The sequence below is a fragment of the Dromaius novaehollandiae genome, chromosome Z (genome assembly GCF_036370855.1).
Source record: "Dromaius novaehollandiae isolate bDroNov1 chromosome Z, bDroNov1.hap1, whole genome shotgun sequence".
Classification (NCBI taxonomy): domain Eukaryota; kingdom Metazoa; phylum Chordata; class Aves; order Casuariiformes; family Dromaiidae; genus Dromaius; species Dromaius novaehollandiae.
The window spans coordinates 25,139,218-25,211,306 of NC_088132.1; the positions used below are offsets into that span (position 1 = coordinate 25,139,218).

The 72,089-nt window shown below is 41.1% G+C and overlaps 2 protein-coding genes and 1 long non-coding RNA gene across 3 annotated transcripts in view; 2 read left to right on the forward strand and 1 right to left on the reverse strand.

Moving 5' to 3' along the window:
• The first annotated feature begins 5,728 nt into the window (after positions 1-5,728).
• On the forward strand, positions 5,729-38,491 carry LOC112981857 (guanine deaminase). The gene is given in 15 exon segments (XM_026097822.2): positions 5,729-5,884; positions 5,886-6,030; positions 11,450-11,538; positions 13,322-13,493; positions 16,623-16,710; positions 17,953-18,058; positions 20,934-20,961; positions 22,388-22,495; positions 23,569-23,676; positions 25,812-25,909; positions 26,683-26,750; positions 27,195-27,341; positions 29,785-29,903; positions 31,041-31,068; positions 31,854-38,491. Coding segments are annotated over 15 exon segments (1,452 nt in total). The 5' UTR covers positions 5,729-5,807; the 3' UTR covers positions 31,925-38,491.
• Positions 38,492-54,863: 16,372 nt separating this feature from the next.
• On the forward strand, positions 54,864-56,321 carry LOC112981887 (uncharacterized). Its single transcript, XR_003258843.2, has 3 exons — positions 54,864-55,141; positions 55,281-55,424; positions 55,986-56,321. It is a non-coding gene; the product is annotated as an uncharacterized LOC112981887 (long non-coding RNA).
• A 7,124-nt stretch (positions 56,322-63,445) lies between these two features.
• Positions 63,446-72,089, reverse strand: part of LOC135325038 (AN1-type zinc finger protein 5-like) — a 16,444-nt gene continuing 7,800 nt past the window's right edge. The window contains exons 5-6 of the mRNA XM_064502404.1: positions 65,378-65,503; positions 63,446-65,099 (exon numbers count right to left, since the gene is read on the reverse strand). Coding sequence (XP_064358474.1) covers positions 64,951-65,099; positions 65,378-65,503 — 275 coding nt within the window. The 3' untranslated portion in view covers positions 63,446-64,950. The remainder of the gene's footprint in view (positions 65,100-65,377; positions 65,504-72,089) is intronic.

Sequence of the window (72,089 nt, forward strand, 5' to 3'; positions counted from 1 at the left end):
CACTGTTACCACTGAAATTCAATAACTATTCAGGTTTTTTCAATTTGTATAGTACATGTATATTCATGTTTTAATATCTTCTGCGACTTAATGATAAAATAATTATATGGTGATACTATTCTCACATTTCTAGTAGACTTCCTCCAACCTGATCACAAAATCTTCCAGAATTATTTTACTACTTGACTGAATAAAATTATATATCAAGAGGTCCTTTGTACACTTTAGAAATACAACTGCTTTTGGTTAACACATTGCAATTATTAAGCAATTTTACAGCAGTAGATGGATGTAAGCATTATTAATGACATTTGTAACTCAAATAACTCAGCTTGGTTTGAAGAGCACAAATCTTTAGAGAAGAGAATGAATTCCAGAGTAACTGGACGCACTGGACAACTGAGCCCCTCAGCATTATCAGTCACTAGTGTCAGGCAAGGTTAGAGTAGTCCTACTCATTTGTCTCCCTTTAATTCAGGAAAGGACTTTATTTGTAGATAGCACTATAAGGAGGAAATCAATAATAACTGCCAATTTCAATTCCTTATGACAATTTCTTTTTGTCTATATGCCTTAAAAGCTTTATCTTCTGCTAGCAATAGAAAGTTAGATACATGTCTAATCACATCGATAAAATGTTGAAGTATATTATTTGGTTTTATGGGTTTTGCACACAAAAATGAGACTAACAAGAAAGATTTTTAAAACAATTATAGTTGTTTATGATGATGTCACGACTGGAAACCAATAGACCCTGTTCTCTGTATTACCTGTGTTGCATTTGCCCTGCAACAGAATTCTGCAGATGCAAATTTTGTAAATGGAGGAGCTCATACAACTCTGCCTGTCCTGCTTTCATTGATTCACAACAAACCTCTGTTACAACAGCAGACACTCAAGTTCTATTCTATTCCCTCTTAATGCACTCAGAGATAACGTCTAGCAAATCTACTGATTCATCCTGTGTATCTTGCAGAAACTGAAAACAAGTTTGCCAACAAAATCTTTGGCACGTTTCACCCATTCACGCATGTACTTCTAGCAAAGGATGAGTGCTATTGATCATTTGTGTAGTATTTCCTGGCACTGCTCAAGAACCGCTCTCGCAATTCCTGTTAGGGATCAGCCTTGGTTATAAAACAGAAAGTATTTATCAGTGTAAGACAAACACAGCCAATCTGCACTTCAGATAAATATACATAGTGAACAAGTAAGACGTAATATCTTTAAGCTCTAATAATAGGATGTTTTATGGTGGGACTGCTATAGTACTGGCCCCTTTTGGAGGTCGAAAACATCAGAAGGCACCTCCAGATTCCCTTATGGTGTCTCAGCCTGACTAAACTATATCTGTAGACTGGAAATCAAAGGCTGATAGCTCTATCCCACACCTGCATATTGAATCCCCACAGTGGGAAACGAAAGGGAGCTTGTCCACATGGTCTTCACTTTTAAGTGAACCCCTCTTTTTAAGTGGGATAAGCTCCAGTTTTAGATGGAATTAGAAAAATAAAGCATTAGAATAGACCTGTTGAGATAAACATACCAGGGAACATGAAGAGCTTGAATTAGACAATGCTGGATTAGCCTTAGCTCCCAAATTATTCTGCTTTTCTCTGTGAGTAGATATATACCATGCTGCACTTTCTTTCATTTTCTGAACAGCCCCAAATATTTGCTACATACTTAGTGCTTTCATTTTCAGATAAAAATCAATCAATAAAAGATAAATCAATTTTATTTTGTTTCCTCATTGACTTAGTTGCTATGTTACAAAATATACACAAGGTACACTTTGGTAATCAAATGCAAATGCAAGTAACAACATTAACTTCTATATCAGATCAGTAATTATCGAGCCCTGATGCTCAGGCTCTGAAGGCATGTATTTTAGAAGTGTCCTGAAGACAGGAGCTTCTGTTTGGTGGCATGTACCCATTGACTATTTTTTGAAAGCAGGGGTCTAAAAATAAGTTGCTTTTTCTTACATTTTTCATGTATTACTGGATCAACAGAGCTGCTCCAAAACTTTGTAAACAAGGCATTGAATTCTTGTTTTGTATAGTGTACCAACTGAAAGAAAAGATCAAAAAGTGGGAGTGTTAACGAGAATTTAGGATGACATTCTAATCCTGCTAAAATCTACTCTAAGGCTCCTAAAAATACTTTGACTGAATTTTCTACTGTTGCTCAGCTTCAGAACTCAGCCTAAACCTGATTGTCACTTAATTTCTAAAACTGAGTCTAAAGGCAATGATTTAAAAGACAGAGACTGAATGGTTAAATGGACTTTTTTTTACAGCAGTAGGTCAAAGTACAGTGATTGTGTACTTTACAATGAACCTGTTAATCCAGATGTAATGATTTCAAAGAGTTTCTAAAGCTGAGATATGTTTTAAATTGCTAGTCAAACAAAACCTTCTTACGTGATTTGTGAGAAACTAAATCTTTCACTGTAGACCCTTTACCATTTAGCAAAATCAAGAGCAGGCTATCGCAGCTACTCTTTAAGTTAATTCATAAACAACAATCACAACAAACCATTAAATTTCTACCCCAGCCAAACCAAGCATACTTTTGAGCCGTCTTCTTATAGTATCTTGGAAAAATGACTCAGTTTACCACAGCTGGCCAAGGTCTCATCTCTAGCCATCCCAATATTTTGCATATGCAGCTGTGAGCTTCAGAAACCAATAATGAAAAAAAGTCTGGGAGGAGGGAAAGGGTTTTAACCATTCTTTCATCAGCCCTCCTAAGAAGTTCACATGCTCTGTCACAGCTGGGAAAAGCAGAAGAGCACTCTAGTTCTTTTAACAGTTAAATTATATGTCTTCATAGGGTTTGGAACCCACTTATAGTAACAGATTGACAATTAACCGTTTTTATTATTCGTATTCCTTCCGAAAAGTTCTGAAGGAAGACACTGTCAGTGTTTCTGGATCTTTTCTCATGCATAAATACTGGCTGGAATAAATCTCACTGAAACTACTGGAGTAAGCATCAACCTTTTTGTAAGGCAGTTGAACGAAATCCCTGAGATTCCTAATGGAGGAAAATGGTTAAAACTGAAATTCTCAGCAGCAGCACACATTGCCCCCAAATGCAAATCAAGGGCTTCTCAGGAATATTGAGCCACAGGTAGCCTGTGAATAAAGTGCAGATACCTAGGGCAGCATACTGCAGACGACTGCATACCCTGGGGTCTTGCTTCCTACCTTGCCCTGGGAGCTCAGGCTAGCTGCTGCTGCAAGGGCAGAGCCGAACTGTGTAAAGAGCAGCAGCTGTTGCTGGGGAAAGATGTCCTAGCTCTTGTGTTGACAGGGGGAGCCATGAGTATACCTCTCCAGGGCTCTCCATCTGACTAGTTGCCAGCACCACTCCCTCTACCTTTGGCTAAAACAGCCTAGCTCTCACTTCTTATCCTTAAGGCAGCAAAATACCATTTTAGCTGTCTGGGGTCACAACTTGGAATAGAGATAAAAAGTGGTGTCAGCTGCTGCTTTAATAAACACAGTAGTATAACCCTGAGAAATGTCTTTGCAAGAGGGCTTTTGTAAATGCTAATTTAAAAGATGCTTGGTGCTATTTTTTAGGCAATGATCCAGTGTTGTTTTATTACTCCATTGTTCAAGGAAGCAAGAAGTATTACAATCTTGTAAGCCAACTGAATCGCAAGATCCTCATGCCAATTTATTCTCAAAACTAGAATAACCTGTAAGACCAATACTTTTTTTATTGGCTTTTCATGTCAAAGAGATTAAAAATACAGTGAAAAATTGCAATGTCTTAAAAAAAATTACCTCATTAACATCTTGAATGACGAGACCTCTCACAAGAAAGGAACAATCTCAGCATGTAAGGGTCACTTTCACCTGTCCATTTTATTCTGGACATTTTTTATGGCTTGACTGAACTGCTAGTGAAGTCAAGGTAAGAACTTTCAGCTGGCTTCAGTAAGTCCACCTCTTTTTTAAACTTACTTCACATGAACCCAGAGGTATTCTCATTCAAAGACAGCATGACAAAGGTAGATGAGGTGCAAGGGGCAGATGGAAATGACCTTTGTTCTGTGCCTTCCCACTGTGTCTCTCTTTCCTCCCACCACTGATCTGAAAAACTTAGAGGAAAGGTTATCTCTTGCTATATGTTTGTACAGCGTCAGCGCAATGGGACAGCAAAAGTGTTTAATGATTAACTATGCAATAATAAACTTGGTAATCAGTCTTTTAAAATGACAGTGACAAGGCCTTGAATGCCAAATGCGTTCACCACTTTTTACCTGATGACGCAAGGTGACTTTCAATGGCAGGACATTCGTAGTGTTACCCTTCATTCTGGCTTTCTCATAGTAAGAAAGGGGTCCTACTGTGTCCCAGGAACTCTTACCTGAATATTCTCCCTAGAAATTCTCTCAGCCCACATTCATAGATTATATAAATAACATATAAATAAACAATGCACACATAATATACATTGACTTAGGTTGTCGCAGCAATTCTCTGAGTTAACCGATTTCATTTTTCTCTCCCTTTTGTTTTCCCGAGGCCTTTTTCTCCTTTCCTGTAGACCATCTCCACTGAATGAGGCAGCTGCCTGATTTCTTCTGGTAGCTGAGGCACGTCAGCTGTCATCGATTTTCTGCTCCTATATCCTACTAATGTACAGGATAGGAGTTGAGGACATGGGACACATTTTGTGGTAAGCGAGAGATTTATCTTTAAGTACTGAGCACAGCAGAATAGATAAATGGAACAGGAACTACCATCCCCAAATACACATTTAAAGATCATAGTATTTTAAAACTAGGTCTATTCTCCTGAAATTGTCCAATAACATCTAAGGTATGGGGCAACAGCTGCAGTTACAAGTCTAACCAAAGGCATGCGGAAATAAAGCTCTTGAAGCTGGTTACAACCTTAGGTTTAGTTGTAAAAATTAGTTACTGGATATGCTAACTATTGTGAGCCATCTAATTGGGTCTTCCAGAAAAACTTCAGAAATGCCCAGAAGGCACCATTGATGCTGCTTCTGTAGCTGACAGTCTTCCCAAGAACTATTTCTTGCAAATCTGCCACTCCTTATTTTGTAAATGAAAGAAATTTATTAAAAACATATGTTACGGCATGACAAGGTCCATGGCAAGCTATCTTCTATTCTGAGAAAACATGTTATTAATGGGACAATACATTGTCTTTCACGAGGAGGAAATATGCAAAAGTACTGTTTTTCCCTTTGTTCTTTACACTTTGGTAGTTGGATAATTACCGCTACTTTGGCAACGTGTAGAACTAGACAGCGGCGTTTCGCTTCAGTAAAACCGCGTGCCAGGCACGCCACAGTAAAACTCGGGCCTTGTGTTATTCGAATTTTGGTGTTTCCAGAGGGGATGGAAGCTTGTTTCACTTCCCGCCAGGCTGGAAGACAGCGGGCTGCTGTGCAGGCTCTAGAGGAATAAATAAATAAATAAATAAATCGTGAAACCAAAAACTCCTGGGCAGCGTGCCGCGGCCCCACATGGTGCAGGGTCGTGGATGCAGGCCGGGCAGGGGCCCGGCGGCCAGGCGAGGCGCTGGCCCTGGGCAGAGGGCGAGGCCTGGCCCCCCTCGTCCCGCACACACCGAGCCGGCCCATTTCCCCTGGTTGCCGGCACTTTTTTGCGCCTCGGAGGCAGCCCCGGGCCGGCGCCGCCCGCCGCCGCCCCGCCAGGCCCCGCGGACACACGGGGGCGGCCGCCCGGCGGGAGGAGCCCTCCCGCGACGGGAACCACCCCCCGCGGGGAGAGCCGCCGCGGGGGAAGGGGTGGGGAGATGGTGACAGGTCCAGGAAGCTGCTCCGGGTGCCGAGAGACGCCGAGAGGCAGCAGCCCGCTGGGTGGCAGCTGGCAGCGTCGCCAGCCGCGGCGCCGCGATGGGCTCCCCGCAGCCCCCGCCGCTCGCCCACGTCTTCAGGGGCACCTTCGTGCACTCCCGCCGCGCCGCGCCCATGGAGGTCCTCCACGGCCACCTGCTGGGGGTGGACGAGAGCGGGAAAGTGAGCCGGGGCCGGCGGGGCGGGGGGCGCAAGATGGAGGGCGCGAGGCGCGCGGGGGGGGCACGCGCAACATGGAGGGCAGGGCTCGGGGGTCTGCGCAGGGCGCCTGGGTTTTCCCGGGGGCCGCGCCGTGCCGCGCCGAGGGGGCAGCGCGGGGCGCCTCGGCGAAAGCGGGACGCTGGGAGGCCCCGCGCGTGGCCGCCGGGCGACGGCAGCGCACCGGGCGCGGCGCTCGCCCCGCGCCGTGCCGCTGCGCTGCTCCTGGCCGGAAAGCGCGTTTTCGGCCTCAGATCCGCGTCCGCCGGCGGGTGAGGGGCGGGGGTCGCCTCATTCGCGCTTACGGCAGCTCCTCGGGGAGAAAAGTGAAGATTCTCCCTTAAAAAGCATGCTGGCTGCACGGGGAGGGAGGATTTCGCGGGCCGGAGGAGTTGGAGTTACTGGTACCTCTGCGCTGCCTCTCGGCAGCGAGCCGAAACCGGCTCTTGAAGTGCTTTAAATTTTCAGAACACCGGTGCATCTGGACCGCAAGCCTTTCTTTCAGTTTTGCCGGTGGATTTTTCATTCTCGATAATAAATGTCAAAGTAGCACGCTTTTTTTTAATAGCTGCAGTATGCCTTCTACCCCCATCCGCCGCCTTTTGAGGCATCTTTTTTTCCCCCCTCTTGTCACGAGAGAAGGCACGGAGTCAGCCCGTAGAGTTACGGAGGTCAGCGGTCACGGTTGGGCTCGTTAGGGCGGTGAGCGAAGTTTAAAGTGAGCGTTGCAGGTCGCAGTGGTGCTCGTGGGGAAGCTGCATCCTCCTGGTAACCGTGTCGCTGTTTCACGGGGCACGTTGTGTAAGTCGGCTGGCAATTCCCTGGAGACGCGTTAAGCTATACAGCTACCCCATATATACCCTGTATATTATCAGAAATTACATTCCATGTTTTTTCTTTTTGGTAGCTAAACAGCTTTGTCAGGCTTCAGTAGCATTTGGAAGATGCATAAAGCACACTTTGAATTTTGGACCCCTTAAAATGTTTGCTTTCACCATCCATACAGTGAGGGCCTGTTTCCAGATGGCTTGTGACTCCTATGGCGCCTGAGGAGCCATAGGAATGCAAGGTACAAGGCTGCAAAGTCTATGAAAATCTATATCTTGACTTAGGGGAGGTGAATAATACCTTAAAAAGCTATGTATCAGCTGATTTTTTAACTAAAAAACCGAGGAGCTGAATGAATAAAGGGTTTGGTTTCTGTGATTCAAGAGCAGGGGGCAGAAACTTGCCCTGTCCAGCTCTCTAATAGAACTTTCTGGGGAAGAATCACTGCTCTGTGTCCTTGGGAAATCAAGACCTTTAAAGATCTTCTTGAAAAAACAGACACCTTAATAGGCTGTAGCCTAGTGATTTGTGCTCTCAGTCTGCCGCTCGCTCCCTGTCTCCTAGGATTCGCCGGGTATTCTTTTCTCTGCATAAACTGGCACATTCCCACGGAGTAGTTTAAAAAATTATTTTCTGGTAAAACACTTAGCCAAGAAGAAAATTCCTACCAGAAGGGAGTAACAAGGAGTTTCTTCTCTTTTTAATACAAATTCTTGCAATTGTACTATTCCAGTGCAATGAATTTTGGTACCATTTGGCCTATTACCTGTAGCTTTAGCTCATACGGAATTTGCATTAGAATCACTGGTGCTACAGGGACAAGATGGGTAGAAAATTGCTTTGTTGTCCAAATATACACCAAAACTATTTCAGTATTACTCCCAAAGAGCTAAATTTAACTAGACAGGTATAGTTCTGGTACCTCGTGTTGCTGACTCTGTCATGGGAAAATACTGCGTGGTCTCTTACAGGGTGAACAGTGAGCTTTTTGTGAGTGGGCAGATGCCGTTCCCTAGTATGTGTCTTGGTCTCTCCTCAAAATTAGTGCATGGTAACACTGCACAGTCCAGCATGGGCATATTTGGCTGGTAAAGGCCTGAGACCAAAGTGTTGGTCCTCTGTGCTTTGCCAGTAGTTGAAAAGGCAATTTTAGAAAAGGAAACAATGTCAGGTATGAGACCCGAGTTATCAGAAGTTAACAAAACCTAGGTTTTATTGAACAGTTGCAGTGTGGTACGGTTCTTGAGGAATTGCTTTTAGAAGAAATAGTATCATTCAGGGTAAAGAAAATAGGGTCAAATTAAAAATGAGTTGTCATTGAAAAGTATTGCCAAGCATAGGTGTTTGGCTTAAGCCAGCTAGGATAGCCGGGGACACATGTTGCACTTGGTTGCAGTTGTGGCTGTACAGAGGGAGGCAGCAAGGCACCAGCATCCATGTGGTGGTCATTGCTTGGTCCTTCTCAGCAGGTTGTTGGGCTGTTCATTCGGCACACATGTCTAATAAATGATCCTGTCTTTCATCTAGACTCATTTTCCAGTTTGAGGAATCAGACAAGTGATGGACATCGTGTCTTTAATAGCAAAATTCCTGAACACGGTAGCATCATTAAACAGTGGCAGCAACCCTGTGAGGCCAAAAATAGGACATCCATCATGGTCAGTGACAGAAGAGAGCTACATGTTACTGCTGGCAGCTAGTAATTGTGGGGTTAGACAGGATGAGAAGGATGTGGGAGGGGAGAGAAACATGAAGCATATACTTATGTTCATTTTGGGGCCTTGTGGTCAGACACAATATAATTACAGGCACTGCTAGATCCAAAAAAGGCATGTTCCTTTGGCCGGTATCATTCACTTTCCACTCTTAGGGTAGCCAAGTTATTTACAAGGTGATGATTGAAGGCATTCAGGTTTCACTGTAGTGCATGCATATTTGACTAGAGAAGCCACGGGTTGTAGCAGGGGTTTGAGCATCTCTTGGAATAAAAAAGGGCTGAGCTGGGCACCAGGGTAGGGAGATCTCAATTCATCATCTTTGAATCCTTTAGCCCCATCGCAGGAGTGACACTGAAGTCCACATCAGAACTGGTCAAAGTGTTTGGGTACTGACGTTAGCACCCATCAATCTACCTGCTCTCTGTGACATGCCTAGCCCCAAGAGCTGGTTGTTGCCCTTGGCTTCCTCCTCCATAAGCTGAAGGTCTTAGCCTTGCCTGTGCGCTTTTCTCAGTCTTTGGTTACTCTGGCATAGAGTTTGCCCTTGCTGTTACGGTGTTATGGTCCAGAACTAATTTGAAGGTCTGGTTCCTAGTGTAGCAGGGCAGTTATCCTTGAATGTACAAGCAGTCACTCGGGAAAATGTCCAAGGCTGGGACCTCAGAGAACTTAAAGCACTCAAGGTTAAAAAAGTGGCCAGGACAAATGCCTCCTAAAGCAATGGGGATTATCTCTTGGATGACCAAGCAGTTCTCTTGGGAAGGGGTTAAGAATAAACAAAACCAAGTTTGTTAAGTTTGAAAAGAGCATAGATAACTAGCTGATTTACCACATTTGACAATAATGGAACAGGTGTCAGGTTTAGGATTTGTTTCATGTGTTCAGCTCCCCTGAAACATATTTTCTTAATTCCTCCATGATTTAAATGTTTCATTTATTTGAGCCCTAAGTATATAATATCCACTTTTTTCCATGGCAACGTCTGTTTCCAGCTTTTGCCATCTGGTATTTCATGTCTCACTCTCGCTCTCTTTCCCTCTCTCTCTCTCTTTTTTTTTGTTCAGCAGCTCTAACATTAGTCATTCTGCATCCATTTTGACTTTGGTATCTGAGTGACATTTTCTTTATTGCTCATCAGAAATTTCAGTAGGTCTGTATTCTAATCCTTTTGCAGGTATATAACTAATTGAACTGGCTGAAGAGTCTAAATATTCCTCTTTAAAAGAAGAGATGTACTGCTTTATGTGAAATACTAATGGACTACAAATATTTTTGCAATTATTGCTAATATGTATTCACTTGAGTGGTATGGTATTAACTATTTTTTTTCTGACTAAAAGTTTTATAATGTCTACTCTTAAGAGAATGTAATATAATCAAAAAAGCCATACCTGCACTTAAAAAACTAGGCAGCCAAAATCTTTTTATTGTCTGCAGTTTAGTAAATAGCCTTTATTTATGTTCCCTTATATAAAAAAATAGAAAGTAGAAAAGGTAGTATAATGCAGATATAACAAAACAGCAGTGTAAATAGCTGCTAAATATGCTAAACAGTGTTCTTCTGTTCCTTTTGATCTTCATCCTAAGTTCCTTCTTATTGTTTTTTACAACTAGTTAATCTTGCCTTTACATGTTTTTTTTAATTGCTGCCTTAGAAACTGCCATCATGAAGGTGATACAGATCCTCAATCTGGGAATTTTTATAGAAGCAGTAAGATGCCTGTAGCAGTGAGATTATTCCCTTAAGCTTAGAGGAACAAGATTGTCAGGACCATACCAAGGGAGTTAGAAGACCTTAAGATGGTTTCAGGCAAAAATTATGGTTAGGCAAGAACTTAGAGTTTCGAAAGCCCAGAATATAAAGTCTGTGATCAGGGAGTCTTCCTCTACTCTATGAAATGTGATGGAAATCTGATCCTGCTGGAGTCTCTGGCAAGTGTCCTAAAACAAATAAATAAAAATCATAGTTGTTTGATTGTTTTTATGGTTTCTAATGATTATTCCTGCATCCTTAGACTCCCTACTCTTTGTTTCTTGAAGAATTGTCAGGCCTGGTGTTGCCAGATGAGAGAAATAGTTTAGAGGTCATCTGCTGAGAATCATGATGTAGATGAAAACACCATGAAATTTAAAAATGAACAACGAGCATACTAAAATTGTGAGCTGGCAACAGGAATTTAGCAGCTGTAGAATTTCTGTCCTGTAGAAGTCACATGGGGACAAATTAGGCTTTAGTATTGTAGGCTTTTGAAATAAATAAAAATCTTAGGCATGCTTCTAGTCCATTTGGTAAAGTTAAAAAATTATTTGCATTTTCTCACTCAATTTATTTCATCCTCCTAGACAGTTAAAAAAATAAAAAGCTATATTAATGACATGAATGAAAAATTAGAAAATACTTAGCTCAGTGCAAGACAGTCATAAACGAAGCAATTAATTTGACCCCTCTGTTTTTAAATACTGTAATTACATTCCATTAAGGCTGTCACATACTTACATCAAGAACTCCCTTACTGCTAGCATCATGGTACTGTACAGAAACACCAGCGGATACTGAAGTCTCCCTGTGCAGTTCTGCCAATGTATCAGTTCAGAGTGAACTAATTCTTTTTTTTACAAGAAATTACCAAGTGGGTTTGGTTGTTCTCTGGTTTATAAGTAGGTATTTCACAATCATACTTGATAGTCAGGTAGAACAAGTATTTCAATACAAACCTAATTCTTTTGTAGTAAGCTTGTAAAATCTGGTGTAAGATAATGACTGTTACTTTGCTTTCATATAAAGCTGATGTAAGATGCCTATTTAAAGTATGTAACTATTTTTTTCTTTCTTTTAGATTGTGTTTTTGGAGCAAAATGATCAGCAAGAGCAACTGGCTAAGAAGTGGGGATTCAAAACATCTGACATAAGAGAACTGAGTAATCAGTATGTGTTTGGTTTGGATTAATTTCAGCAAATGCAGTTTGTCCTGAGTGAAGTAATGTGAGTCTATGTGAACAAATTTAGTCACAGAACACACTACCAATCCAGTCTCATGGGCAAAACTTCCTTTCAGTTCCATGAGAACTCTTAATCCAAGATGCAAGCGTCTTGGATTAGGCGTGGAGTGTGAACAGTCTGTAGGCTTTTGGCATTCCTTGGGTTGGGATCACAGCCATCAGTGAATTGTGCTGGCTGATTCATACTGCACAGAGCAAAATGCTATATAAACATAGCATTTTTTTATATATGTTTTATATGTTTTTATATGTTTATATGTTTTGTATAGTTTTTATATATGACCTCTGCTGTTCATACAAAAGTAAATGATATTCTTTCTTGGGATTACATTCTATGTCCATGTTGCTAGCAGTGGGCTGCAACAGTAGGTGCTATCTGGAAACTCTACACTTAATAAATGTGGGAAGCATTAATGTTGCAGATACCGGACTAAATAGTTTGGGCCTTGACACCCTCTCTAATAAAAACTAAAATAATAAAAATAATAAATAATAAAAAATAAAAAATCAGAGAATTTAAATCCTCTAAACATAGAGGCTTGCATTTCTACTTGTACTGCAGCAAGCATATTTCTTTTCTCTTCAGCCAGTGAAATCCCCCACCCTTCAGGTGAAATGAAATGTTTTTGGATTGTACCTACTGTGCTTTACACACAGTAGCACGACTGTAACCAGCTAGTGGCTTAAAGTCTAGTGCTGCAGCATCATTTTAGTGCTCAGTTGTTAAAACGTCTGTAGGCTTTGTTGGAACACTGATCATACAGAACACATGAATCATGAGATGTTTTCTTCTTCATTTGAAATAGCCTGGGAAAAATGGAAGGCACTGGGAATGTGCATAAGATTGAGAAGGATCTTTCAGTATTTCTAGCACATAGGAAAAGGGAGATTTATAAAAAGAAGAAATCACTGTTACCTCAGTAGCCAGGGAGAAGGCAGGAGGAGTGAGAGAAATTTAATACTGTATGGAGTTCCAGCACACAACAAAATAATTACAGTGATTTCCTGATAATGTTGATACTCTCATCCCTGTTATTGCATGAATACTGCATGACAATGAAGTACATTACAGTTTCGTTGTAACTGTATCTTTGCTATCAAAACACCAAACAGAGATTATTTTATCAACATCTTCATCTGCATTTGTAGACACAGTGACTCTTCTTCCCTTAAACCTTTTATTTCACTGATTGATTATATGTATAGACACATGTGTAATGTAGAGGAAAACTGGGATGTAGAAAGTTACAGTATTGTAAATATAATAATCTGGCAACTAAAGGCATCCAAAATATAGCTATCCTAGAAAGCAAGAGTGGGCCCGATTCTTCTCTTGTTCAGGTATATTCTACCGTGGAGTAATTTTAGTTATTGTGAAGTCAGCCTGGCTTTATTTATTGATATCTGCCCTTGGTAAATGTTGCAGTTAATTGGATTCATCATGCTCCTTTATTAACTTCTAGTCCCAGATTGTTTTCCTCTCTGCCAGCTACATATAAGACTATATAAAGTTATCAGTCAATTGCTTCATACGGTTAGAGCTTAGGGGTCAGTAGGGGTGGACACACTGATGCTGAAAGAATGAGATTTATCAGTGCTGGCTATTTTCTCTGGTAATTTTCATTCAAGCATCCTGTTGAAGCAAAATTACTAACTTAGAAAAGTTATTTGAAATTTTGGACTATTATGGTTTTCTTTTCTTTGCCTAGTGAATTCTTCATGCCAGGATTGGTTGATACACACATTCATGCACCTCAGTATTCATTTGCTGGTACAAGAGTAGATCTACCTCTTTTGCAGTGGTTAACTACCTACACATTCCCAACGGAAGCCAAATACAAAGACAGTGATTTTGCAGAAGAAGTGTACACCAGAGTTGTTGTAAGTATTGCAGATGTCTTTTGCTTATTTGATTGCCTTCATATTTGTGAAATACATATATGTTTTCAGAAGGTTGGGAGAAATAGAGTATGTTTTAATATCATATAGCCACCGTTCTAATTGCCAGCTAAGACTGTCCCTTACTAGTTCCCATCTTGTTCCTTGGTTGCTGATAGGACAGTTCATTTAATCATATTTCTAAGAACTATCTTGTTTATCATCTTTTCTGATATCCAGGTACATTGACTAATACCTAAGGTTGCTGTCAGAGGTAGTAAAGCTGGCTTGTGCTGATAACCTCAGTTCAGAAATAATCAAGTACAGTTAAAAAAAAAAAAAATCCAGAGGATATTTGCCTCTCTACACAAAAGACCTGTATTATGAGCATGTCTTTGACAAAGACTACAGGACAGAGAAGAAGCTTCTCCCAGTTAACAGATTTGGGGTGTTCTGGACAAGTTGAGGAAGCAATTTATACAGCTGAGCTGTAGCAGGAATTCATTTCATCATGGGGGCTTTAGCTGAAGTCTTTGGATGATATTTGTGGTGTAAGTAGAGAAGGACTGTTTTGAAGTAGGCTTGTTCTAAGCAATATAAAGACTTAAAGGTCAAATTCCACTTGAAGAACAATTAGCAGCTAGGTCAGATTTCAGAGTACTGATTCTGACCTATAACTGAAATATATCCTTTAATAAGTAGGCTGATACATCTTCACTGGATTAGTTGACCTGGCCAGCATAAGTTGACTTGCATTTGTCTAGTACTGTGACAACATGTGTTGTCAAAGTCACAACCTTATGGGTCTGAAACAACTAGTTATACTCTTCTTGCCACACAGACTCTAAAGAATGACCTTCTGCAGTCTGGTGTAATAAGAACACTTATGAGCAGCTGGGTCATGAACTCTAGCAACCAACACATAGGACTTCAGTGATAAAAAACAGAGATTATCTCACCTTCCAGAAGTGTTCTTCAACATCCTGTTACTGTCTCCATCAGTTCAGAATGGGTGAGATCAGTTGGTCAGTGCTTACTGTGGCACATATTTAATAACACGTGGAAAAGAGTGAGTGAAAACTGGAAATTAGTTGGAGGAGTTTGAACACAGTAGTTAGCTTCTTCCCCACATATATCAAATAGGACAATGTCAGGAAAGTGTCTTCACGCCCAGCTATGCAGATTACTAGTAAGTCCATAATACTTCATGGCTGAGTGTATCAGAACTGAATCTAGCTATCTGTATAGCTTATATTTTCAGCCCAGCTCTTTGGTGAAAAATATTCTGAAAGCCACCTTGTCAGAGTTTCTCCAGTCTTAATTAAGTTGGAAGACTGCATGACTTTAGATGTGACTTAGACATAATTGCCATCAGTTTAAAAAAGTTGTGCAGCTATGGTCCAAGAAAGGTAAAAGATGTTTGAATGTGTAAAGGATTTTTATAAATCAGTTCTGCAATATTGCATTGAATATTTCCTGCAGAGCTCAAAAAGCAGGAGGAGCTCAGAAAGCAGTGGTGATGGAAAAGGATGAAGATTAAAGGTAGGAAAAATGTAGGAAGAGAGACTGGAAAGAGCTGGTCTGCTTGGTGGATAGTGATATATGAGGAATAAGATAAAAGTACATAAAACAACTGGTCTGGGTGAGGTAGATTAAAAGTTATACCATCTAGCTTGTGATACAGAAACAAGGAGATGGGTGGTAAATTAAAAGATAAGTAGAAGTAATCTTTCACACAATTTGGAATAGTACTGTGGATCTCGTTTTCACATAAATCGAGGCCAAAATTGAGTAAGAGTTAAAGAGGATTAAAGAATGGCATTGGTATGAAAAATGTCCTCATATATTGGAAATAAAACAGTGATTTTTTTTCAAATTGATACTGTATTTCCAAAAAGCTTCCTATGCTTACTTAAAGTAATCAGAATTGAATCAGTTGAAACTTGGCAGAATTTCAGCTGAAATGTCCTGTTGTTCCTCAAATTTTAGAAACGCCAATGCTTTATGCTGACAAACATAAGTGGAACAAAATGGTTTTAGATTTCATTTGACAATTAAGTTACAAATACAGAATAAGAGAATGTTGGCTTTTAAAAGCTAAAAATGATAAAGGTGGTTTGTCTCAGTAGTGAAATTATTATTTTGAGACTCATTTTAGGCACACTTGAAGATATATTTTTAATTAATGGCTTTAATTTGAACATTGTAGGGAAAAGACAGAGCTTGGCTTCATATTTATGAAGTAATTAGCTCTAGCCATTCTCAAAGTTGTATCGGATGGCCATGGGCTACTGCTGTCTCATTAAAAAAAATAAGATTCTCAAATTACAGTGTAACTAGGAAACAAAGAAGTAATTTAAGTCTTTATGGTGGATAGGTAGTCAATGTGGTATGCATTGGTCCCAAGATAAAATGAAGCTATAAATGACATCATGACTTAATATAACTTTAAACGACTCTTCATATTTTATGGGTATTTACTGCTTTGTCTTCCGAAGTAGTATGAACAGGTATCAGTCACCTTCTCCTTTCAAATTGTGTAATTAAAAAAATAATTAGATTAAGCTCTAAGCAATTGTTCTCAGCTTGCTTTTACCTTGAATTTTGTTAAATTGCATTCAGGAGTGAAGAAGGGTTTGTGTACCTGAGAGCCTATTATTCCTAGCCACATCAGGTGGCCAAATGAAAGTCATTACTTTTTCCCCAAAACCTTGCTTTGCTAATGTTAGATAAACAGTGCTCCACTGGGAAAATCGGAGAGTTATTCCAAACTAGGGGGTAACTTAGATGACTGGTTGTTTGTATTTCTAAATTTAATTTGAGTTAGATGTAAATCAGAATTTGCTACTAGTTTGACTGAGGGAATTGAAGGCGGATTTCCATGGGTTTAACCGTTGTTATAAACCTGTTTGGCTTTGAAAGAGGAATTTTTGTATTTATTAATATTCACATTTTAAAAAGCTATTATAAAATTAAAAAGCTATATTTTACCTTTCCACTTCACTGCAACTTCTGTTGAATTTTGCAATAACTAAATGTTCTTGCAGTTTGAAATCACTGACGACCTGTTCTGCGTTTTGGCAGCTTGGCCACTTTTTTTTCCAGACAGTTGAAATTGGTTTCTTTTTATAGAGACGAACTCTGAAGAATGGCACCACTACAGCTTGCTACTTTGCAACAATTTACACAGATACTTCTCTTCTCCTAGCTGAAATTATAGGTAAGACTACAAGAATGAGTTTTGAAGGATGTTCTACAGACTACGTTAGTTGAAGCAAACAGAGCTTAGGCATTTTAGATTAGCTAAGGATCTGTCCCTCTGTTCATTCTTTTTATTCATTTTCTCTCTCACACCATGTCCCCAAAATCCAGTCCAGTTACCCCCATTCATTTATCTTTCTCCTACGCTCTCTCTCTGCTATTCTTCATTTCCAAGTCAGCAGCTGGCTGAACTTGAGTTAGGTATGCTGGAGTTGCTCTTCAGCTATAGTTCTGTGCTCCTTCCATACTTTAACAGTTTGAGGATTAAAGGGCTGAATGACAAGAGGTACAGTCAGTACTTTAATTTCCTGCAACTCTCAAGTTTCAGTTGAAAATCAGCATCAAAAATCTCCACACACCCTTCAAAACCAGAGCAGTGGGAGTTGCATCAGGATCTTATCCCTTCTTTCCTTCCACTGTTACAAGCGTTTGTAAGTTTTGCGATACTTGCAGGGTATCTCAAAGCTCAGCTCCTGAAGGAGGGTGATTTAATGAAAATCTCAGTTTCCATCAATAATTTTCTAGTTTGTCTGTTTTTGCACTCAGACATTAAAAGGGATCTAATGTGGAAATACATTTAAATGCTTAGAAATTAATATTACATGTATTCCTTTTAAATTTTACACATGAATTTTGAATCCTAATACTGATAGATCTCAAGGAGAGGGTTAGAAGTAACTCTGATGATTTTCTCCAGACAAACTCATGTGGGAGGCAGGTTATAATCCTCCTTCCTCTCTCTTAAGTAGAAGAGCTTTTCTCAGATCTTCATGCCTTTTCTCAGTTCCAGGTTCTCACTTGCTTCAGTTACTGGACTTTGATGCATGTGTTTCTCCCTGCCAGGAGACATTTCTCATCCTCTGCTTCCCAGTGATTTCCTTCATATAGTACCATTATGAATTCTGGTTATGGTTAAACAGCTGTAATGGAGTCCTCAATTATAACACTTACAAAGTTGGGTGCTAGTATGGAAGAGGAGAGTTCCTATTTAGAAATTTTTTTTCTTGTCTTTCCTTTTTGGCTCCAGAAATCTCATGGATGGTCCCAACTTAAAGTTGAAGAAAAAAGTGTAAATTTTGTTCATTCTTAAATGAAGCTGTCTGGGGTGTAATTTGCTATTTTGATTTCAATACTGGCTGTGTCAGAAGCTTTTGTAGAGGGTGAGCGAGGCTGAGTTTTATTTTCTTATGCATCTCAACAGATAAATTTGGTCAACGAGCATTTGTTGGCAAAGTCTGCATGGATATGAATGACAGCGTTCCACAATACAGAGAGACTACTGCTGATTCTATTCAAGAGATGGAAAGGTAAGATGATTAGATTGATATACAATGTTCAGATATAAGACATGTTAATACACCTCCAAAGTGAATATGGAGCTGGTTAAGGATTTATGGGCCTAATTTATTAGGAACTTTCCTTTTTCTTCTTATGGCATTGTTTCCTATGGTTCTGGCAATTCATACTTACCCAGCTGCTGCACACCACATGCGGTTTCTCTCTAGCTCTTTGCGAGGATTAAGGAAGCTTCAGTTCTTAGACGTTAGAAGGAATATGTGTATGTTGTGGCCTCCTCTTTTCCCTTCACAGCTCTGTTTGTAGAGGCTATGTGACTTGAGATGGGGGGAAGCAGCTCCTTTGCCCCCATTAGCCACTGAGCTATTTCCTTCTCTCATTTAGGCTTTATTTGAGTTGTGGGAGTCAGCTTTCATATACCCCATTTTAAACGTGCTCCAGTTCTTTCTTGCTCTAGCATAACACCTGTGAAATTACTGTAACTTGCAACTAAGTGAATGAAAGAAAAGAGACTATATACCCTGTGGATTTATTATAGGTCAGAGGAGAAGCCAAGATTAGGGTATGAAAGCCTGCTGCTGTCTTAGGCCTCATCTTTCTCGTCCGTGCTTGGAAAATGCTTAGGCAGACATAAAAACTTGCTCTTGGGAATAATTTAAATATTTCAGCTATCATGCTCAAAAAATAAATACATGCCACCAGATACTTATATTACTGTTACCTGTGTGAAATTGCTACCTTATTTTTGCAAGTTACGCTAGAAGAATGCCAGTAAAACTTATTTAAAGTTACAAAGTGTCATGGATTAATGGCATCTATTTTTACAGCTATTTTTAAAGCGTTTGAAGTTGTTTATATTGTACTAACTTTTGTTTCTCCTTTGTCTCAAAGCTACTTTTTTCTTAATACAGTGAGTCCTGCTGAATAGTCCTGAAAGTGTCAGAACTTCTGATTCTTGTCAGTGTCTGTGTCAGAAGTTCTGATTTTTTTAAAAGCTTCAGAATGATTTGAATAGCTTTCCTTTAAATACTGGTCTTGTGTCGCCACTCCATTCTCCTGTGGTTATGTTAACAGCAAGTGTTCCACAGCTTTGGAAGAGAGTGTGCAACAGGTGTTCCGCGGCTGTCCTAGAGAAGAGAGCTGTGCACGTAGGCAGAATTCACTTTCATCATGCCTGAACCTCACCAATACATTGAAGAAGGATGAAAAAGCTCTTCCTTTCTGCTTTTTTTTTTTTAAAAGAACCTAAGAGATGTGACCTAACACAGTGTCACAGAATTGATTACACTGATTTCAGTAGCTCACGGTCAACCTATGGAAATATTTATGTCTTGTGTATGGGGATAATACACAATTTCAAGTACTTTGTATGTTCAATCTAAATTCAAATTAAGAATTTGAACCTACCCCTCTTCTGAGAGGAGGATCACTATAAAGTTAGATAATTGAAATCTAAAATACATTATATCCTGCTTGTAAGAGCAGTCATGTGGAAAGAGGAAGACCCATGTTCAAATCTATTCTTCCCCTACAGACAGCAGTGGTTTGAACCTGAGCATCCTTCTTTTTAGAGAGGTATATGAACCAACAAGGTGTAGAGTACCCAGCTTGTGTGTGTATATATATAGAGGGAGAGAGAGTATGCGAGAGTGAACGCTAAGGCTTTCAGTTTCAAAACAATGTTGATACTTCTAATGAATGAGAAAAAGAATGAAAATAACCGACCTGAGGTTTTGGATGATCATCTGAGAGAGCGACGCTTATGTTCTAGTTTGTGTTCCAGTGAACAGAATTAACTTTTATATCATGTGAATCATTAAAAGGAAAGACAGACAGACAGAAACCTAATTCACATTGCCTTTTGGCTTTCCAAGTTAGGCAATGGTGGGTTCAAATTACATTGGTCATAGGCAGAAATTAAGCTTGGGTCTCTCATTTCCAGCAGGTGATCTGGTACCAGCTTCAATACTATGAATCTAGCATTATTTTCTTTCTACCTAAAGTTATTTAACAGTGATCCATGTTTGATCCAGTGTTTGTTATGACCAAAATAACATATTTGAAAATAAAGTGTGACATAAAAAAAATTCACAGAGGCCCTGTCTGGAACCCTTTTCATGCTAGCTTTCGAGAGTTCTTTGTATACATGTAACATACAAGTTTTCAGGGCATTCCTTCTCTTCAAAGTCAGAGAAAGTTTTGTTTGCTCATCTGTATTACCCGTATTGACTATTTGAGAGTTTTTGTAGAGAGTCCCTGGGGTACTGATTTTATTCAACAAAGTATGTGAAACTATACAGTATTTTCCATGAGGTAGATAGTTTATGCACTGACATTAATGTAAGCACTTCTGGAAAATCAAGGATCCTTTAAATAAAGGAGGAATAGAGACCTATAAGTTTAAGTCTCAACATATGCAACTATTGCAAAGGAGGTATGAAATATTGCAGCATCTTTTAAAAATAGGACTTTAAATGATAGAATATATTTAATGCTGTGATTTAAATTCATGTACAGACAAACTAAAGTGTTTTTCTCTAATGTTGCTGCTGTAGCATACAATTATGTTTTCAGTGAATTTAATATAACATGTTTGGTTTCCACTGAGAACTCAGAGTAATTACCACATGTCTAAGGTTAATTATTGCAAATCAAAAAATTCTGCATATTTAGGGTCAAATTCACAACTGGCATAATTTGCTGCAGTTCTCCTAACTTCAGTGTGTTTTGTCTTTTTATTTCATCTGAGAATCTGGCCCAGGTTTCTGTGCAAGACTGATATATGTCTGAAATGCTTAATAAAATGCCTAAGTAAATATTTTCTGTATTTTTCTTAATTTGTAAAATATATGACAATTATAGTAATTTTTTTTCCATCCTTTTCAGGTTTGTTAAAGAACTGCTAGAAAAGAAAGTAAGTAGAGTTCTCCTTTGTATTCACTTTAGTATTCAGAAAATGCTATGTGGATATATGGAATTACTAACCCCACTGACAAACTTTATTGGCTTAGTGACTAATCAATAAAAATAAGCCTTTCTAACAGCAATTCTCAGTATGCACAAACTGTTCTGCTAGCCAGATTGTTGAGAAATGGTTTTGTAGCCATATAAATTCAGTTTTGTGTGGTCAGAGCACAACAGAATAATGTTCTGTGAATATTCTTTATTCACTTCAAAGTGCTCTGCTTTCTACAAGGGACAATTTTCTGTTAAAGAAAGGTGGAAGTCAATACATCCGTCTGTGGTTTATCTAAGCACACTAATAAAAGAAGGTCTTCTCACCAACAAAAACAGATGTCTTTACGGTTCAGTTACTATTCCATTACCAAGTTAGTATTTTGGATCAGCACATGCATTCAAGTGTGTTTCTAAAGAAATTCTGCAGGTACAGGTCGACACTCCTATATTAGAAGCAGGGATTCTTTTTTCATCAGCCTTCTGTTTTCTGTGGCTTAATTTGTTAACATTTGTATCTCAAGGTTTTCAAGAATAGAAGCCTAGAGTCTAGTGCCTAAATTGGAGTAATTAGTGGAGTACTCTCCTGAAATCCTCTATCTGGGAGGTGCGATAAAAAAATTGCAAAGCAAGGTATCACGTACTTCCTTCTAGTAGATGCACAGTGACAAGCAGTATTGCCTGTATTTGCGGGCGGAATAATGCAGTTGTCTATTTTTTTATGAAAACTGTCATCCAGAAGTCAAAGTGTAAAGTAAACAACTGCAGCTGTGGTTTAGATATCTTTTCCACTGTTTTCTGGTTGCATAGCATATCTGGGCCTATCTAATCTTCCTGTCTATGGAGTGTAAGGACAGATTTGTTGTTATCATGGGCGGAGAAGATCAAGCAATGAAAAGGCGTTTGTTTTTACAGAATATGCAGTTTTGCATCATTTCCTCTCCTTGTGGACTCTCTCTTTGAGGCTCATGGAAGCAGGACTCAGGAAGAAGTCTGTTCATTCATCTGACTCATCTCTCTTAATGCCTACTTGACTTCATCAGCAAATTGAGAAAGCATTCGGTGCTTCTGTTGAAGTCTGGTAAAATCTCAGTGAATTAAGAAAAGAGTTCTAATAAAAAAGCTTCTTTTCTGAAAACAATTTTAATGATTTTAGTAAAAAAAAAAAACAAACTGATTCTCTATTCCTATGATGAAGTTTCTAATAAAAGTCAGAAAATGACTGTACAGATTATTTATTCATGTCAGCAGCGAAGGATGCAGCAAGGAATGAGCCATACAGACAAAACTTAATTGTTGTGTAAATGCTCGTCATTCATTCTGCTCTTTATTATGGTTACTGATACATATGTGCAATCTCAAGCATGTCTTTTTGATATTTGCAGTATCCAAGGGTACAGCCCATAGTAACTCCTCGCTTTGGCCCTTCCTGCTCAGAGGATTTGCTGCGTGCTCTTGGCAATTTTGCCCAGGCTCATGATCTCCATGTACAGGTAAATTCTGAAAGTTCTCTATATAATTTATATGTTGTGCATAGAAAGCATACAGACCAGGCAGTTTTCGTAATTTCGGCAAAACACTTAAACTACATTCTTAACTTTTAAACTTCTGTCTTTTAAATTCCTCTGAAATTACTAGTTGTCCTCTACCAGATCACTGTGACCTGCACAGGAAATGAGACATCTTGTAGCTGGAAGGCTCCACATTTCAGCAACTCCCAACATGTGGTTACTAGGAGGCAACAGCAAGTATTGGAGATTAGAGCAACCTTTAGGTTGCTAAAGGTTTCTCTCCCCTATTCCAAGCTTTTTACCTCTGTCTCCCAGCCTTCTGCTGTTCCTGCATAAAGCAGATTTCAGTAGATAAAAGAATTAGGTACCTTTGTATCATATTTAACTTTGTCAACATAGATGTAGGATTTACTGTGTGATAAAGTTTCTCTGGTTAAAAAAAGCTTATAGGTCTGTTAAAATTTTGAGATGTTTCTTTTTTGGTTACACAGTTCTAAGTATATAGTGTACTAAACCTACCCTACATTAAGATTATTTATCATTATGAGGCAGGGCATTTTCAAAATACAAGTAGTACATGCTCCAGTGACAGCACAGGATGAGCCAGATTTTTGCTTATACCAGGAACTACTCAGTCTATGTGAAGATATGTGGAGCAGTTACCCTTTATGTTGCCCTGCTCCCAGGGTGCACACTGTGGTGGGCTGATATCTTTTATCTTGCAGTTGTATGTACTTTTTTTGTTTATTATTTTAACATTTGCCAAATAGCAAGTGGGTCTTTATGTCACCATAGTACTGGGATGCCCAAGCATTCCTTTCCATATCAATTTTAAGGGAATAAAACAGCTACTCTTTTGGATCCTGCAGATCTCTCTGATGGAAGTAGAAACATTTGAGGGCTGGATCTAAATATAGATTTAATAAAGGCTAATATCTAGCCATCATTATGCATTTGGAACCACTAGATTGCTCAGAAGGTTGTAATGTCAGGTTTATCGTTATATAAAGCTAAACATAAGCAGATACTCATCCCTGTATATTTTCCTATTGCAGAGTCACATAAGTGAGAATGAAGAAGAAATCAAAGCTGTGGAGAACCTGTTTCCTGCCTATCAGAATTACAGTGATGTGTATGATAAAAACAAACTGCTTACCAGCAAGGTAGTTGCATAGAACCTTCCACAGGTTTATCCAAATTGAGAATATGTTGGTGAATTGTAGTTGCCTGAGAAGTGTATTCTTTTGTCTAGGTCAGGAGACATAGTGACATCTAGGGGAAAGAAATCAGGCTTACGTTCTCTATTACATAGGTGTTGGTCATGGTATTGGAAAGGTATTGCAGCTTTAGACAAGCCCATGCTTTCCCTAAGTATTTTAGGAAAGATGAGCACTAAAGACACTTTATGCTACCTGATCCAATTTCCAAGGACTCCAAAGAGGATTGGAGGCAGTAGGATGAGAAGGAGGTAAGGTAAAGCTAGTAATGTTGCAGCTGGTTATTCTTGAGCAGTACCCAGTTAACCTTGTATTACAATGTTCCCACATGTTGGTGCTTCCTGAAGATATTTTTTTCAGCAGTTTCCTATGGAAAAGTAGCTTATCCTGTTGTATTCTGTGTGTGACAGACAGTTGACTGTTCCTACTACCCCAAAACATTCTGACCTCATTAGCTGATTTTACCAAATATTGAAAGAGGCATAGTGGCCTGAAAAATTGAAATTCATTGAAGTTTTAAGCTGGCTAGATAAAGGCAGGCAGATCTTACACCTGCCCACACTAAGTAGAGGTTGGAGTGTGAGGTCATGCCTTATTAGATATCAGAAAGCCCATGCCAGAGAAATTTTATAAACATCTAACTACAGTCAGATTGCTTAAACAGTTAAACTGATTTAAAATTTTAGGAGAGAATTTTCAGAGACACAAAGGACAGTTGGAAGCTCCATGAGAACTGGATATCGAACTCCCATTTCTGCCTTTGAAAATCTACCCCTGCAAATTACATACTTATAGTCCTTTTTACTTGAGAAGTCAATAGAGACTACTTAAGTATGTACCTGATACTAACTTTTATTTTATTGCACAGTATTTTGCATGCTAAGTTGTTGCATAAATGTGGTAGAGAGAACATGGGTCCCAATTCTGTCAAACTTTTATATCACTTTTATAGCACTAGAAATTGTCACTAAAAATCAGGGTTACCAGTGCTTTCTGATGCCATACTCCTTGCTTTGAGAAAGTATTGTTTTAAAGAGAAGCATAACAAAACAACAGGACTCTTCCCTTCCCTTCCGAAAACCTAAGACATCAAATTAAACGTTTTTAATGTTGAAATATGTTTTAATGCTGAAATACTTCCCTTTGTTTTTGAAAAAAAAAAAAAGTAGAGGTCTACAGAGATCTGGTTCAACAGATAATATATGCATTTGCTTATCTTAACATGTGACTACTGTCATTGGATTTTCAGTTGCATTTGAGCTTGAGAGAGGGCAAGATATAGTAGGTATAGTGCCATCAGGGGATGTTCTGTGAGAGCAGTCCTTGTGCAATTCTGATTTATATCACCAGATTGCAAGGCCTAATAGAGCCCTTTCCCTGTCATATCCCTCTCTCTGAGTAGGCATTTGGCGTATTAGATAAATCAAAGTAGATTTGTCTGGGAGTAACTAGCATATGTCCTATTAAATGATACTATCTTATCCTCCTATGTTTTGTGTATACTGCTTGTGAACTTATCTTTAAAATCAACCATGTAAGCCAAGAAGGAAAAGTTGTTAACCATTGCTATAATAAATTAACCTGTATTAATCAGAGAATATTCCAGATGAAATCTGTGTGGTGCAGAACTTCAGAGAGACCACGGGAAACAAGCTAAGGGTGTATACATCTTCTGTTGTACCTGATACGCTCCTAACCCCGATACTTAATCTCCGTAGTAGCCATAAAATACACATCATAAGGTTACTACAGCGCTACAGCAACTGGGGAATTCTTGCTCTTGTTCCTTGCAGCTCTTATGTGACAGTCACAGTCAGGGCAAGAGTTAGCATCTTATCGTTTTATAGAAGGAAATGAAAAAATGCAAGGGGAGTGATATGTCTCTTAAGGTCTGATTTAAGGCTTACTGAAGTTAATGATAGTTTCTTCCCAGTTGATTTCAAGAGACTGTTACTGCATTCGTTTCTCTTGATGGTAACAGGTACCCTTTGGGCTATTCAAAGCAATGCAACAAAAATTCATTCACAAGCACTGAAGTAAATCCAGTGTAGAGTTAAATCAGTGATTTTCTTTCTCTTTAGACAGTGATGGCCCATGCCTGTTATCTTTCTGAAGAAGAACTGAAACTTTTTAACCTTCGTGGAGCTGCAATTTCACATTGCCCCAGTTCAAATTTTTCGTAAGTAAAAAAAAAAAAACCTTAACTGTACTGTTTTAGATAAAGCTGTTGTTCACATGGCACCCTCAGTCCAGCCTACAATCACAAGGTTGGATATAGGCCAGTTTGTTCCACCAGAAGTAGCCTGATGTATTGGATCGAGGATGACTCTTCATATTCCACTTCTGCATGGTATGCTTTAGACTGACTAGAGATCTTTGAGTATAATAATACATATAGGAATGTTTCTTTCTTTAAACTGTAGTTTCTTATGACTCTTCTGTCAGTGACAGATTCTAGTTATCTTCCATTCCTCTAAGAGTATATGTACGTTTTTGGGAATTCTTGTAGTTTTATGACATGACTGGATCCATTTTAAGGAATCTGTTAAGCGGACAGGAGGCCAGCCAAAATAGTGTGCTAAACGTTAGCACTGATTTTGCCTTTAATGTAATCAGTATCTGTTTGCGATAACTTACCAGAGCCTCATGAAATGAACTCGCATTTCTTGAGGTGTATTTTACATCACGTTTGGATTTTCTTCCCAAATATATTAAGGCCTGTTTTTCAGCAGATAACTATAAAACTGGAGGAATTTTCTATTACAAAATTTTGCTTTACTTTCAGTGATTAAGAAACGTAATTCAGGTTTATGAAAGCAAATGCTGCGTCATTGTTGCCTAATATGTCACGTGCATTCTGAGAGCTGCTCTAAAGCCCTACTCTTACTGAATTGTAGGAATAAACTTTCTACTGTATGTATCATACAAGATATGTTTCTTATTCCAATCTAGGTTGTGCAGTGGTATCTTAGATGTACAAAAGGTTCTGAAACACAATGTGAAGCTTGGCCTTGGCACAGGTTTGTAGTTTGCTATAGAACTAGTCTATTTTAGAAACAATCGGAAGATACAAAAACATTTCACATGTTTATATTTTAAAGTCAGCATGATTCCAACCCATAGACCTGATTTTCTTTGTTTTCACTACTTCAAACCTAGCGCTGGTCAAAAAATGTTAAAAAATACAAGAATGAATGAATGAAGTCATGTTCCTGTCATGAGAATAAGCAGGGTCTGAAGTGCATATTTTCACGTTTCTGTTATCCTATGTTGCCTTTCTGTTTACCTGACCTTGTATGCAAGGGCACCTTTATTAGGAATTATATGTTGAAAAACAGTGCTTAGCAATAAAACTTCTCATGCTTACCGCATCTGCCCCATTGTAACATTTAACTAAAGCTCAGAATACTTTGATCCAGAGAATTATTCCCAAAGCTTCTTTCTAAGATTCTGATCTCTTCTAGATATTGCTGGTGGATATTCAGCTTCCATGCTTGATGCTATCAGGAAAACAATGATGGCAGCTAATACCCTTCAAGTTAATAAAGTGAATGAAACAGGACTAACTCTTAAAGAGGCTTTTCGATTAGCAACCCTAGGAGGAAGCCAAGGTAAGAAGAAATTTCTCTAGAATGTACATAGACAACTACAGCTCTTTTTGATATTGTGTCCCTGTCTTTACTTTTTTATATTGTCTTTTAAAGGTGGCTGAACTCACAGATTTTCTGATGCCAGGACTAAGTCTAATAATATACGTGCTGGTTAGAAATTTCTTTCAGTCTCTCAACAATACCAGGCTGATTTCAGAAAAGCATTCATGTTAATGTTGACAAGTTAATAATAGAATCTTAATGATTTTTCAGGGCTTTACATTTTATTTGAGAAAATCCTCAGACTTGTCGTCCCTGCTGGTTTTATGTTTATCACACCAATTGGAAAGACTTTGTTTTCTCAACAACCAACAGTTAAAAAAAAGCAGTGCAATTACTATAAAATTATGCGTCATATTTGTCATCTGCTGCTTAATTTGTTTCTTCTTTTGAGCCCTAGGTGAGGCGGCTTATCAATGTCTTTCCAGCAGAGCAAAACATGATGCAAATCACCCCTCAGACAAAAGCACGAAGTTTAAACAGCATATGCATCATGATTATTTAAGATGCAGTTGCATCTGCAGAATATAGTCATCATATCTGATACTCTGGTTCACTGACATATTTTGTCATGATCGGTATTCACAAATACTCAATTTTTATACAATTAGCAAAGTTTTATTGGACTTCGTATGATTTTGCAGAAAGCAAATCCACACACAGGCAAAAATTTATAATTGTTTCAGTTAGCGGAAATGCACCCACTACCGACTAAAGAACTGGTCCTAAGCCTTTTCAGTGTAACTTTGTTGTTCTTGTGAAAAAACACTGGTAATGGAAACTAAAAGTATTAATGGAAACTTGAAAGATGTAATGAAAATTTCATCAAGTAGCTTTTCTCAGGTGTGCAGCTGAATTTCTAGAGGGTATAATGGGGAAATAGAGAAGACAGTAAGAAAATGGGCAGGAGACATAAAAGCAGAGTTCCGTTTCCCAGAATAAATACTGTGCTAATCAAAGGTTAGAGTAAGTAAATTCAGATGCAGAAAGGAAAAGTTTTCAAAATCCCAAACTCTTGCGTGGTTTCTTCCCCTCCCTAATACTCTGTGTTTATTTTATCTGGGTTCTGGAGTTTACAGTACTATCATGTATTTATTTTATATATTGATTTTGAAGTATTTTATCCTTACTGAATTACTTTCAGAAAGGGGGTAGAATATAAATTGCTGATATACCCGGCCAGTAGCCTAGACGAGTAGAGTTTTGAGAAATTTACATGTGACAGAATTTTTGTTGGAATAATTTGCTTTGCTGAGACTCCTGAACACTTGTCACCCTCTTGTGTTTAATCTAAAAATTGCATTCTGCTCACAACCGAAAAGAATATGAGGTCATTTCAGTTGAAACTGCTAAGTAGTAAGAGCTAGTATTTCACCATTATGAAGAGTTTAAATATCTTTATGGTATTGTGAAGTTCCTGTCACACAGGAGGTTTGTTAAAGACTGAAGTTCATTTGTCAGCCAAGTGCAATCTAAAAACAAGTGAACGAATTATGTGCAAATATTATCCCCTTTGATAACCTAATTTAATTCCTGAGCGTTGAAAATGTTGATTTCACATTCAGATACTTTGTACAATGTAAAAATATCCTAAGTTATTTCAGTGGAGATATAAAGGCATCTCTTTAGCTGTTCCAGGCACTTGGAAGCATCCATTTATTTGTGACGAAACTGTAGATTTGCAGTGTTTGTGGACCTGAGATCTAGAGGTTATGATGAAGCCTGAAATAGTAGAGCTAAATAATAGAGTTTTCTACTATGAGACAAGCCTTACAGCTGAGTGTGGGAGCTTCAGATTTGGAGATTTTTTTTTATCTCATCTTATTGGTCCTTTTCTTACTAATTACCCTTTATTACACTCTCAAATAACAATAAACACACCTTATTTATTACTATTATATGTTACTATGCAAACCGTCAAAGTTGCTTAAGCAACTGTGTTACCTGCTTTGGCAAGGTGAGCGTTATTATATACCTTACTATTGCTCTGACTTCCTTTCATTGGCCCTTTTGGAACTTCCAGGATTTTGCAATGGAAGCAATTATTATTCTACTTTAAAAAATTAGTAGTTTATGTATCAGATCTGCACATGACTCAAAGCTAAGGGAGAACATTCAAAGAACAAAAATTAAAATGGGGTTCAAATTGTTATTCAGATTTCTCTTACCCTTAGCAGATGCCCTTCATCATTCCATCAAAAGATACATATTTTTACTGAAAAGTTACTTAAGAACTCAGATGCCAGCATATTCACTGTTATAATTATTTTCAGGCTTTTCCTTGTTACAATCTAAACTCTTGTAGTTTTTCTTATGGACATCTCAAATAAGTTGCCAGATGCTTCCATATAGTGGAAAAAGGCTTGCATTGAAAATCTGTTTGTGAGCTTATTTTGTTTCTCAGTTCTAGGACTAGAAGATGTGATTGGAAACTTCGAAGTTGGCAAAGAATTTGACGCACTGCTAATCAACACAAAGGCTTCAGACAGTCCTTTTGACTTGTTCTCTGCTGATGCTTTTGAGGTAATCAGAACAGGGTTAATGACTGAACAAATCACTGAAAATAACATGGTAAAGGGCTGTGATATAACCAGAATTATTGCAGCCTCTTCAAGGTTATCCCATTGATAGGAATCAGGTGTATTGCACTACTGCTGTCTGTGTTGTGACCCAAGAAGTACAGTACTATTGTCAGGATCGTATTAACCACAAGGACAGTCTTATTCCCCTATGAGGAAAAATGCATATAACATTTTAATGTACGTTTTAATAGCTCAAGTTGGCAACTGGAGTCAGCCAATTGCAGTGACAAATAGCAGCCAATTGCAGTGACAAATAGCAGCCAAGAAAGAGCAATTCAGTTTCAGTTAACATTTTGAATTTATACTGAAGAACCTGTTCCCAGTCAAAGTACAGGTTGCCTTGACTTCATTGCTGTTGTAAATTGAAACAAAAACTCAGGGTAGCTAATTTGAATTAAAAACACAGGTTTCGTGTGAATATATAAGCACTATTGGTATTATGCAGTAGGGACAGCTTTTCAAACAAAACCTTTCTGTGATTAAAAAAGGTGAGGAAGGACAGTTGCTTGAATTTACTGATGTGGCTAGACTGCTTATTGCTGCCTCTGTTGTGAAGGCCATCATTCACTTAGAAATGCTGGCATAACTGGTCAGGTAATTGTTCCTTAACCTCATTCAGTCAGAGTAATCTGGGTTAGATTAAGCCCTTTGAATTGTAAATGTTTTTTTTCCTAAATGGAATCATTCTGGAAAAAAAAAATTCCATTATCAGTCAAAACTTTTCAGCCAAATTAGTAGTTCTCAGGACTATAAAAATACTTACAGCTTTGTGCTATTTTTCAGTAGCAATAAATGAATTTGAGAGCTCTGAACATGGTGGGGGGGGGAGTATTACGTTGTAGGCATATATTTGTTTAACTACTGTCAAAGTTGTACAGTATTTTCATCCTGAGACATATAGCCTCCTTACTGAAAATTAATTATTAGAAAACATGCAAATTAACTTTTGATTAACTTTTGATTTTGATTAAGCATATTTAGGAAAACTATTTTTACCAACTATTTCACACTTCAAGTAATTGATTTGGGATAGCAGATACTGCTTTCTGAATTTCATTTTCTCTGATTTTTTTTTCAGGATACCCTCCAGAAGTTTCTGTATCTAGGTATGTTTTGATCGTCACCCCACACAAAATTCTGTTTTTGTTTCATATGTCAAAAATCTTCTAAGCTGGTGTGGAGATTACTTTACATTTATTTATAAATATTGAGTAAGAATTAAGTAGTGCAACTTTTGTCCTTTGGGACCTAGTAAAATACGCGGTTTAACATTATCAGATGCACTAAGTTTAACTGTCAGATTTGTTTTCAGAACAAAGTACTTTTGCAGACCAATTGCTGTTGTGGTTTTTACTCCCAAGCAAAAAAGCCTTAAAAAAACTCTTTAAGAGATTAGATATTCTTTATAGGACATTGTCTGGACCAAGGGCTGTGCTGCACATCATAGTGCTATGCAGAGGTTTTGGAGTCTGTGTGGTTCTCTACTTAAGCTTTTTTTTTTTTTTGAGAAGTTAGCTCAGGCAAAGCAATGTCCTAACACACCTTTACTAGTGGCTGGTACTTTAGTTAGTTCAGATAGATCTGTGCAGCAATGCATTTTCTGTACACATGTAATTTCAAGTTTTGAATCTTCTAAATACATAGAAAATCCATGACATTATTGCAAAAGCTGAATGCAGGCCCTTTTTTATTTCTTCAAAAAAGCATGGGTACTTTAATGTCCATTGATCTTTATGGTAGCCCTAACAGTTCCTCTCCAAATAAAGTTTCTCAGTCATAGTAAACAGTCACTGAAAATATATATTCCAAAACTCAGGATGACATCATTTTCAGTAACTAGATTGGTGCATAGATTTATGTGCGAATTTCTCTTTTGACTGTGTTATTTCAGGTGATGATCGGAATATTTCTGAAGTATATGTGTCTGGAAAGCAAGTGGTTCCTTTTTCAAGTTCGGTATAAATCCATTTCTCTTCTGCAGAGCATTCCACTGATCATTCTGCATCTGATTTGGAAAAGATTGGTTAAACACAGTGCCTGATCATCAGGAATGACACCTCATTTTTTGTTTAATGTTTCAAAACTTGCAAATGTTAGAAAATTTGTTAGACCTTTAAAGAGTTACTTTACCAAAACTGTCGCAGTTCTAAGAGGAAAAAGGCATTTAAATTTCTCTATGAAAATAGCGTGTATGCACTGATAGGACAGCTGCTGTTCCTTTTATTAATAATGTAGGAAGTATTAAGATGACCAATGAAACTTTCCTTGTCTCTTAAGCATTTTAATTTCAAGAAACCAAACAACCCAGTACTGGTAAATCTATTTTGCAAATACTGAATGTCATGGAAGAGTGCAATTTCCTTAATATTATCACTGAGTATGTGATAATATAAACTTAGTGGCATTTTGGGGCATTTAAAACATTTTCTGGTTTTCTTTAGGTGCTTGATTTTTAAAATGATGATTCCATTTAAAACGTTATTTTTTTAATAGAAATAAAATAAGAAGTGTGTATTTATAAATAAATAAGAGTCCTTATTCTCAAAGAGTTAACACTTGTCATTAGTACTTAGATGGAAGAGGGCTGGTGGATGAGCCATGTGAAAAATGCATGGTTGGTCAAATAGGTCCAAGCTGGGAGAGCCCAAGGGCTGTATTGTTCTGTGATTCTATGAACTGAAACTCTGTATCTCCTCGGTTTTGTTCTTAAGACCAGAAGTAATCAACCTGATCATTTTTGTACCGGTTCCACTGAATTAGCTTTGGGGGAGTGACAGCTGAACGAAACTTGTGTTAAGTCAGAAACAGGCACTAGGACATCTGTATGGGCTACTCTGTGATAAATAAATGAATAGGGTTTTTTTTTTTTTTAGGCCGGAGGGAGTGCTTCATCTAGTTTAACCTCCTGCAGAACCTTCCCAAGTTCTTTTTCTTCTAACTATTGAGACTATGGATGATATGATGTCCCTTCACCTTTCTATAAGAGAAATGAGTTTTTTTTTTTTTTTTAAAAACAAAACCCTAGAAATGGATTGTCCCTGGCTGCTACCACTGTTGACTTGAGATGGAATTTCTTGTTAGAGAAAGCAGCAGCTCAGCTTTAAAGTGCCCTTTTGTGTCTTTCGCCACTGAAGGAATCATAATTGCAGCCCTCTACAATTCCAGGTAAAACAAAATTGCCATTTTTATTTTGGAAGTCTGTGTGACTTCCTCTCTTAAAAAAAGCATACTTCCCTATTTTTTATCTGAGACTTTTTTTCCTTGGAGGATTAGTTGGGAGGTTGCTTCCTGTTGCTCGATTACTGTTTTTGCAACACAAAGGGTATAAGCTTGAATTTCAGTGCCAATAGAGACAACGTTGTACAGAGTTACCATAATCATGTATCGAATATGATTTTAAGGCCTGCTTCAAATTCCTTTGATTGCATTGAGCTTTGTTTCACACTTTTACCTCTCTGCCTGATGGTGTAAAGGTGCAAGACTTCCTCATGTTAGTGAAATGGGGGAGGTAACTGCATGAAAGTTTCCCTTCATGTTTACTTCCCAGAGGATGGTTGGCCCAATATCACTAAAATTTTGATCTGATTTTAAAAGCATATTCGGAGCTTATGTGCAATTAAGGTTAGGCCTACATGGGACAGTATAGAACCATGTAGAAGTATTCAAGCTAGCTTATGCACTGAAGGCAGTATAGTCTGTCTAGTGCGGTGTTTTGCCTAAGCTGAGTAGCCCTGCTGAAGAGCATGGTATATTGGCTTGCAGACACCACTCTGATGCAGCAACGCTGCTTGCTCATTTAGAGCTAGCTCAGATCTCTTCGCATGTCACTGCACTGTGCCATATGTGTGCTCAAGTATAGTCTTAGTATCCATTATATTTAATCATTCCTAAGGTCTTAGGAGTTAAGGTTTAAGGATTAAGATTTTCACATTCAGTCAGAGTGCTTTTCCTAACAGTTCTGGTTTTCATATGTCCCAATCTCCTCCAAGTAACAAAATTTCTTGGCAGATACAATCTTCAGTTCTTTGACTTCATTTCCTGATTCAGAGAGCATTTTTCCTCACAATTTTTGACATGGATTTAATTGACCATATTTCACATTCCAGAACCAAAGAACTGTGGTACTCATGTTTTAATCCTTCTGGTTACTGTTGGAAACTATTTTTAGGAAGTTGCGTGGTTTTCAGCTTTGGCTTTCCTGCAGGAATGTATTCTGGGATGGAGAAAGATTGCACAGCATGCTATATAAGTTTGTGCCACACTACTTTGCTTCCAGAGTTATGAATTAAATCAACACTTTTATTTTAGTGGTAGTCCAAACTGTGCCTGATTTTTATTGCTTTCCTGCTTTTTTGTAGTTAAGAATGGGATTCAGCTCTTCATAAAAGATTTGGGGGGAGGGAAGGATTGCTTTTTTGCAAACTGGGAATATAAAAAAGCCTTTAACAAGCTCAACACTACCTCCTGCTGGCCAGGTTACAAAGGGACTCCCTAGAATAACTGCTGCCAAAGAATTTTGAATTTGAATATTGGCTGTGTAACGAGCAGTTTGATTCTAATTAAATTCAGGCACAAGGTAGGAACTTAGGTAACTGATTTTAGCTTTACTCGTATGTGGTCATTACTCAGAACTGGAGAATCAGCTTTTCAAGAATCTTAGCTGGAGGAGTAACTGCAGGTAGTACTGTGTGCTCTGCACAGCATCATGCAATGCCCAGGAAAGGGAGGAGCAAGGACTAAGTTGAATAGCATCGTACTAAACACTGAGGTGCTTAGTGGCTCAGAAAAATAAGTGTGAATTTGATGTGAGAGGAAGCCAGTGGAGGAATTAACGTAGCCATATAACAAACAAACTGGAAGGTACTTTCAGCAGCAGCATCTTGAATAGAGTTGAATGGACCATGATTGTAATGCCTGAAGTGGGGTCCTCTGAGGTGCTCCCATAAACTGGTTGGGTGGAAGATGGCTTATGCCCAAAATTTTAAGGTTCCAGGGGATCCTTTGTGATACAGAGGATATAGTGGCAAGGCTTTTCAGAAACAATTTTGAGAAAGTCACTGAGGATCCCGCTTGGAAGTATTAATCCTTGGGAGACTCTGACTGTGTGTACATTGTCAAGTTATTTGGTGCAGTAGGAGTGGATCCGTAGATGAAAGAAGTTACTGCTGAGACTGATACACCTACCCTGTATACGGCTTCTGACTATATTAGTCCAATTCCCTGGATACATGTCGCCACTGCACGTGTGGTTTGAAGCAGGCTAAGTAATTGGTTCAGACTCTGAATGGCTCTGTTGGAGGTTAGAGTGCACTTGGCAGGCATCTGAGCCTCCAGTGTAGTCTCCTCCAAATGCAATGAAATCCTTCTGCATCAAAACCACTCTGCAAACTGAACCAATGTTCACTAAGTGAGCATGATTGGGGAATTCACTTCAAAACGGCACTACTGCCTCTAATCAAAATGCTCATGGAGGCTAGGCCTTCCACTCTTTTCCTGCCATCCTCATTGGCACAAAACTGATTAGCAGACGATAAATCAAAGCAATCTCCTTTTTTCTTCCTTCCTCTTTCGAAAAAATGTGAAAATAAGGCAACAAAATGCTAAGGGGAGATGAGTAAGTAGAAGAAAAGATAGGGCTTTTTTCCAGTCAGTATAAATCGACATAGCACCATTGACTTTAGCTAAGCATCTGGCCCTCAAAATACCAGTGTAAGATAAAACCTCTGGAAAAATGTACACCCAACTGTTTCCAGATGTCACTCCCCATTAGTTCTCTTGCCGAATTGTGGATGGGATCTTTGTTTTTTAATGTGTCTTTGTGTTCGATGTCAGCACGCCATTCAGACAAAGAGGAAAAAAAAAAGGGTAGTTTGGAAAGCTTGCTTGTTGGGACAATATACTTAATGTGCTCTATGTTCAGACCAGCACTTATTTATTATAAATGGAATCTATTTGAATTATTTTTGTATGTTGATCTCATTGTGTCACTTTAGTTTTTGATTATTAATGAAATGGTACTAAGTATCGCCTGTGCATTATGCAGCATTATTTGAATTATTCATGTGTGGCAAGTGGAGTTCTGCACTTTAAAATGTTGCCTTGGCCTAATGTTTGTATTTATTCTGTGGTTTTTTGCAAACAGAAAGCTTTGTAGGGAAAAAAATGTGTATTTGTTCACTGTACTGAACATTCTCATTATTATAAGTAGAATTTCTGCCAGAAGAAGAAATGTTAAAATGACCCTGCTTAAAAGTCTGTGCCTGATTATACACTCCTGGACGAAAAGTATAATGGTTTTATGAAAGCTGACATGAATAGTAATGTTTTAATTAAAAAATACTTAAAGAGAGATAGGTTTTTACTTTAATCATGGTTATGCAATGCAGATTAACAAAAGCCAAATCATTCTTGCTAAACATCTACCATTCTACTGAGCAAACAAGAATATAACCATTCTTGTTTATACACTAAACAAGAATACACATGTTATTTTGAAAAATAAAAAGCCTGAGTTTTCTCCAAGAGTATCCCAGCTTTAAAAATAAGATATTAACAACATTGCTCAGACAAGATGTTTAAAATGTTGTTTTAAGCATTTCCAGAAATAATCCATAACAGATGACAAGGTGAATAGTTTTTAATACAATACATGGTGCTGCCTTACCTGCAGCCCTGTGTGTAGTTGTGGCCAATGCATCTCTAAAATGATGGTGCACTACTAGAAGACACTTCAAAAAAGTCAAGGGATTTTGAGAATTTGAGAAGGGCCTGGAAAAAATTTAATTCGGAAAGGTTAAAAGAGAGAGGTAGACAAGAGAAGGGTGGTAGCAGAATACAAAATAATGCAAAATAGAAAGAAGCTAGATCAGAGGAGCTCATATGAAAAAGAGGATGAAATTCTAGGTGGGAAATACAATGTTAAAGAAAAAAAAAAACTTTTTCAAGAAACATTCAGTTAAATCAGGGACACCATTCCTTCTCCAAGTCATCGAGGCCCAACAGCTGAACAGATTTCTGAAGGGAAACAGTCATCTATATGCGTAATATCCTTTCCTGCCGTGCTCCTTGTGGTGCAGGGATGACTGAGTCCCACACAAGAACACAGATAACTAATGTGACCGGAGTTCCCGAAAATAAGCTGTTTTAAAAAGCAGATCATTCTGAACCTCAGAACACTGCAGAGAACACAGCACATTTTAAATTACATGAGCATATGTCTAATACTGAACTTCTGGGTACTAAGAATTTGGTCAAAAGTTTTTTTAAACGCTTGTACTGCACGAGCAAGGACTTCTGCTTCTCTCAACAGAGAAGCTAGCAAATCACATCTGCAAGGCTCTGCACATCTGCACACACATGCGCATGCACACGCACACGTTGGGCAGTGAAAAGGACATCATCTGTTGTTTGAAGCTCAAAAAAAAAAAAAAGCTCAAAAAGCTGAGCATTTTTTTCGGAGGGCAGTTTCCTGGAAATCTCAGTGGAAGCTTTTTCTTGGAAATTTCACTGAATCAGAATTTGCTCTGACCAGTGGGATCCCCTCTGGCTTTGGCAGTGTCAGTCTTGTGAAAAGAAATGCGGTAGTCGTACCTAGACTCCCCGGTCAGGATTCAGACTTGTGTATTAGATTTAATTCGGCTTTAGTTCCTGATTTCTCATACCATTCATTTTAATTTGAAAATAACAATTCTGAATGAGTACAGTTGGGAGCAAGGTAAGCCTCAATTATCTTATACCCATATATATCTGATACAGGATCTTACACCCGTCCACCTAATGCTTCAACTCAAAGGATTTGTCTGCATCAAGAAGCTGCTACTGTGTTTGCGCAGCTCTTGCGCTCAGTGATTTGGTTTAATGACTTGAGTCAGCCAGTAACAATTAAATTCAGGCAAGACTAGGATGTGAACTGTGAGTAGCTGACATGTACATAAAAATGTTTTATCTTGGTCTGCACTTAAGTCGCCAAAGGCTTTGCTTACCCAAATGGTCCTAGGCGCATTTAGATACAAAAACTCCCTGGAGATGAGCTGTCAGTGGAAGGAACTAGCGCTGGCAGCAACTGAAGGCTTCAGCCTCCATGTCTTACTTGACCTTGTGGCTTCTGAGCTGCATTAGACATTCCTTTAAAGGCTCTTAGCGATGAAGCTTTTAAAAAGCAGTTGCACATAGACCTTAGCTGAGGAAGGTTGTGGCAGGAACTCTGTCAACCCTTGCTTCGAGACAACCTTCTTTCCCCAAGGGAGACTTGACATCTCCCTGGCGTGAGCTTTACCAGTCTGGTCCTTGGTTGTCTGCTTATCACCTGTTGTGTGTAGGGTCTGGTTCCTTTTTTCGTGAAAAATACCTATCTGGAGTTACATTGTGGAGTTCCTCCTTCCTGTTGTGCTCATGTACATTTTAAAGGAGGAACAATATTTTTGGAATAACGGTATATGTGGTTTGCACTGTTCTGCTTGTTTTTGATTGTGCTAAATGGGAACTTATGTACTGTTGAAACAAAATAAAGAGGCCTTGTGTTTACATTAACCCTCATCTTTTTCTGTGTATGACTTTGGAGGAGAGAGGAAAAACATGGCAAGCTGGCTAGCGAAGATGTACAGTGAAGACCACAGCACGCAGCAACATGTCAGAAACGCACAGAACTTATCTGTTCCCCAGGGAGCTGGGGTGCAGCCATTGCAGAGATTTGTAAACACTGCTTAATATGTATGGCATTATTTTAGGGGATCTTTCTCCAGATTCAAAATTCTTGCAGCGTTTCATGTAACTTTATTACCAGATTTACTAGCTTGATAAATCAAAGCAGCTGCTTCAGTGACATTTTTATTATTTTGTGCTTAAGTAGACTATCCTGAACTGCTTTCTTCTCATGCTTGGTAGCAAGTACAGAGTCACATCTCCTTTAGTATGTTTTTCCTCACTTTTTAATTTTTCAAAGCTTAGGCATGAAAATGTCCCCTATCTAAGCAGCTCTGAAACACACTAGAAGTAGATTTCCTTAAAACAAAAACTCCCACAGGAGGACCACTAATTACACACTGAGGAATTGTATGCTGAGGTTTTGAGAATTATATGCAAGTTATTACCAAATTATGCAAAATTATGTGTGCATGAAATAAAGCTGTTTTGTATTTTCATCAGCGAGCTTATCAGCGGAAGTCATGCAAACGAGAGAAAACAGAATCGAAACAAAACTTCTTTGTAGGCTAGTGTTCTTAATAGAAGGGTTCATTTAAACTGTTCGGCATAGGAATTCTGCTACTTAACATTTTATCTTGGAAAACAGCAGTAAGAAATGCTTTTGTAACATTTTGCTAGAATACTATGTTAAAATTTTATCCAAGAACTATCCATTTAAAGCAGTACAAACTCCCAATGTGAGCGCAGTTGTTAGACTATCAAGGGTATGTAAGCCAGGCTGAAAATTTGAGAGCCTTTGGGTAAGTTGTCAGTAAATCTCAAGTTACAATTAGCAGTTTCACTGCAATGAGTAGATGCAGGCATAGTGTGCACAAGCGAACACAGAATTCGCAAGCTTGAAAAAACCCTACTGAATAATCATGAGTGCATTACCAGTCTGATTTTTGTCAGTCTCCTCCCATGGCTATTAAAAAGAATACAAAGGCTTTTGTTGGTTTGGGATCAATTACTGAATTATTTATAACTTAGCTTAATAGGTTTATAGCTTATGAGTAAAGACCACAGTTAAAAATGCAAAAAGAAGTTTGCCCCATGCTTTTCCTCTGTAATTAGCTATCTTACTTCCAAAGAAATGAGTTTATGACTGCATTCTTGCTTTTATTTCTGATTAAAACTGTCCCTTAGCAATTACCTAAAGATATACCCAGAAATTCTGTAAAACCCAGATGAAAATATCAGTGGCGGCTCTTCTCATATTTTGTCTTAAAGGTACAATTTTAAAATGCAAGGGGTGTTTTGCTTCCTAGGACCTGGAGGCATTAAAATGGTGGCTGGAATCTGATCTCAGCCCCCAGTTAAAACAAATCAAAACCTATCACCACGCTGGCCAAGGTCCATAGCTGTAAGTAGCCCAAATCCTGTGATATTTGGTAAAGAATATCAATTCCAGCCAGCTGCAGGCAGTGTTAACTCTCATTATAGTACACTACATTTCTAGAGAAATTGTTCCCTGGGCTTTTATTTTTGAGGAGGAAGGAAGGAAGAAACGATAGGACAACGTGGGGCTATAAAGACAGAACCGTGCAAAGTTTCACCATTAGATTTACTGGGGTTGTTTTACTATATAAGATTTCTCTCATTAACACCACTCTTCTGATCAGTATGTGGATCGTGCTTACATGTGAACATCTGTGCAATCAGTTTTTGATTATCACCTTTTCTGTGTACAGATTACAGGTCTCAGCTTTTGCACAAACAGTACTTCAAACGTATACGTTACAAAACCTTTGGATAAATGCTTTTGTGTGTGAAAATGTACCAGATTGCTCAGGTGGTTAATTTGATGATTTACATTCACAAAATAATGCACACACAGGCGTTTGCATAAGCAAGCTTGTGAAAATATTGTGACATTATTCATGGCTTCTTTTCATATTTTTTTCAAAAACATTAGTTCAGGAAGAGCTTTCAAGCAGGCCTACCTGTGTATGTGCAAAGCTGCCTTTTAATAAATGCTCCGTTTTGAAAGCCAGCGGGTGCATCATCAGCATTTTAGTTGAGAGCAAGAGTGAGCTGTCTGGGTCCCTCAGTCATCTCCACTTTCTGCATTTTGCTTTGCATTGTGGCGTAGCGTTGGAGTGCACAACTGCATTGCTTTTAAATAAAACAGAAGATGTGCTTAGGTAATGCACCTACTACATGCAACGGATATTCAATCCATGGGACTGGACCAGAGCTAGTCCATAATAAATGCCCAAAATGTGTAGTGTGAAGGTCAAGTCCTTAATACCATCTGTTCTGCTGTATGCTCATACTGTAGAGTACAACTTGCTAATGTAGGCTATAAAATACATTTTGGTTGCAGAACTTGAGCATAGTATAAATGCTTGTAATTGCTGAGTTATAAAGTCTGTCCCTTGAATCAATTCTCTTGTTGCAATTTATTATTGCAATTCAGTTTATGTTGTTGTTCGCCTTTAAAAGATACATGTTCGTTCCTCCTTCACATTCTTCTAACCGGCACATTCTTCATGATCTTAAAAAGCAAGACATTATTGGCAGGACGTAAGTTACGGAGATTTGGTTTAAGACTGCCTCTGAGAGTGGAGATAAAGCATTGCATAAACTAAAGGAAAGTGAAGCTTAGAGCAGTGTGCTGTATTCACCGTAGGCTAAATAACAGATACCAGCCACCCCCTGAACAGAGTGGAGCAAGTCCTGTTCCCCAGCTCATCCTTTGCTCAGGTTTGTACACACAAAAAAGGATGCTCTGAATGATCCCTTAGCACAGCAGAATGGTACAAGAGTCACCAACTCTTCATCTCATACGCTGATTACACTAGATGGCCCAATGAACTTAAAATCAACTAAGGCCAGAGATGTTTAAATAGCTCCCTAAAAAGGCACAGCTGTCCCCTGCTCCTCCTGGAGAAATAGTTCCTAGCGTAGGCAGGCGTTTGCTCTCACATTTAGCTATTCTGCAGGTCACATCCTACCAAGCTAACTCGTTAGTGTCACATTTGCAAAGGCTATAGAAACCAACTTTAAGCTGTGGTCCGGCTGAACACAACAGAAATGGGTAAGGATAAGGCCTGCACTTTTTTTCCTTATTGCTAGTGCAGAGCCCATCATCTATACTGAGGCTTTGCAGAAACTCTACGTGTTAAAGAAATAGTACTGCTTCTCCTGTCCTGAGAAAGGTGTGCTTCCATTTCTCAAATGAAAGCACAGCCATGAATCTCGGAAGATTTTGCCGTGTATTTTTTCTTTCTTTTCCGTATATGCCAGAAGATATCATTTGTTAAGTGTTTAAGCAGAAAAAAACCCATGAACTATTGCTGCCAGGGAAAGAGCGGCGAGTGTTGCTAGTTTTTCATTGAAGGATGCAAATAATACCTGATCCCAGTGCAAAGAGTTCATTTTTCGGTTTTCTCTTGCATTTATAACTGCATTTTTAGATTTTTTAACCAACAGAGTTCAGAACCGCAGTATGAAGACAAACATGCCTTTCTCCAGCGGGCATTGACCCACAGGCTGTCTTTCAGATACAGAAAATAATGATGTCCACAGTAAATGTTACATACATATTTCATGAAATCACTCAGGTTCCTTTGTGTTTGAGGAATCATTTAGCTGCGTTTTCCAAGAAGGTCGCAGTGTCTTGACTGTAGATGCCTACGTCCACTCTGCCTGGCAGCTCCCCGGGCGCTGCGCTGCCGCCAAGATACGCCTCACCACCACGCGGTCCCTCGCCAGAGCTTCCCAGCCTCCCTACCTGATCTGACCGCAGCTGTATGTTGAAGGTAGCAGGCACCGTTGCTATATTTTTACGGCCTGTGAAACTGCGAGCAGATGTGCCACATGAGAGCCGAGTGTGCGGTGTGAACGCTGCCTCGTGCCGAGGCTGTGGGGCTACGTGTGTCGGTGACGTTCCCAGCCTCGTTGTATGGAGGTTCACGCGCTCCATCTCAGCCTGCTACCAGGGCTTGTTCCCTCAAGCGTGGTGCCCTGGAGGTTGCTTGGACCCCTCGCCGTGTGGGCGACCTGCATGGTTAGCCCAAACTCTCCCAGGAGACCTGGTGCGGAGCAAGACGCTGAGCAAATATCCTGCACCCCTGCGCTGGTGCCCCAGCCGCTCGGACATCCTTGCTTTGACCCCATCTCAAACTTTCTGAATAAAACCGTATCCAAATTGCTGTGCTTGCATACCCCATGCTCGAATGAGCTGATTTTGCCCTAGCAGCACTACTGACTTTCTTTGCAACTTCATAAACTTCTCAGTTTTCCCTCTTTGACAAAGACGGATGTTGGTATCATCCTCCCACTCCGCTTTGTAAAACCCTTTGAGGAGTCGCAGCTGCAGCCGCCACCCTCATCTGCAGTAACGGCTGGAGGTTAAGGGGGCGACTTCTGCCGCGGACCGCTCCAGGTGGAGAGCAGAAGGGCAGCGGCGGCGTTGTCAAGCAGCGCACGGCCCCGGTGAGGCAGTGTCAGTGCCTTTCCCCATGTTTCGAGCATTTGTGGCTCCCAGGTGGCTGCTTCACCTCGCAGTTCCCTGCCTCCTTCCCGGGCACCGCACCGCGACCGGGAGACTCCCCTTCCCGGTGAACACGTGCTTGCCATTAATAGAAAGAAGGAATATCCTTGGCCATATGCAAGCAGCAGGGTGAGCCCTGCCAATTTTTAAGCTGGGCATGAGAGGCAGCACCCAGAAATCGCCAAGTTTGGAGGCTCAGCGTCTGCCCCGGCCAGGACAGGGGCTGCCGCGAGCTGGAGTTACTGCTCCATAACGCTGCAGGGGCCCCCGCGGTATTTGCCGCTACCTGGCCCCAATTACATTTCCTCTGGCCTTATTATGGTCCGGCCATAAAGCTATTCCCATTACAAAAATAAACAAGGGAATGGGGAGGAGGGGAACAAATAAACAAGTAAGTCTTTCTTTTATTTAGTTCAGACAAATTAATGGCGCTTCTGTTGCTCTCGCAGGCACATTATTTATTGTTTCCCTCTAGTGGTGGCAGCAGCCCGTGGTTATAAAGGGAAAATAACAAGTAAAGAAGGAGAAATGTTTCCTTTCAGGAAATTTTCCTGATTACTTTGTAGAAGAAGTCAGAACAGACAGTTTAGATGATTTTTCACTTTTTAAAGGTGTCTTTCATATCATTGCTACACAATTTATAGGACATACCATGTGAAGGCATGCATGTGAAGAGCATATGTGTTTTTCATATGCTAGATATTAGCATCTTAAGGGCAATAGATGTGTCGATGAATTTTTGGTATGTGAACAAGCAACTTTCATGCTAACTCGCATGCGAAGTAACAGATAATTTCACAAGATGCACACTAAGTACTACTTAGATGCCATTTTAGCTTGCAAATTGCACATATTTCCCCACTTGAGCCAGAAGCAGAACTGGTGAGTAATTATTCAGTTCTGGGGTTGAACGAAAAACTAGCAAACAAACGAAAATGTCATTTCAAGTGCACTCTAAGGTTATGTTTTTCAGATGGTCTTTGTTCAGAGTAATCAAAACGATTTTTTCTTCCCCCTTAAAAGCAAAAACCAGCCACTTTTAAGCAAAAGCATTGTTGGTAGCTAGGACATTTCTGTTTGACTACGCAGAGAAGAAATGTTCCTATTTTTCCCCCAATAGGCTTATTTAAGCTTTGTTTTTGAGCTGACATTCATGACCAGCTGCGGTAGGAAAGCACTCGCTGTGGCCGGGGTGAGAGCGGTGGCCGGGCGGCTGTTTCGGAAAGGCGGCGGCGCAGCACCCGGGGCACCTCCTCTGGGGCACCTTCCCCGGGGCACCTTCCCTGGGGCACCTTCCCCGGGGCACCTTCTCTGGGGCACCTTCTCTGGGGCACCTTCCCCAGGGCACCTTCTCTGGGGCACCTTCCCCGGGGCACCTTCCCTGGGGCACCTTCCCCGGGGCACCTTCTCTGGGGCACCTTCCCCGGGGCACCTTCCCCGGGGCACCTTCTCTGGGGCACCTTCCCTCGGACACCGTCCGGGGCACCTTCCCCGGGGCACCTTCCCCGGGGCACCTTCTCTGGGGCACCTTCTCTGGGGCACCTTCCCCGGGGCACCTTCCCCGGGGTGCCTTCTCTGGGGCACCTTCCCCGGGGCACCTTCCCTGGGGCACCTTCCCCGGGGCGCCTTCTCTGGGGCACCTTCCCCCGGGGCACCTTCTCTGGGGCACCTTCCCCGGGGCACCTTCTCTGGGGCACCTTCCCCGGGGCACCTTCCCCGGGGTGCCTTCTCTGGGGCACCTTCCCCGGGGCGCCTTCCCTGGGGCACCTTCTCTGGGGCACCTTCTCTGGGGCACCTTCCCCGGGGCACCTTCCCCGGGTCACCTTCTCTGGGGCACCTTCTCTGGGGCACCTTCCCCGGGGCACCTTCCCCGGGGCACCTTCTCTGGGGCACCTTCTCTGGGGCACCTTCCCCGGGGCACCTTCCCCGGGGCGCCTTCTCTGGGGCACCTTCCCCGGGGCACCTTCCCTGGGGCACCTTCCCCGGGGCGCCTTCTCTGGGGCACCTTCCCCGGGGCACCTTCTCTGGGCACCTTCTCTGGGGCACCTTCTCTGGGGCACCTTCCCCGGGGCACCTTCTCTGGGGCACCTTCCCCGGGGCACCTTCCCCGGGGCACCTTCTCTGGGGCACCTTCCCCGGGGCGCCTTCTCTGGGGCACCTTCTCTGGGGCACCTTCCCCGGGGCACCTTCTCTGGGGCACCTTCTCTGGGGCACCTTCCCCGGGGCGCCTTCCCTGGGGCACCTTCTCTGGGGCACCTTCTCTGGGGCACCTTCCCCGGGGCACCTTCTCTGGGGCACCTTCTCTGGGGCACCTTCCCCGGGGCGCCTTCCCTGGGGCACCTTCTCTGGGGCACCTTCTCTGGGGCACCTTCCCCGGGGCACCTTCCCCGGGGCGCCTTCTCTGGGGCACCTTCCCCGGGTCACCTTCTCTGGGGCACCTTCTCTGGGGCACCTTCCCCGGGGCGCCTTCCCTGGGGCACCTTCTCTGGGGCACCTTCTCTGGGGCACCTTCCCCGGGGCACCTTCCCCCGGGCGCCTTCTCTGGGGCACCTTCCCCGGGTCACCTTCTCTGGGGCACCTTCTCTGGGGCACCTTCCCCGGGGCGCCTTCCCTGGGGCACCTTCTCTGGGGCACCTTCTCTGGGGCACCTTCCCCGGGGCACCTTCCCCGGGGCGCCTTCTCTGGGGCACCTTCCCCGGGTCACCTTCTCTGGGGCACCTTCTCTGGGGCACCTTCCCCGGGGCGCCTTCCCTGGGGCACCTTCTCTGGGGCACCTTCTCTGGGGCACCTTCCCCGGGGCACCTTCCCCGGGGCGCCTTCTCTGGGGCACCTTCCCCGGGTCACCTTCTCTGGGGCACCTTCTCTGGGGCACCTTCCCCGGGGCGCCTTCCCTGGGGCACCTTCTCTGGGGCACCTTCCCCGGGTCACCTTCTCTGGGGCACCTTCTCTGGGGCACCTTCCCCGGGGCGCCTTCCCCGGGTCACCTTCTCTGGGGCACCTTCTCTGGGGCACCTTCCCCGGGGCACCTTCCCCGGGGCGCCTTCTCTGGGGCACCTTCCCCGGGGCACCTTCTCTGGGGCACCTTCCCCGGGGCACCTTCCTTTCCCGGGGCACCTTCTCTGGGGCACCTTCCCCGGGGCACCTTCCCCGGGGCGCCTTCCCTGGGGCACCTTCCCCGGGGCACCTTCCCCGGGGCGCCTTCCCTGGGGCACCTTCTCTGGGGCACCTTCTCTGGGGCACCTTCCCTGGGGCACCTTCTCTGGGGCACCTTCTCTGGGGCACCTTCCCCGGGGCACCTTCTCTGGGGCACCTTCTCTGGGGCACCTTCCCCGGGGCACCTTCTCTGGGGCACCTTCTCTGGGGCACCTTCCCCCGGGCACCTTCTCTGGGGCACCTTCTCTGGGGCACCTTCCCCGGGGCGCCTTCTCTGGGGCACCTTCCCCCGGGCACCTTCTCTGGGGCACCTTCTCTGGGGCACCTTCCCCGGGGCACCTTCTCTGGGCACCTTCTCTGGGGCACCTTCTCTGGGCACCTTCCCCCGGGGCACCTTCTCTGGGGCACCTTCCCCGGGTCACCTTCTCTGGGGCACCTTCCCCGGGGCACCTTCCTTTCCCGGGGCACCTTCCCTCGGACACCGCCCGGGGCCGCCACCGCAGCGCCGCTGCTGCTCGCTGCTGCCGCCGGGGGACGGCGGCGCCCGGGAGCGCGGAGAGGCAGGGAGGGAGGAGGGAGGGAGGAGGGAGAGAGACAGGGCGAAGGAAGGAAGGAAGGAGGAGAGGAGAGGAGAGGAGAAGAAAAAAGAAAAAGAAAAAGAAAAAGGAAAAGGAAAAGGAAAGAAAAGGAAAAAGAAAAAGAAAAAGAAAAGAAAAAAGGAAAAGGAAAGAAAAGGAAAAGGAAAAGGGAAAAAGAAAAGGAAAGAAAAGGAAAGGGGAAAGGAAAAGAAAAAGAAAAAGGAAAAGAAAAAAGAAAAAGAAAAGGGAAAGGAAAAGGAAAGAAAAGGAAAAAGAAAAAGGAAAAGAAAAGAAAAAAGGAAAAGGAAAGAAAAGGAAAAGGAAAAGGGAAAAAGAAAAGGAAAGAAAAGGAAAGGGGAAAGGAAAAGAAAAAGAAAAAGGAAAAGAAAAAAGAAAAAGGAAAAGGAAAAGAAAAAGAAAAAGAAAAGGAAAGAAAAAGGCAAAGGAAAAGAAAAAAGGAAAAGGAAAGAAAAGGAAAAGGGAAAAAGAAAAGGAAAGGAAAAGGAAAAAGAAAAGGAAAGGAAAAGGAAAAGGAAAAGAAAAAAGGAAAAGGAAAGAAAAGGAAAAGGGAAAAAGAAAAGGAAAGGAAAGGAAAAGGAAAAAGAGAAGGAAAAGGAAAAGGAAAGGAAAAAGAGGAGGAACTTATAGCCATGGGGCACACATGCTGCTCTCTCCCCGGTATCCCGTGCGATCGCTGTGCCCAGCGCCTCCACACTTCTACCTCCTGCATCAGGTCACCTTTACTGGACGGAGGGCAAGAAGGGGCCCTTCCCTGTCCCCTGATCCAAACAGCTTGTCCTTGAGGCTGTGCTAGCACAGACCTACTGCCATCCTAGCCCCCAGGTGGGCTACAGCCCCTTAACAACGTATTGTAGCCATGCCGTGTACAACCACTGCTTGTGACTGTAACAACACCTCCAATGCAGAACTAGAGAAAAAAATTGCTTGCAAGCAATGCACAGCTACTGCTCTGCACACTTAGCACCATTTCACACCTTCTTTTTTTACCCTGGTGACATTTCACTAAAAAATCCCAGCTACAGATTAGTAACAGCTGGAGTAAGGGCTAAAATTCAGGGGGAGCAAAGTGAGAATTTTAGGAACTGTAGTGTATAAAAGCTGCAGTACTGCTTTGAACGACCCTTCGTGCAGTGCTCTGAGTTCTGCGTTGTAGAAGATGCCACAACTGCCTGAAGAAACCATAGTATTTAGGCCCTGAAAATTGCATTTAGACTGAAAGAAAAAACCAAATTCCAGTTGGAACCAATTACCAACTGGTTTGGTAATACTGATCCTTTCCCACAGAGAGAGATGCTGCTGGGCAAGAAGAAAGCAAATGTAAGTTTTGAGGTGATGGAAAGAGAAGCAAATGTGTAACAGCCTGAGGAATGGGAGAAGGGATGGTAAAGCCCATTTCTGCCTTTCTGCCTCCTCTTTTTCATTTTTTTGCGTCACAAGTGCAGCTCACCTTTAAAACAGCCTCAGCAAGTCTAATTGTGGATTATTTTTCCCTTGAAATACTGCTTAATCGTGGCTTGTGAGTTCAGCAAAGCCTGCTATTAACATCGCAACGGCACTCGGCAGCCAGTGGTACCTCACTCCCTGCCTCCCGAATTAGTAACACAGCGGATTTCTAAGAGGAAAACCAAGGGTGAACCTGGACTTAAGTTGCTAAGGATGTGGAAATACTACCAAGTATAAAATTTCCTTTTAAGTGCTTTTAGTTACCGCTAAAAACAAAGTCAGAAGGTGGCTGGTGGCACCGGCGGTTTGAGGACAGAGCAGGGGGTCAGGCAGTCAGACCCCTCTTCATTTCCAGCCTCACTTTCTTTGAGAATTTTATACCCCTTAGTGCCATGCCAGGGCAGGCCTTAAGCATAACTAGATCTTTTCCTTCCCGCTTACTTAACTCTTCCCTCCATGTATTCATTGACCTGCGGCCCTTTCCCACGCCAGCCCTGCACCAGCCGCCCCAGGGCGCAAAGACACCTCCTGCAGCCCCTCCATCCCGCGTGGTCATCCCAGAGCCTCTGCGCGGGGACGTCCTTATGGTAATACTCCTGCGTTTGCACTCCCTTTTAACCCCAAACAAGAAAGGGAAAAAGTAGAATTTATTTTAAATGTGCTTTCAGGAGCATTTTTAATCCCCACTTGAGCAAAGAGCATCTGTTGCGGCCATGCGCGGGGGTGAGCGGTAATGCGAGATGCATGTTCTCAGTGTGCGAAAGGGACGAGGCATAGTAATGGTAAAGCGAAAGATGGGCATTCGTGCAGATAGGAATGCGAAAGGCAAGGCTGCCACCTCGGATGCCCCACCGCACATGCTGCTGAGCATCTCGAAGGACCATAAATACAAGCAGTGGAGGTGGGATATAGCACTGTGAGGGGGTCTCCTCCCTTACACAGTAATTCCTAGGACATTGCATGCCCTGGCATACAGTAATCCATGTGGCATGTCGGGCGAGCACAGCTTCGCACCTCCTATTTTTGAGCGTTTCATTTAGGCACCTGAGCTCTTGCTCTAGTCGCTGGGGAGCGGAGCCGGCATTTCCAGGCGACAACCTGTGGTGTGCGAACTGCGTGCCTGAAGTAGGTACGTGAACCTCCTCCACACACACACACACACACACACACACACACACACTCTCTCTCTCTCTCTCTCTCTCTCTCTCTCTGCTGTCATGCCGCACCTCATACTACTGCTACTGACTTTATTTTAAGGGTAATGCAACAATATGACAAGCCAGGGAAGCTGAGAAATCCTGTTAATGTATTGTTTACTCCTTCAGTTTGATTTAAAACACATTTCTATCAGTATGTGCTTGCCTGAATCAGTGTTATCTTATTTTCCAGATCAAAATGAATCCAGCAGGGGCTTCAAATGAAATAATTTGTGTTTCTGAGCAGAAAGCAAGGTGGGTGCTCAGCTGAGAGATCACAGGAGCCGTGGTTTCCGGGTGTCAGTCTGGGATCATTTTTCTAGGATGCTGAAAACAGCTGTTCCTATAATTAGCGCATGGCCTGTCACTGCTAGGGTATCAGCTAAATCCAGCTTAGGTGGTCAGCAACAGGAAGCTCCTGCAAGCTAGTGGCTGTTTGGTGGCCTCTGCTAACCCAAGTACGACTGAACACAGGAAAATAAAGCCCCCCCCCCCCCGCCAACAGAGATCATTTGCTCCTGGCACACGTTGCTCGGTAAATGCTGCTGGGGTAAGAGACTACGCAGGCGTCCGGGCGGCTGGAAGGGGTCTCCTCCCGAGTGCCACCACCGGCTCCCAGGCGGTGCGGGGGGGCTTCAGCCATCCTGCAGGTGAGCCTGGCCCTTCCGTCTGGGGGGGGAAATGCTCGTTTGTTTGCCAAAAAAACCCATCCAGAGGGAACTGTGGCAAAGGGGAGGCAGCTCAGTAACCCAAGAGCTGTTCACGGCGTCTCCCTCTTCGCCTGGGGAAGCCGGGCGCCTCCGTCGGCACGCTGCCGCCATCTCACCGCGCCGCGGCCTCCGCCCAAAGGGCTGCCTGGCACCGGCCTCCTCCTGTTTCTAGCGGGGTTGGTAGCCGTGGACGCGTGGGGAGGCAGCAGAGACACCGTGCGAGCCTTCCCCGGTGACCCTGCCTGCTTCCAGCAAGCGAGTTCAGGAGTTTCCAAGCCAGCGTTGCAGCAGAACGGTGTGGCTTAGCTCCGCAGCTTGTCTGACTCCTCCCTGAAGCCATCCGCATTTTGGCTCTCTGTAGCACCCTGTGACAGTGAGTCTTATGTGTTGGGTGACCCAATATTTTCTTCTATTTGTTTTAAACCAGCCGCATGAACATGCCTTTCTACGGTCTCCCGGTCCCCGCACTGCGAGCTACAGCTAATAATTGTCACCTTCTCCATTAGTGACGCTGTTCTTAAAATTGGTGAGAAGGAAAATTAGGAATCTGTTGTGGTTCTTATTATTTTGGCTTAGATTTATCCCCCCCCCCCCAAAAAAAAAAAAAGATGTTTTCATTTATTTATTTTGCAATTTGGCCACAGGAAGCTTGGGGCTGGGCAGCTAATTAAGTACGAAGAGGCCCGGGCTGGTTTCACAGGCAGCACGCGGAGTGGCAGCTGGTGGTCGCTCTGCCGCGGACAGCACGGGCCGTCCCCCCGAGCTCTGCCTGCTGGGCTCACGGACCTGTTACCAGAATCACCCCTCTGGGTTTTCTCGTTCCTTCACAGGCAAAGTCGGTGGAACAGGGGACGAGGAGAAGGAAGAGAGAGGGAAGAAGAGAGCTGTAGCTGTAGCAGGAGGTTTTCTCTTTCCCCTCCACTGGCCCTTACTTACATAATACCTAATTGTTAAAAGGAGATCTTTTTCGGATTGATAGGGATACAATAAGAAAAAGATTATTTCATCCCCGTAATACAGACATGAGAGGAACAGGAACCACAGCTCGCCGCTATTTTGCTCTTCACAAGCCCTTCTAGAGCTGTTTTGTGAATTCCTGCTGACGTGCGGCCCCTGAGCACTACCAAAACCTGATGTTCTGGGACGAGTTCAAAAACCTGCACGAAACCACGGCTGTACTTGAGCTGTGACCCCAGCAAATTCAAAGTTAGAATGGTTTGGATTGCAAATAGATGTGCAAAGTGCAAAATGTCTCTTTGAATCATTATTCATACCCCTGACACTATTCCTAGGAGCCCTCAGAAAGATCACATTTTGTTTTCTCAATTGTCCTCCAAGTACAATTAGGCAAACACGCAGTTACCATGGTGACGAGCGTGGGACGCGGGGATGAATGGATAAGCAAGCTGCATGATGTTAGTATCCAGCGAGGAGAAGAGTTCACAACTAGTTTTCCAGCTCCAAGCTCGTAATGCAACCTTGAAATTCCCACGTGCACTCCAAGACCCTGAAAATTTCAGCTGGACGTCTCTTGTGGAAAAAGGATACAAACCGAGGTCCTTGGTGTTATCTAGAATTACGTTGCAGTAACCACTACAGTGCCTTTGATAAGACTTACATACCCTGTTGTACTGAAGTTCAAACATGCAACCGTTCACTCTCGTTGGCCTTCTCAGGCCACGTGTCTGCAGATGACGGTGCCACGGCCTGCTAGCCTCAAAGCTGTCATGACGCACAGCGACATCAGTCGCTGTCAAACAGCTTCTGGCTGAAGCTTTCTGCAGCCGTAATGTGCTGCAAAATCATTCCACTTTTGGCCCCAACAGCGTGGAAAGGTGTTTACGAAGGGGACTCAGGGCGCTGCACCCCAACAGCCGATATCTCCCCAGTGATCGCTTGGGGGCTTCTGTTCGCTAAATCTCTGCTTCTTTACCTCCAAAAGTCGGATGCTGAGCTAATGGATTTCCAAGAGATATTTAACAAGCGGATTCCTCCACTGCCCACACAAATGCACACTAATAATCGGGGAAAATTCAGTAGGAGCCTGATTCGTGTGGTGTCTCTCCTCGGGATAAACAGCTCCCACGCTCCCCTCTGCCTTTCCCTGGGCCACTTCCCGGGCGGAGGGTCCTCACGCTTAGCACATCCGTGCCCGTTTCGGTACCGAAGCAACAGGGAAACACGACACCGCGAATTAAGATATCTGCGCCCTGCACTTTGAGTCTCATATTTTAAGAGGTTTTTCCTGTCATCACAAAAGCAAAACAAATGCTATTATGGAAGCTTGCTGGCATGCCGGATCACCTTAACAGGGCACGCAGCTCCAGGTTGAAAACTTTTACAAAATCATAGGACAGTAAAAGGAAATACCCCCCCTCCCCCCGGAAGAAATTGTTTCCCTTGCGGTTTCCTTGATTTTCTTGTCTTGTACCCCTGGCAGATTGCCTGGGCAGCTGGGAGAAACTTTTGCTTTAAAAGATCTCACATATCTGCTCAGACTTGGGCAAAATTCAGTCAGGTGTCCTGTAAAGGACGATGGCATATCACAGACACTCTGCCTTCCTCGCTTTGAAAAGTAAAAGAATAATTTCAAAACAAAAATCAGAAGAAACGATTCTTTTTGTTTTTTTTTCCAAAAAAATAAAGCTGGGGGGATTCAGTCTTCTCTGGAGAGGGGATGGGTGGGAAACTGCTCGTGCTGGTGCGCGTCCTGCTCAGGTAGTTTTGTCCGGCCAGTGTCTGGATCAGTCGCTTACGGGGTCCCCCTTCACCGTGCAGCTGAGCTGGGGGGTGACGCAGCCGCGCTCGGCCACGGTTTGGGCACCTCGGATAACGCCGCTCTGGAGACACTCCTCTGGGCTGCGAGAGGCCGCTCTGCGCCTGGCCGGCACGCTGCGGGTACGGCCGAGGCGTTCGGACCTGGCGATGCTGGCGCTTTGCGCTGCCGATTGAGATAAAATAAATACGCCTGCCCAAAATGTTTGCTCAGCCTTGAAACTTTGCTCAGCGAAGAGCTGACGTTCCTGAGGGTTTCTTTAAATAAACACGTGGAGCAGCTTTGTCCTTAGCCTGTGGCCTTGGGAAAGGTGAATCACCTGTCATATATGTATATATATATATTTTATTCCAGTTTCCTTGTAAAGGCGATTTCCTCGTATTGAATTTCCTTGTAAAGACGGGCAGGGTGGGGGGAAAGCTGTTAAGTGAGTTTATTTGGCTGCTGAGTCACTGGGGAGAGGCTGGCGGGGGCCGGAGGAGGCTCAGCCCGGCGGGGCGATGGCCACGGCAGCGCGGCTCAGGGGGCAGCGCTCACACAGCTCAAGCGGGGGAGCAGAAGGAAGGGATTTTCGGACCCAACTTTCACGGAGAACAGAGCCACAAGTGCAAGAAGATGCACTCAGACAGCAGAGGCATCGCTTCAATGCCTACAAGACTCTCAAGAAAAAAAAACAAGTTTGGCAAAACACAGTGATTTCATTTTGCACTTAGCAAAAATTGTGTTTGCTCGAAAAGATAAAAGGAACTCTGTAGCTTAGCTTATGATAGTGAAAACACGCCCTGAAAAAAGGGCACAGTTAGCAGAAAAAGAGTGGAAGTTACCCTGACTGCTTAGGGTTTACAGTCAATAATGATATTCTTGTGTCAGCCGTTTTTAAAAATAGCCCTCGATTTCTAGCCCAAAACAGCATACTGCTTACACGCAGAAGCCGGCTGTGCATATATTAACTTTCTTTCCCCGGTACTAATAAGCTCTGCGAAGATATGTTCTTGGCATAGTCTTCAACTTTGGTTAGTTAAAAAATAACCCCCACAGCAGCTTTCCACACCACGTGAGCTGCTGTAAATGGAGTAGGGACGGGTTTGCTTCAGTGCTGCTACGCTGCTGAAACGAAGGGGGAGAGCAGAGGGCAGCGGGAAGCAGCCGCAGGGGTGACACGTGGGGCGTTCCTGGGCTCGGAGGTGGATATTTGGGAGCAGAAACGTGACAAGTCCACGAGCAGGGGAATTCCTGCACGTTGCTGATTTTATTGCTTGGTGTGGATGCGACGCAGCAGCTTCCGGAGCCGAAGCGGCAGCGATTGAAGCTTTTTAAGGGGCAGGTTGCAAAGTGTGCTGGAAGGTGTGCGGGGGTGAATTTAGGCTCTGTAAAAACACACAGGAGCACACAGCTATTTCGGAGCGGCGTTCACTAACGCTCTTTAAAATACAGCTTGCTAACCGGGGCCATTTGGACTGAACCGGCCTGGGAGCGGTGGCACACGCTGGGACGGGGGCGCAGCTGCAGCCCGTGTCCTCACTTGCCGCGTCTGGGCTTCGCCGGCGCCTCGCTTCGGCAGGGCGGCCACGCTTGCCCACACGAGCGGGAAATGCGAAGGAGCAGGGCTGTAAAAGCACTGCTGGTATCGCTCGCCGGTCTAACCCTTGGTCCCCAGCAGGAGTTTGCAGGGGAGAGCGAGACGTCTCCGTTGACCGAAGGCTGGTCTGCGCCGGGAGGCAACGTGGTGCCGACCTGGGACTCACCGCCTCCAGGTGGCAAGTGGTTAAAGGCAACGACCTCTGCTTACGTTAAGTGCCTAAAGCTGAGTTAATTAACACGTACCTCCCGGCCATTTCCTCATGTAATATAATTTCCAAATTCTCTAGTGCAGAAAATCTTGCGGAGGAGTCAGCTCCTCTCATGCCTCTTCCCGCTGTTGATCATTTGTTTTTTGCCAGGTGCCTACATGTGAGCGAGTTACTAATGGCAGCTAAAACACCGGCTCTCCAGCTGCCCCCGCACAAACCCAGCACTCGCTGAGCTCCTCTCAAGCTGCTGCAAACTGGCAGAAAAACACCCCAAGTTTTGGGTTACTTTGCAGAAACACTTCAGCGCCGGTCAGCGAAGCACAAGGGCTCTGGTAAAGGAGGAGGAGGGAGCAAGTGCCCAGGGCCACGGGTGGGAGGAAGCCCTACATTTAGCACACATATCGGGCTAACCTTAGCTTGCCACGGACACGCCTGCTTCACTACACAACCGGAAACTGGAGTTTTCTCCAGGTAGGGTGACATGCACGCTTGATGGGATCATGGCCTGCATCACCGCTTCGCGGCCAGGTATGCATGGGACCAGAGCTGAAGGACTGCAGACTCCAGGCAGGTTTGTCCGGCTCATCGTCTGTGAGCAGCACAGTCAATCAACAGGTGGGCTGCTAGCAAAAATCCACAAGTCGGTATGGATATTGTCCATCAGCTGACTGAGACATCAGTCAAAGGAATCATCTCAGCCTTCCTCTAACACTGAAGGCTGTAACCTGACTGACAGGGATCAAGATTTTTCCATAAACCTACTTTCCCCTCATAAATCTCATGGTACTTAAAAATACAACTAGGGAAAAGCTACTTTAACCTAATCCCGTTTAAACCTAGTCTGACCCGGTCTCCCAGAAGCATTATCGAAGACCTGGGCTCAAACCATTTCGAGGCTCCTTTGGGAACCTGTTGCATATCCCCTACGTGCCAAACTTGCCGCTGACCTACTGATGTAAGCCGCAGTTAGAGCTACAGTAAAAATGCCGTCTGTCCAAGGAAAATCTCCGTTAGCATATACGGAAGGGTCAGTTCTAGAAAAACGTGTGGGCAGGTTGGGTGGGCTTAACAATTTTTTTAACAGTGTTAATATAAAGGTAACGGGAGTACACTACTGTAATGAGTGGATCAATGGGAATGAGGGACGATGGATGAAATTGCTTTTTGCCTCCTCAGATCTGTGCTCTGATCTCAGCGACATCACATGTGGAGATTCACCGTGGGACTTCATCCTGTTTGTCTATACTGCAAAGCCACCAAATAACCTGGTAAATAAATTAGAGGGAGGTGTTACAAGTCCCCGAAGATGGGTGGTTGGAGCTACAGAGACCCTCTCTCCACCTACATGTTTGTCCTGTAGCAGCTTAGTTTATGCTTATAATACCTCTCTCACAAAAGGGTTCACCAACAAACTGATAAATGCCGCCACCAAAATGCTTTGAGGAAACAAAATATGTTAACTACGTGTACAAACCATTGTCAATAAAATCAAATGTAAAATCAACCAATAAAGAAGAGTCCTAATACACATATAAAAACATGTGTATTGCGTTTTTTAACACCTTTCAGGAGCTGGATGTACTTTTGACGACGGGCCTGAGATTCGTCATCTCTGTTGTTACAGTGGGAAAATGAAGCTGAGAAAAGAGAAATGATATGCCGAGAAAGGGGCCCCATTCTGGACTTCTGGCCTCATTTTATCCTCTAGGTCACATTGGCCTCCATTTATATTGCTTTTATTATTAAGCCATTAAAAAGAGCTATCAGAAGAGCCTGAAAACAACATGAGGGTGAACCAGGAGGAGAAAAGCAACTTACTATGAAGAGTTCTCACAGCCCGGTAAAACAACAGTAACCCACCCACATCCCTCCCTCCTCACCCCCCAAAACTAACAATCCCCCAAGCAAAACATTTTAAAATGGTGATTTACCCGAAGAAGAAGAGAAATCATTGCAAGACAGGCTGGCTGTGGGACTGAAGGAAAGATGAAGCCACACGCAGCTCTGGCTGGAGGGGTATCACATGGAGCCCTGGGTATCTGCGGGGCCTTGAGTCCACTCAAGTAAGTACCTTTGGCTATTACACAGCCAGTGATTCTAACTTTTCCCTTGAATTTAATCATTCTTCATAAGCCACCCAGCTCTGGTGGTTCATTTGGCAAACATGGCCCTGGTCTATCGCAAGGTCCTATCCTACACGCTGACATTTGGGTTGGTCTTACACAGAGATGGCTGCTTTCTAACTACATTATAAGTGTCAGGCTTGTGTTCTGATGAATACTTTGCAATGTGGGATATGAACTGGAAGAAACAATGAAAAAGACCAAGGAACTTTACATTTTATAAATAAAATATATGAAGTTTCTTGATACACACACACACACACACACACAAATATTTTAAAAAAATGCACGCATGCCAGTTACAAAAGCATACAGACAAGATAAGAGCTTGCTCCGGGGCAATGAGAAATATTGTCAGCTATGTATGGAGTAAAAATAGCATTGTACTCAAAGGCTAGTCATTTAATATGCGAATCACTGAGACTGGAATCCAGAGTCTACAGGACATGCTTTAAAGAGAGAAGATATCGAAATGCTTTGTCTTGGCACAAGTTGTGGGTAACCTCAGCATGAAACGCAGCCAGAGAGGAAGGGACTTGACCCCAGCAGACCCTTTTTGGGTGCCTGTAAACCCAGTTAATACAAGACTTAATCTGCCTCGGCTCAGTGCTGATTACACAGTTCAACCCTGCATGCCTGTACTCAGACAGAAGCCTCAATACAATTATACTATTTACTTCTGATTTTCTCTCTATATTATCCCAAATTGAGGTTTATTTAATGTGGCTTACCACCACCCCAAAATTAATGCTGCAAGCTGATTTTAGAGACAGGGAAAAATTAACCGGGGATACAAAGTAGTTTAATGAAGATACCCTACTTAGGGGTAGTGAGTCAAAAGCAGCATTGGCACAAGAAGCCTAACTACAAGTATTACTGCAATACTGGCCACAAGCCTACAAGGAATAGACAAAAATACACTGAAAAGAAAATAACATTTAAAAACATTCTCTATTTCGTCTATATCTTTTTGCATAGCACAAAAGAAAAGCACAAGACAAATTCTTCAAGAAACTATGACTCTAGTCATTTTAACAACTTTTTTTTTAACTGGTACATATTTGTATCTACAGCAAATAAGCTTTCAAACTAGTGTTTTGGTAGGTGTTGATTCTTGCTTTTATTTTAATAGTGCCATCTTATATCAGTTTTACACCTTTACTTTCATTTCATTTAAATTAAAAGCTGCTGCTTTTCTGCTGTTTTGCATCCCATGTGCCAATGCTTACTTCTTCCACCGAATTCAGTTCTTTATCAGAGTCGATAATCTGGTCCTCAGTTCTGTTTCCTCATGCCGATGTGCCCTTTGATAGGTTTGCTCTCAACTTTAAGCACACACTGTCTCAGTATTTTCTTCAGCTAGACATAGCAAACAAAAATAAAACCTGTTTTATTTGGCCATTGCTGAGTTAATATTGGCATGGGCAATTTAAAGGCTAAAGTACATTTTGCTGAGTGTTTATGGTAGACTCTAAGGGGAAACCCAAAGCCTTGAAATGGCATTTAAAACTTTATTCTGTTGGACATTGACCTCATTGTGGCAATAACTACACCTTATGGCACTCAGAGAGAACTTTGCTTTTGGACTATGGTTCAACATTTCTGTATGCAGTCACTCTCTTTCTCCAGCTCAGGTTTTCTTAACTGTTCAGATTTGTCATTTATTAATTCCAGTACTATCCAGGTACTTTCAGAAGTACTACTGGAGATCTTTGCGTGTCACGAATCTGAGAGCATCGTCCAGGCTAGTTAAATTTAATTACAAAGAACATAAAGGAAGTTGCAATAGGTTATTTGTGAGAAAATAAAACATTTGTCTGGTCGAGAAACTAAAACTAATACAAGCAAATATTAAAATCACATCCGTACAGACAGCAAAACTATTTTTCTTACTGAATCATTGCTACTCAACACACGTGGATACTTGAAACAAATTTATTTCCTTATTTGGTGCATGTTTCCTCCTTGAAGCACATGCATCAGGCTGATATTGTACAGCTGCTTAGGGATGCTGAACAACTGTCATTTTTTGCTCATTAATGACAAAGGACAAAAGTCTAATTCATATCAAGTAACCTTGGATTGATGGAGACTAACAGACATGACAAATACAAGCAAGTGTGTAAGGTATGTCCTTACACTTGCGAATAAACGACCTTCCCAAACTTATCACATATATATCAGCACATAACTCACAATTGCCCAACAGAAGTTGAGTTCATTTGTAGTATTTTGTACCATCAAGCAACAGGAATGTATATTTTGGAGCAAGGATCTTGTAGTATTATTAAAAGTGTCTTAAATGGGCAAACTTCAGCTCAAATATGATCCAAAGCTGAAGTAAAACCCTGATCAGATTTGGATCATTACATTGTAGCAGACTGCTAAGTTACATATGTGCCAAATCTGGAAGTATTCAGTCTGGATGGTCTGCTTTGTGCCAGCTTTCCAAATATAGTTATGAGCAACCCTTATGCCTGGATTTTGAATTCTCTAGTATGATCTCTTGCCCTGGTAAGCATTCATAAAAATCCTTCTGTCCAGTATGAACATAAGACATATGGCACTACCTATATGATATGGCATCACAAATGAAAATCCGCAGCTAAAAAGATGAGAAAGTTGACATTGCATAGGAAGGTTAGCATATGGCCTCATTCCTTCAGACCAGCTTGTGCAACTCCGTTGATTTCCGTAAGATCCCATCAGCATCTTTCCATACAGATTAATTTGTTTTGCTAGTGATCTAATCACATTAGTAAACACTGGAAATACTTCTCTTTTCTCATAGGAATTAAGATATCCTATTTCTTGGAAGAGGAGCAGAAGAACAGGTGTTCAGCTTTGATGTGCCATTCAACTTGAAACGATATGCAACTATTGCATGAGGACAAGCCTCTTCAAACAGTCTCCTGCACGAACACCATAGAATCCAGTCAGACAAGTGCTACTGGTAATTTTTTCCGACTTTGAAACCACTACTCCAGGCCTATGCTGCATGAGTTTCTCTGACTATACTGCTGGTGGGGTGGTGGGGGAGGTAATTAGGCAGAATACGTGGTACCTCAAGGCAGAAAGCTCTATACTACAAAATTCTGCTGCTTGTGTTTTGTGCAGGGGTACTACTGTAGAGCAGTACCTTCCCCAAGGACATTTATACTATTCAGGAGACCGCGTACAGTATGTTAAAAACATATATTAGAAAAAGACATTTCACAGCTGTACCTGCATCAACAGTAACCCTTTTATTAAGACAGCTATTGGAAGGGAGGTGGGGGGGGCGGGGGGAAGGGAGGAAGAGAGACCTTGTGGAAATACTTATCCCAAGTAACAGTTATTAATAGTTGGAGAGGGCTTGCACCTTCCCAATATCCTCACAGGACCCTTGCTTCAGCAATATGAGGTCCCACATTCAGCCATCTCTGGCTGTATCTACAGTACTGAGAGAGTAACAAGGAGCGCCAAGACGTTCTCCAGCTGGCCCTGGAAGTTTTCTGCCTACTCCCCCACTTATGGGAAGAAGGGGAGGGGGAAAAATAATGCAGATATAAACTTCACATCCAATTTCAAACAAGAAAAAGCTAAATACCTGAAAGTTTAAAATCATTCCTTAATATTTTCAGTACAGCAAAGCACATACTGAAAAAAAGTTACATTATCTTAATGGAATAAGAAATAATGAAACTGAAGAAACTTTGAAGCATAAATTTGCGAGTGTCTCACAAATACTTTATACTGAAAATCTCTCTTTTGCCTGTTTTTTTCCCCCCATAAAGTACATCAAACATTACATACGCACACAAAAGCCTCCTTATATTTGTTAAGCAAACCAATTATAAGATCAAGAAAGATAATGAGTGACAGTTGGCTTATTAACCCAAAATCAAGTCAAGAATTGTGGCCAAAAACAATTAAAGTGAAAAAGTCAATGGCAACATTTAAAAGCTAAATTCATTTACATATTATCTTGATTTTATTGTAAGAGATGCATGTAAAGGAACACAATTTATACACTTTATTATGCTAGTCTGTAATGCATCATGCACCTGCATTAAAAAAAAGAATAAAGGTTTAAATCAGTTATCCTGTTATTTAATTGGTTTAACATTACATCCTCCATTCTCAGTTGGATGGGAGATATGTGAAATACTGGAAGAAAGCTCATCCACCATCCCCACAGAGACAAAGTCAAACAAATGCTTTATACATTGGTCTGAAGTGCCAAACCTGCTTCTGAGTCATTTATAGTCCAAACTAAGCATTATAGCGGAAACAGCATGCCTGTGAATCTGTGATATTTAAGTTCAGAATAACTAATCATCAGAAATACCAAATGGGCCAAATCACAGCAGGATCACAGGGTATAGTCAGGGCTTCTCAACCCCATTATATTCTTATCCTTACCACAATCAGCCAAGTCATCTGGCAGTTCATCAACCTTATAGTGACAGGTTGGAAACACCACAGGAAGCTTGTCATTCATCCTCCAAATCTGGGATTTAACAGCTAGGAATAAGTTTCCACAGAATCCTGTGACCCATCATATTGTACAGCTGTAACACTAAGCTAAACACTTACAAAATCGAAGACTAACAAATGAGTCTTTAGTCACCTAGCTGCTTTCATCTACTCACCTATTTTTTTTAAATACCCTATATAAAAAAAGAATCCCTATTATCCCATAGACTTGTCAGGGGCATAGGAAGAACCTTCCCAGAAGAGCATGTTTATGTATAAGTTAATAACATCTCAGTGTAACAGCCAAATGTTAAATAAGGACTAGTATCATGTGAAGTGATCATGTTTCTTTCTTGGAAAAAGAGTATACTGTTTGCAGCCATTTGTCACTTCAAATCTAAAGACCAAAAGACAGCCCATGTTGTCACTTCAAATCTAAAGACCAAAAGACAGCCCATGTTGTCACTTCAAATCTAAAGACCAAAAGACAGCCCATGTACAGCAGCCTTATGAATGACTTGTGCTTAAACATTATAGAAGACAAACTTTTTAATCCTCTTTTCCTCAAAGCATTTAAATACTACTTCTGATAATGTACCCTGACTGACTGTGACTGGCAGTACAGTGGGAGTCAGTCGTAAGAGTCTATACCAGTCTCCAAGGTTATAACTAGGGGGGGAGGGGGAAAAAATCAAAAACTCTGCACCAATATTCTTATCTCTTTTTGCCAACAAAGATGTACCATGGTGTTTGCATCAAGGTGTAAACATACATTTATTACACTTTTTCATTACCTGTTCTTACTAAACAACCTTCCCCCTCTTCAAATTCTTGACGAGCCTCAACAGAGTTAAGATTCCTGAATAACTACACACCTTATACGAATTATTAACACAAAGCACAACGGCGCTTATAAGCTTAGTTTAGAATATAGGCTCATATCCCACCTGTGGGCAAGTTACATATTTGACAGCTCAAGATCATACAGAACAAGGAGGGATTTCTCATTCCCTATTTTCCTCCACAGATCTACTGAGATCAATGATTTCAACAAGCCTCCCAAGTACAGCCTTTGTTCAGATGAAAAAAGCAGATTAAAAAAAAAAGAGAACATCAGGATCACTAAGTACCGGTATCAGCACAGCTAACCTTCCTAAAATACTCTAGGCATGACAATATCACAAATATGGACACATTCTCTTTAAATATCCAGTTCCAAAGTGTTCTCAGATCCAAAAGAAAAAAGCATTTTATGCTGTAGTTGATTAGTTGATTTTGCTTTAGTACAAAAGGTGCAAGTTCCCCCTTCCCGCAAAACCCAGTGCTTTTAAAGCAGTCCCACTATTAAAAGTCATAAAATTTATCCTGTCAAATGAAGGCCCAGAGCATGCCCTTGTCCCCTTATTGGAAGCATATGCAGTGGCAGCAGCAGCAGTAACTTATTACTCGAGTGTTAGTTTCAGCTGACTGGTGGGATGCACATTATCCATTTCTGGTATAAGCAACTTTTATATTCTATCCAGTAGTGAAGATTGCTTCTTCCAAGTCAACATGTGCCGTGTGTTCTGTACTTCTTTGTCATTGGGAAGGGTAGGTCTGGCATATTTGACATCCATATTTAGATACAGACCCCGACAAAAACTCTGCCCAGGCTTGCTGATGAAGATTTGGACAGAACAATGTAGTCACTGTACTGCCTCTATTATTACAGATCCGTTGGAAATAACATTTGCAGGCAAAAGGAAAAAAAAGCCTTTAAAAGTCCACTGCAAGTGTTTTCCTTTGTTCCCTTTAAGCATGTTGTTGTTTCTGACATTTTTGTCTGGCCATCAAGTAGTTATCTGTATTCCAGCTGTTCATGCTTCTTTGACCTCAACAAGCCGTCTTAGACAAGTTGGTATGTCAAAATAAGAAACAAAGGTTAGAAACAGGCAGGTTTAAGCAAAAAGACGACATCTATACAAAACTAGTACTAACTTTGTAGCCCAATCTCCACAAGGCCAACTTCAAGTTATGGCAATAACTAAAACCAATGAACTATCGCAAAAGGAAGTATTTCCTTCTGTACATGATTTTTATTATTTACATAATACAATATAGCATAGTTGCTGGGTAGCATGATTATGTGCAATACATAAATATGAACTATCTGTACATGTTTGCATATCTAATAACTCAATTGAAAGAACAAAGTTAAAGCAAAAACATGATGCTTTTAATAGTGAAGTAAAAACTAAGACTGAACACTGCAATAAAAATCAGAAGTAGCGCCTTGTGTACATACGTAACTATTTACAGATGAGAACAGGCATTACCACAACACTAGTCTAAACTGTACTTGTTTATATAAAAAACACAAGTTTCATACATCACAAAAAAACCTTCCATTATAACACAGAAGTGATATTACCAGACAAGCATCAGTGAAGTATACTGCCTTTTCTAGAGTTGTTATTGTACAATGCTGTAGATAATGCAGCCCATGCAATACACCCAAGAACACTACAGTCCTACACCCAAGTACAATTAAAAATGATAAAGCAGCCCTCCAAGAGTGGTTCCAGCTACCACTTAAGTCTACAGCAGCCACGTTGGGTATGGTTTTCCATGCAGAATGGTGCAATTGTTACAGTTAAAACTAGGAAAAATAAAGCTCCTAATATTCTTTTGAACCCAGAACACATTGAACATAAGTAGTACATGAATAATAAACTGTTCAAATACTTCTGCAACTTACTCATCAGATGCAAGTGTGTCACTTGAGCTGCTGTGGTATGTCTAAAAACATATGTAACTTTTGTTTTGTAAACCAATCTTACAATATTGTGCTACACAACATTTTTAGCTATGCAAGGAAAAGCAGACAACTCTGTTGCAGGCCAGTTCATAAGTTTCTTACAGAACATTTCCTTTGGGAACCTATTTTCATGATTCTAAAGTTAATGTAATTGGTTCCAAAATAGTTCTCTTCTCATACATGTCCAATTTTTTCACTTTTCCCACTGCAATTTTAAGCAACAGTTTCTTAAATATGGCACCAACACTCATCTTAGTGGAAGATGGACTCCTCTACATAGCTTACGTTCTGCTGGAAAACAATGGAGTGTGGAAACTAAAATTAGAATGAGATTTTAAATGATAAAAGTAGACTGCCAACCTTTCTGATGAATCCTTCTCCCAAACAGGCACATAACACTCGCCAAAGATTATACACTTCAAACACACCTCAAAAGGCAGATCTGCTGCAAACATGCAGATAGTATACATCTGTTTGGCACATGTGAACTACAGTTTGTCCTCTGTGCATGTGTATTCCTGTGCACATTCTTATCATCCAATTATATTCTGGGGAGGGCATATACATTTTCAAGGGCTGTATCTATCCAATTCTGCCTGTAACAAACACCCAAACATTCTGAAATATCATTAAGACAGACAAGACTAAAAGTAAAACTTTGGAGAACATCAAAGGAAAATGGCCATGCATCTGCTCTTTAATGTTTTCCTAGGATATATTAAAATAAAACAAAGAAAGTCAGTCTTTTCACAAGAAGGTTAGTTTATATTCTCTGGATTTTTTCAGCCACCACAACTGGGTTCTCTTTCCTGATTTTTGCTGCAGCTTCTGCTTTGTAATCATATGGGCAGTTATGCTTGTCAGAATAACGGTGAAGTCCACAAAACAAGTTTCCACATCGGCAGTCAAATCCTGTACAAAGAAGAGAAAGCAACATCACTAGGAAGCTTCAGATACAAGCAAGCTGTACATTAAGTGCTTAATCAATAGAGACAAAGGGCTATATGCACCTATTCTGACAAACAGAATAGAAAAGTGAATATTTCCAAAATATAAGCTGTAATAAGTGGTCTAACACTGTGGATTTTGAAGCATCAAATAAATCCAATGGTTACAGATATTTCAAACTCAACCTATAATAGGAAACTAATCATACAAATCTGTTCAATATTTACGAAGTGCTCCTATACCTGTAAGGCCAACCTTCTTTCTGCACATGAAACATCTGTTCTTCTTTGGTTTGGGCAGTTCAGCAGCTCTCTCTTCATTCTGTGAAGTACTAGGTTGAGAAACTGATGGGCTTGGTTGAGTAACAACTGTTAAAATAAGCAAAGAAAATAGAAGTTGAAGTTCTTCTTGACTTCACTAACTATTCAGTACCAAGCATGTGTTTATCAATGCTCAAGTTTATTGTCTAGAGTACTACACAGAACAGTTTATGAAAAGGTAAATCAGGAATAGAGATTTTTAGGTACTGTACTAGCTTTCTGTTTGGTTCTACATAAGACAATCAAATTTTCCCCACCGTTTCATCAGATAGAAAATATAAGATACCCATCAGTCACACCTATACAACATTAAGTGCTTACAGAGCACTCCAGAAGTTCTGTGCTCATACTTAGTATTAAATCATATAATCAAATTAAATTTAACCAAAAGAGTAACAATATTGTCATGGCTGAAGTTGTTGAACAGAGGGATACCTGTAGAAAATGTAATCAAGAGGAGCATATTTAAGAAACCATTTCCAGCAACATGTTATTGTCATAACACTGGGTTACTCTGCTGCTATACTTGCAGAGTCAGATGATCTAAAACCTCAGTCAACCAAAACAACGGCTAGCTTTCTTGAGCTTCAAACCCACTGATTCTGTGCTACATCCAGAACACAGCTACAAACCACACAAAATTAAGACCGTTTTGCTTGAGTTATTTTCCAGTATTTTAAAGAACAAAGTACAGACTTATATTGAATATCTGTATTCTTGTACTGTATTCAGCCTTAACATTCAAACAAGCATAGTCAAAATGACTCATTTTTCAATTGCCTTTGTCATGAACACCTTCAGTCAAATTTGAGTCATGTTTTAAGTAAAAAGTTCTCTGTAGGATAAAAATTTGTCCTTTTGTGAACTTTTGTTAATCTGTTCATTTTGTTTGAAACATTTTTCCATCAAATGAAGATTTTTTTTTTTAAATCCTCTTCAAAACCTAACTGGCATAGAGGAAAGCTGAGGGAGGTATGTTTGTATACAAACTAACACACATGAAACATGGACCCTGCTCCTCTACAGTTTTCCTGAACACTCCCAGTTGCATGATGGTATCTGTTATTCTAATAGATAAGAAACAAACTACAAGATGCATTCCAGAATAAATTGAGGACATAAGCTGAAAGGACTCAACTGTTATCTACTTACGCACACAAGCAGGATTTCTTAGTTGAGATCCTTTTGGATCTCAAGTGTTAAATCCTATGAAAGGCAGATTTTTCCAGACATGAAGAACTACCAGTTATGTTGACTAGTTTTCTATCTTTATTATTTATATTTGGTTTTAAAAATTCCATTTGTATTGTCATCATAAAACAATCATTCTGTTTTTACTGCGTATAATTAAAAACCCCAGCTCACTATTAATACCAACACCTAGAAAACCTCAAATACCCAAGCCCATTTTCAAAATTTACAAGTTAACTATCCAGTCAGGAGTTCATAATCTAAATTATAACCTAGATCTAAAAGTAACAAACTTTCACAGCTAACAACTTTCAGTGCTTGTACCCAGACAGTTTCATACAGTAAAGTATAAGAAAATATTAGCAACCATTGTTTTACTGTAACGATTATAGCCCTAATGAAACAATAAAACCTATTTACTACCTTTATTTTTGGCACATTTTCTGTATCAGTTTTATAAAAAAATTTGGGAAGTTCAGAGTCAATGCTATTTTGTTATAACTGAAGATAACAAAACTATACAAAGTCTCGGGTACAAAAGACTTGCAACAGGTACATCTACTCCTATTAATACTTCTCAGAGTAGTTTTAGCTATTGTTTTTTTCTTTTTTCAGAAAATTAGTAGTACAATTTAGTATTTTATCTCTCTGTAGATAGGATCCTCAGAATTTATCTTTAAATACCAAGGAAAGCAGTGTTCAGTATTTGGTTAATCTAGTTGAGAGCCTGTGATCAAACACCAGCTTAAAAAGAATTAACACTGCAAACAGCATAAACCTGCTGGGTCACCACGCACCTTTGCTGACAGGTATTAGCTATGGCATTAAAACCAACTCCCAGTAAACCCCCCCAAAACTTCCAAAAACAAAAAGTATGTCAAGTTCCTTTTAGATGTTATGATGCTACTTCGTTTAAAAATAAAATGCTAACCATAAGCCATGGCAGACGAAAAAGAACAACCAGAAGTACTTGCACACTTTGCAATTCAGTCTATAGCTGGCCGAGGGAAACTTCATCTGCATCAGAACCAACTCATATTATGAGTCCTGGGAGCATGCATGTTGTTTCAATCAGATGGAAAAGAAAATGAGAAAGAAGGGGAAAAGCAACAGCGAACTAATTAATTTTGTCACTCACAACACAGAACTTAAGAAAATGAAAACAAAAAAAGGAACAACTTTAATACTTTATCACTGCTGAACATTCTCACAAGGAAACAAAAGTAGAAATGGCAGTTTCAACCATGGCTCACCAAGACACCAAGAGATAGTCTAGTAGATCATTCTGCACCACAAAAAACAAAAAAAACCAGAAAAAAACCAAAAACCACAAATCCATCTAAGGTAAAATGGTATCTAAGGGAAAATGTTACTAACTACTATATGGAGGAAGAAGTACATTTGTAAACTGTGACAAGAAGTGTTCACTGCCACAACCAGCAACATGGGAACAGGAAAGCATGAGAGTAATCCTCAGAAATGAAAAGCACCATTTTGTGTGAAATCTGTTGAACAAGATCCTTTCCCCCCAAAACTAAAACAGGTTTCAATAAGGAAAAGCAGCAGACAACATCCAGAAACGGGACAACATCCAGTTAAAAGGTCCAAGACAAAGAGACATTGGCAGAGCCGCCTAAAAATGAATTAAGATGTTCAATTTATTACTCTACAACAGTTATACCTGCAGAAAGAAGGCGTTCCCCCACTTTTATGTCAGAATTAAATCTAATGATGAGTTTTTATTATCTTAAGCCTTCAAAGTCCCTTCTGATTAACAGCTAGAACAGGTACAAAGCTGCCTGCAATGCCCTTACTAAAGCTTACAGAACAGAACATAATTTTTTTTTTTCCAAACTGTGGCTCTAATGAAATATATTTAAAATGCTGTTGTTCTGGCAAGATGTCAAGAGACAATATAAATTCAGATACTATCCTGACAACTGCTTGTCACAAAAGGCTTCCTTTAGCATAGAGGCCAAATCCAGCTGGGCAACCAGAATGCCAGTCCACAATATATTGAACTCATTTTATGCCAGAAATCACATGGTGTTGATGAAATCAAAGTGCTCTAAATGACTGCCATATGATCACAACGAAATAAATCACTGGACAAAAGCCAAAACAGTGGTAGGAAAATGGTTGTTACTGTTGTCTCCAGACCTGCTTCCTCAATACCAATACCCCTGCTCAGGTGAAGCAAACTCCTTACCACTAAAACTGATGTTCTGTCATCTAATAGAATTCCTGTTGGCATGTACCTGTCTGCATCACCTTGGTCACTTCCCTTCCCAACTATGGGCTCAGAAAGCTACCAAGTTTAGTTCACTTGAATTTTAACCAACCCAGTTCTCCTGCTACAAGGTTGAAAAACTTAAGAGCAATGGAGACTTTCAGAACTGAGAAAATCTTTATTAACAATTTAAGACAAAAGTAATTGTTATTTGCAGGCACTGGAAGATGCAGTATTGTCGGGAGTAACAAAAGAGAGGAGATTATCCTAACTCTGCCAGAATAATAAAGACTAACACAATCATAGTACTAGACTAGACTGAAGAACAAAAAGCACAAATACAGGTGTTGCATGGTAAGTTTGAAGATTTACCTCATGTTAGTGTGAAGATGAGATGAATTTTTAAGAAAGGAATGTGGGAACAGCAAAGTCACTGATAATTGGAAGTAAGCCACAAACCACAGCACGACAACTACTCAACCTATACACAGAATGGTCCTACAAACAGGAAGAAAAATGCTCCTCTTTCGCCCCAAAGTATTAAGCCACAGCGACTACGGGAGACTTCGACTCAAAAGTAACAACCATTATAGTAACCAGATTTTCAAAACTGATCGTGGTATTTTCTTCATATAAATGAATTTGGCTGCTGCAAAAGATCATGCCTACTGTAGATATTCTGACTGAGATTTATACTAGGAAAGAATGATTCAGCCATTTTTCAGTTGGACAAAACCTGATGAAAATAAAAAAAAGATTTTTAACCTGCCCCATACTTAATGCAAACAGAAAGGGCTACCAAGGTAACACCAGGGAGTTTTTAGGAGTTTCTTCTATGACCAAAGAAGTATCCAAAATAGAAACCTGTCAGTTTAACAAACCACAGGACTTCCATTGTACTAGTAAGCAGTAAGAATGCCAGAGGAGCAGAAGTCATGACAGCATGAAAAAAAAGTTTCATATTTTTTACATGAAACTGACTCCCCTCCATTCCCACCACAGAAACACTGGAAAAAAATCAAAACAGTAGAGGAAAGAAGGTAAGCCAAAAAGGGAACCCAAAAGACATCGGAAAGGCATTAGATCACACTTCTGCAGTACCAGAGCGGAAAGTTATGCTACAGGTTGTACAATCCTTATTATATTGCATATTAACACAAACTGACTCATATATAAGATTTAAGTCACTGAAAAGAGGATGGCCATATTTATTATGCAACTCAAGCTTATTGCAGACAGATATTTTACTCTTCAGAAACTACAATTGCTATGCTGATCTAGATGCCTAGGAAAGGCTGAAGACAAATTGCATCATATTTAATTTCATGTCAAAGAAAGGAGATAAAGATATTTTGCAATGCATAACTAATCTCCCTTATGCCCAACTCTTAATAGGCATATTGGATACCTTTACTGTTATATCAATACAATGTAAAGATATCCCTCTTTAAGTATCACACTGAAATATTATTTAATTTGGTCACCATAAAGACTTGACATCTGTTGTATACCTCTCTGTTAAAAAGATATAACAGATCCTATCACCAACAAGTACAGTACCAGCAGCTGCAACCTCAGTCTCACTTTCCAAGGTGGACAGCTTCAAGGCTTAGAAAAGATTACTGGTTCCATTTCAGAATTGTTTGAATATGGATTTCTACTCAAGCTTCAGGGGACACAGGAAACTTGAAGAGAATTATTTTGAACACGACAACAAGATTCTTACGTCAGATGGCATTACAGACAGCCACAAAGGCACTGTTTATAAATAGTAACATGATTAAATGCTACAGCCATGTTTAAAGACAAATCCAAAATAACAAGGCAGTTATTAAAACAGCAAGACCCAAGTAATATTATCTATTTACCATTCTGAGCACACAATAGCTCAAGCTGGCTGTCTATTCACCATCTTACACAGAACATTATCCGCAACATATGCTGCAACATCATGGCTACTGGTTTTGGTCTACAACATGAATGAGGGCAACCCATAACAAAGTCTCAACCTGCATGCAGGACAGCTGTGTTGTTTAACATTAATATAACTCTAATCACATTGGCTTGATACAGAGCTAAAAGACAAGTGAGGTAACCATCATAATCTCCTGTCTTGTGAAGCTCATTACATGTCAGCTTTCAGGAACAGAAAGGGTAACCTACAAAATGGATGGAATAAGACTGTAAGTTAATAATATTTGGGGATGATTTTTAATACATATCTTACAAATAGAGATCCTAATCATTTCAAGTTCTGGTTCACTTTCTTTACAGGTAGCACTCTTCCACAGTGTGGCTTCATAGAGTGATATGGTAACTCATCACACTACTCCCTAAAACAGTGCTTTTACCGGGTTAAGCAAACCAAGACTCTGATACACTTGCTGATACTAATTAAGTCTGGAAACACTGACAGACCTGACAGGAGACTCATCATTCAGAAAGGTAGTGACCTACAAAGAAGCAAAAAAAATGCTAAAAACATGCTATGATTTAATACAATATGATTAAACACACTTGTCCTCAAAACAGTTTATTTTTAGTGCTTAACATTTAACTCTGTTCTCTCTGTCATATGGATCCTTTATTTTCACTTAAAAGCCACTAAAACAAAACAGGTTTATTGAGGAAGGCCTACCTCCAACTATGCCTCTCCAGTTTGATAAAGGTATTACCCTGATGTAATAACACAAGGAAAGGAAAGAAGTTTTGCATTTAATTCTTACAACTCAGTTTGGAAAAAAACATAACTATGCACCATATTTCTAGAATGGGAAGATTTCAGAATCGGGTAAATTCTGACTTTGGTCCAGACCATATTAGAATTCAGTCTTTAAAGTTTGGAAGCATATCAAAAGCCTGTAAAAAATATTATATAACCAGTACCTAATTACAAACTGGAATTTGGACATAAAGGTCCTTAGATTTCACTGACTTTTGTGAGCAGCTCATCAGAAAACCAACTGGACTGAGCACAAGCCACAATTCAATTACAAAAGTACAACAAGTAAGAAAGTTGACCTAATAAAATACAAGTTAAAACAAAACTATAACTTTTTAGACATGTGCATTACAACAACAGGGCCAGTTAAGTCTGTCATGTCCTTTTTCCTTCAAATGCTAAAATGAAAAATTGCCTTAGGACCTTGCTTGTTTTGAATGAGGATCCAGGTTACAACCTCAATCTGGAAAAAACAAATGAGTAAAACCAAG